This window comes from Telmatherina bonti (assembly GCF_933228915.1).
Source record: "Telmatherina bonti genome assembly, chromosome: 5".
Classification (NCBI taxonomy): Eukaryota; Metazoa; Chordata; class Actinopteri; order Atheriniformes; family Telmatherinidae; genus Telmatherina; species Telmatherina bonti.
In genome coordinates this window covers 24,033,656-24,105,744 of record NC_136623.1, presented here as the reverse complement: position 1 = coordinate 24,105,744, position 72,089 = coordinate 24,033,656, and the positions used below count along the sequence as shown (strand labels likewise).

The following is a 72,089-nucleotide window of genomic DNA, read 5'->3' as shown; positions in this document are numbered from 1 at the left end:
ACTCTGTGCCCTACCAGGTGTCTCTCTTCACTGGTTACAACTTCTGCGGTGGGACTCTTCTGTCTGATGAGTGGGTGCTCTCTGCTGCACACTGCAAGCCAAAGTAATAAACATGATCAATAACACTTTCCTTTTACAGTATGGAAACAAGTGGCTGGTTGACATGGATTGATTGAACAGTTTAAATCAAGTTTTTTGTACGACTTTACAGAGGATTTTTTTGGTAGCAGCAACACAGCTGGATAAACTGACACCCATCTTTCAGGTCAAATTTAGAGATTCGTCTGGGAGAGCATGACATCTGGGAACCTGAAGGGACCGAACAGCACATAATGTCTGAGAAGTTCATTCGCCACCCTGACTACAATCCTGGCACACAGGACAGTGATATCATGCTGATCAAGCTAAGTAAACCTGCCAATCTGAACAGCTATGTGCAGCCTGCAGTGCTTCCTTCTAAGTGTGCTGCTGATGGGACCATATGTCGGATATCTGGATGGGGGAATATTCGCTCCAGTAATGAAGGCTGTGAGTTATAACATGTTTCTCTGTGTGAAAATGCTCCGAAAAGCTAAAATTAGCACAGATGAGCCACAAGACGTTGCTATGAGAACATCAAGTTTTTTTGGTTTTTTTTTTATGCTTTCATAGCAAGGTACCCTGACAAGCTGCAGTGCTTGGATGCCCCTCTCCTGAGCGATGACACCTGCTTTAATGCATATCCTTTCCAAATCACTGAAAATATGATTTGTGCTGGATATCTGGAAGGGGGAAAAGACTCCTGTCAGGTAATATTGCGACAATGGTTTATGTAACAAAAAGCAACAAATATTTAAGCTTTGAGATAAAACATTTACAACCTAAAAGTAACCAATTATCTCCTTTAACTTCAGGGCGACTCTGGGGGTCCCATGATATGTGATGGAAAGCTCCAGGGAGTTGTATCTTGGGGCCATGGCTGTGCTCTCAAAAACAAGCCTGGGGCGTACACAAAAGTTTGTAATTATGTTTCTTGGATCAAGAAAACAATGGCGACTGGCTAAAAGTGAAGTTTGAGAGTTCACATCGGAGAATGCATTCAAAGTATACAGTATGGTTCTTGTGCAGCTTTTAGTTCAGTAGTACATGATGTTTTCATATACTGCCCTTCTTAAGCCTTCATCATCTCTAAGTTTAAATTTGTTGATTGAAATTATTTTCATTTTGATTAAATTTGAAAAATACTTTTGGAAAATTAATGATATGTGTCATATGTGATCTATGATATTTGAACATTTTCTGCACCTCCACAACCCCTTCTCCCCTTCTTTAAAGTAAAACAACAACAACAATACAAACAGAGGGGGAAGTATCAACATATTGTGTGAAAAGTGGTTCCAAATAACTATTTAATTTATATAATAGCTCTTCAGTAGCTTCTAAAAAATAATTTTTTGTCCTTTCCCTTGTTCTTTATAACAAATCCAAAAGGTATAGATCCACTTTCAACCCCCCTCCCCCACCCTTTCCACCCTCTTAACTCAATTAATGTGACACATGCCCCATGTAATTGTTTCATCAATTAATACAACATCACCATATTTGAAATAAAAGTAACCATGCTCTGCAAATTATGTCCCTCAACATGTATAAACATGTTGCCAAAACAATGGAAAAAAGAAAACTAAAGTGATATGGCAAATAGGAATCAACATAATCCAGTCGGGTTCTTATACCACACACACCATATAAGTCCCTCAAGATGTGTTTCAGTCTTAGCAGCCCAATGACAGAAAGAAGAAAAAAGTAAGTAGCAAAGTTTCCTTCTTTTATCCTTAACATTCACATTTTCAATACAACCCTTTCCTTCTGCTCAGGATTAGAGAAAAAAAAAAATCAAATATTGAAATATTAAGCAACTACCCCACCTGTTGTTCCTCCTGCACCTTACACTGCAGAAGAGGATAGGATGAGTGATTGATATCTACTATCATAAAAAGGCAATTCAAGCCCAGATTTGTCTTTTAGAATGGAGAGAAAAAAGATGACCTGAAAGATGTCTGAGTGGAGTGGTATGTAAACTTTTCGGACATAGTCCAGTTTGACTTTTCATTTGTTCTTGAGGAACTCTTCAACTTTGGTCCTCAGTAGGCCTCTGTCCAGCAATCTTTATTCTTCCTTGAATGTGAAAATTAATATTGCAAATCTATAAAATCACAAAAAAAAAAAAGAAGAAGTAAGTTGCAAGAATCAGAGTAGACACATTAAATACTTCCAAAAACTGAAATCTTTGGAAAATAAAAATCTATGCTCCAGTGATGGACTCTGCTGGATGCTGCTGCAGAGGGACCTTAGCCAATTATTTCTGGTATTTGTTATCATTCTGTGTGTTGTCATTATTTATATCTTTATGATAATTTTTGTTTTTATCAGTTTTGTATACGGTATTGTTACTCTTGATGTTACTAGTGTTATAGGTTAAGTTTATTCCCACAGTAAATGTAGGTTATTGTCAAATAGCTACAGTTTGTTAGTACAGTACACCTTTGCAGAGAAAGCCTACTTTAGGTGACGTAGGATGATGCAACGCAACAGATTTAATGCAAATGTTCATGGCTAAATTCAGACACAGTTTAGATATATCTCAATCAAATATTCACAAATACTCTCCATAGTCTCATCGGTTACACATACAACTCATCCTGGCCTGTTAAACCTCTCTGGTTAATCCTATAGCTATATATAGCTATTGTCCATTGATGTTTGGGGCGATGTGTGTCTTAATCTCGCAATCATTTTCAATGTTTTTTTTGTTTTTTTTAAAAATTTATTTAATATTATTTTATTAAATAACAATTTGGAGTGCTATTTAATCAACTATTAAACACCCTTTAAAAAAAAAAAAAAAAAATCTCTTTTCAACCATGTTGTCTAGCTCCAACATTGCATTGCTCTTCACACTCTCTTGCTCTTCAGTGGTGAGATCTCTTAGATTTGTAATAAACTAACAGACAGGATGTTATTAACAAGTGTCAAAGACAAGAGTGTCACTGGTGCAAGGGTTTGAAAAGCATGATGAACATAATTTATACCAACAAGCATGGCTATAAATCTAGATGTTAAAATGTTTAGAAGTGTAACGTAGTGTGTAACAGATTTAACTGCCTCTCATGGTGCCACAACATTTGCAGCTACAAGCTCTGAGTCAGAAAAATGTGGGCAATGAATGGGTAGAAAGATCTTATGCTCAAAGATGGCTCTGTAGTTGAGGAATAAACCAGACATTAAGAGTCAGCCAACAGTAATTTAAAAAGAGGGAAAAAAGCTGCCACACTGCTTCCTGTGGGTTGAAAAGCAATAACGTGTGGTGCGCTGCTCTAACATCAATAATTATGGAGAACTTCTTCAATTGGCCTCTCACAGGACAAAATTAAATGAGATGATTAATTTATTCAATGATATCTGAGAGATAAAGTTAAGCAACTGCAGTCAAAAAGCATCAGATGTTCTGATTGTAAAACTCTTAGAGAACCTCTTAATGAGTTAGTTAACTTGGTTGCATGGGTGTGGCAGAGTGTATGTGAGGGAGTCACCAGGACTTGTGTGACCAGCTCATCCAGAAGGTTTCTGAGGATTTGGGGTGAGTATAAAAACATCTCTCATAAGCTGTGTTCTCCTTTTTCTCAGTCAATAACTGGATGTTGGTTGTGGAATACAGATATTTAACACTGAAACTGAGCAAAAGTAGTTTACTTGCGTCTTCGAGCTGGTGGTAGGTTGTTAAAAGCACTGTTATCTTTTAGCCATGGACCTACTATGGCGTTCACGTCTTACGATGCAATTAAATGCTTATTAACAGTAATCATTAGCTATACTTATGATGTAAGACACCAGCAGCTTAGCCATAATTTTTCTCATAAAACCTAAGTGATAAGGAAAGCATGGGACTCCGAGTTAAATAACCATAGTAAAAGACAAACCTCTGCATGGGTCACAGGTTAGAGCCGGCTGAAAAGTTTTGATTGGTGGAATAAAATTTCGTTCATTTGGAAATAAAAATCTAGCTGTTGGAACTGTGCAGTCTAATGGATTGTCTGAAGAAAAACCAACCACGTTCCTGATGCACTGCTCAGTCAGTGGGGCCTTGTATAATTGAAAAACTCTCAGGACATGAAAGGAGTGTATGTGGCTTACTTCCTCTTTAATCTTGCAGCCTGTGGAGCCAAGAAACGTCACACCAAATTGTAAGACAAGAGTAACACCCTTTGGAAATATTCCAGAATACAAAGCCAGTGGACTTCACATCAAATACGGTTGAAATAAATAATACATGTTTGCATAGGAATTTTTTCGCTGTTTTTATGGCCTTCAAGCTTAGAGTACAGTTATATTTGAAGCATGCAAGTACGATGTGCTTCTTTTTTCTTTTATTTTACTGTATACAATAGGAACAGTTTCTGTTTTAGGCTGAAGAATGATTCCCTTGTACTCATATGTCCCTCATAAAAATGCTTCAAAGTGGAAGTCATAAATAATCAGAATCAGAATCAGAATCAGAATAAATTTTATTGCCATTGTCAGTGAGTTACAAAATTCACAAACTAGGAACTTGCTTCGATGCTAATGTGCAACATATAACATTAATAATAGTATAAAAGAAAGAATATTAGCTATGATAAAAAATACTTTAAAAATGTAATATAAAATAAAAGGGCATGCAAAGGAAATATGTATACAAAAAAAAAAAAGACAATAAAAATATATACAGCAATCGAAACAATCGAAGCAATAGTGCAATTGTCAGTGCAAATAGAAAGATGATACTAGTATGAGAAATAAAGTGACAGGTGTAAAGTGACCATGTGATGAAACCAGTGTTTTATAAAGTGTTCATGAGTCCAACGGCAGAGGGAAAGAAACTGTTCTTGTGGCGTGAGGTTCTGGTCCGGATGGACCGTAGCCTCCTGCCCGAGGGGAGTGGTTCAAAAAGTCTGTGTCCAGGGTGAGAAGGGTCAGCTGCTATCCGACCTGCATGCCCCCGAGTCCTGGAGACCTACAGGTCCTGGAGAGATGGAAGGCTGCAGCCAATCACCTTCTCAGCAGAGCGCACAATGCGCTGCAGTCTGTGTCTGTCCCTGACCGTGGCTCCGGCATACCACACGGTGATGGAGGAGGTGAGGATGGACTCAATGATGGCCGTGTAGAACTGCACCATCATCTGGGCCGGCAGCTTGGCTTTCTTCAGCTGCCGAAGAAAGTACATCCTCTGCTGGGCCTTTTCGATCAGGGAGCTGATGGACGGCTCCCACTTCAGGTCCTGTGTGATGGTGGTGCCGAGGAAGCGGATGGAGTCCACAGTGGTGATGGGGGAGTCTGTCAGGACGAGGGGGGGAGAGGGAGCTGTGACTTTCCTGAAGTCCATGATCATCTCCACTGTCTTCTGAGCGTTGAGCTCCAGGTTGTTGCTACTGCACCAGGACACCAGCCGGTCTACCTCCCTCCTGTAGACAGACTCATCACCGTCAGAGATGAGCCCGATGAGGGTGGTGTCGTCCGCAAACTTGATCAGTTTAACAGAGTCATGGCTGGAGGTGCAGCAGTTGGTGTACAGGGAGAAGAGAAGGGGAGAAAGTACACAACCCTGTGGAGATCCTGTGCTGATAGTCCGAGTAGTGGAGACATTCTTCCCCAGCCGCACGCTCTGCCTCCGGTCCGTCAGGAAGTCAGTGATCCACCTACAGGTAGAGTCGGGCACGTTGAGCTGGGAGAGCTTGTCCTGGAGCAGAGCAGGGAGGATGGTGTTGAATGCAGAGCTGAAGTCCACAAACAGGATCCTAGCGTAGGTTCCCGGGGAGTCCAAGTGCTGCAGGATGAAGTGAAGGGCTAGGTTGATGGCATCGTCTACAGACCTGTTGGCTCTGTAGGCGAACTGCAGAGGGTCCAGGAGGGGGGAGGTGAAGGACTTGAGATGAGGGAGGACCAGGCGCTCAAATGACTTCATGACTACAGACGTCAACGCCACAGGCCTGTAGTCATTCATTCAGATAGATAAAGTTGGAAGTGACTCATTTTCCATACACAAATGTCTTTTTAAAATCTTTTTTATATTTTCAAGAGAACTGATTATTACGAGGCATAGATTCTCTTATCTCAAAGCAATTCTGACTGATTTGTTTGTGTTACCATGGGTCCTACATTGCAGCGTGACTGCACTTTTAGAGTAGTAGGTGTGGTCAGCTGCTGCAACAGGACTGAATCCAATCTTACATGCCAGCAAGTGGAACAAAGAGGTAGTAGAGGTGGGATACGATGCAGGTTAAAAAATCTGATCCATACAGAAGCTTACATATGCTAATCTGAAAAAAAATGGTTAGACCAAGAGACTGACTGACATGTGCCACAAAGGGTCATAGTTGCTGTTATGTGAGTTTTTTTTAGATGGGAACGCAGCTTACCAAATGCAAATGGCTGACATCTAAAGGGGCAGGTGCTCTCAGCAAAAAAGGGAAAACATCAAACCTTATTTAATGACAAAGCTGTTACAGTTGCAATGAACTACATGTGGTTAACACAGTGCACTATCATATACTACAATACAGATAGATTTCATTTTGCATGGACTTTAATATTACAAACCAGATGCGAATTGAAGAAGGGGAAAGAATCGTTACTGAAAAGAAAAATTTACATACGTTCATCTTAAAATTCATCTACATGTTCTTTTGTGCTTAATAAAATTGAATAGTTAAAAAATGAAAATGAAAGTTAATGTAAAAAATCACTTAAAGAGAAATTATCCACTTATGTCAAACTGCCTGAATGTCGTGGCCCTCCTCATCAGTTGATTCTCTCTGCTTACAGCCAACAAGAAGAAACTCTATGTTTCTAGTCATAATGGATATTTCTCATAACGTTTAAGAGTACTGATCAGCATTTCCTTCGGATATCAGCAGGACCTGGGAGTACAGCGCAGCCAAAACTGAAAAGACTTTTTATTTTAGAAAAAGTTTTAAGACAGTGCGGTTTGTGTGGCATTTTCAGGCCCCTTAAAATGCCAGACACTGATTGTGCACCATCTGGATCCAAAAACAGGAAGAAGGCTGCTTATAGTTTTTCCATCCATGCCAAATCTGAACGGTGTAAACATGCAAAAGTTGCATGGAGAGATCCATCACAGAGCTATAGCTAGAAACATAATGTTGGCTTCGGTTTTTGTTTATGAAAAAAATGTCTGTAGTTTGTTGTCATTTATCTAAAGTTGAGAAGAGATGTGACATATACAGCTTGATATTGTCACCAAGATCAAAATAATTCCATTAAGTAGTTATTGTTTGAAAATATAACTACAAATGAATTGCTACTATTATACTGCCTTAATTTGAAGTAATTTTAAATCTCTAAATTGTGTCTTTGCTGTTTTATTTTCTCATGAATGTGTCTCTACAACTAAGTAAGACACCCCAGCCTGGTCTGGATCTTTGTCTGTAACTGCTATTAAGTCACACCTATCTTATGATCTATTTTCAAGTTGAGTTTAGTTGACACTCCTATTCACTACTTAGCCGAGGCAAAGTACCTCTGTGAAGTACTGGGAATCACTGTGTATGTGCATCTTGATAAACAGTAACAAACTAAATCAGCTTTACTCTGTACGTATTCCCATTCTTTTGTTGTCCATTTTTACAATTCCGCTCTCTAGTAAGTTTGTAGGACACTGACTGACAGAATCCACATGAATTTACAGTGCTAAGCATGGCTGTAAATCTACACGGCAAATGTAGGAATATAACTCAGAGTTTAAAACATCTATCTGCCTCTTATGCTGTCACATAATTTGCAACTGACTCAGAAAGGCTTGACAATGAATGGGCAAAAGAGTCTGACCCTCCAAGATGCTTCTGTAGTTGACAATAAACCATACATTTTGAGCCAGTCAGCAGTAAATTACATGGCAAAAATGATGCCACACTGCTCTCTGTGGTTTGAAACTGTAAAATGTTGTGCACTCTGGCAAGGCTCCAACATCAATGACTATAGGGAACAGCATCAAATGTGGTACTTTGACAGCTGGCTGACTTCATTTGTAAGATATTCAAACAAAATGAAACTATGCAGTTAAATCACTGATATCCTGAAAAACAAAAATTGTGAAACAAAGCAAAATGGAACTGGATGCACATTTACTTTCACAGAAATTGTCCCAAAACAACATTTAGGTGAATTTGGTCGCCTGGGTGCGGCACAGTGAATGTGAATGAGTCATCAGGCACTTTTATGACCGCTGCATACGGACTGGAGCCCAACAAGGCATTTGAAGGCTTATGAAAACTATACTTTATTTCACTGCAGTGGAACAAAACCTTTTACAGGACGTTGTTTGTGGCAACACAGATGCTTCTGTTGTGAGTTGGTTCAAACTCCACAAACAATGTTTAAGAGCTCCTTAGAAGTGATAGCAGGTTGATGTGGTCACATAGTAATTCAATAAAATCATAAGGAACAATAATGATTTACTAGAAATATTACAGCAGAGACCAGTAGAATCCATTATAGAGCAATAACAAAGGAAATGGATGAGAGAAAATAGACCATTAAGTTGTTAATAGCATTATAATAGCATGCAAATAAAGGTCTGATGGAATACATATACACAAATGTTTCAGACACACACACACACACACACACACACACACACACACACACACACACACACACACGCACACACACACACACACACACACACACACACACACACACACACACACACACACACACACACATGAAAGGAATGTTGATAGCAAATTATAAAATTGGGAAAACATTAAATATTATAATATGGTGATATAAACTATTTACTCTGGTACACTGCTAGTGCAAAGCAATAAAGTTCTTATTATTTTGTCACGCATATCAGAGGTTCAGTACTGATCCATTCATTAATGAGGATCTGCAGAAGTTGTGTAGAAGTTGTCACATAATACCATTTCCTGTAAGTCTTCATCCCTGAGCCTGCATGGCCTCCCTGTATGACATCAGTTTCCTTGTGGCTTCTATTTGGGTTTGACGTCAAGCATGTTGATGGCTCATGCCAGCCCTGGTGGCAAAGGGTGTGGAGCCTTGTGAGCGGTCAACAGATTCTTCTGTGACAAAAAATCTCTAAAGATGTGATCATGGTTTTGAGTTTTTTTTATTTTATTTCTAATTTTATTTTTATTCAACCACAGTTAAAAGACTGCAGTCTGCAAAACATCAACTAAATTTCCTTTGAATTAGTCATAAAAACAGGGTCTTTAGTTGGGTTACAATTCACAACTTCACAATATATATATATATATATATATATATATATATATATATATATATACTATAAACATATATACTGTATACACTTTTGTAGCATATATATCTCCATCTTCATCGCCTGCCTGTAGTTGTTCCATGTTTTGTTCTGTAGTTTTAGGCAATAGCCAAAAGAGGGCAACATCCAACTGAAAAAGCTCTGTTGCAGCTCTGTTGGAGGGTTTACTCATTTTCTTCTTCCAGTGGTAAGTTTGAATCACTCGGCATTGCATTGATTACATTCAACCACCTACTTTGTGGCAAAATGATGGAATAAGTCGAGTTCATTCCGCTCTCAATTAAACGACATTTAAAAATGTTTTGTTCGATCTTTCTATACAGAAAATCTACAAAACAGCAGAAAAGACAATATTCAGAATCTAAACGGTATTAACAGAGAAAGTTAAAATGAAGGAGCGTGCCTATTTGTTGCAGTTTTGGGTGGCGTGTAAGCGGAGCCTATCCTAGCTGAGATTAGTTTGGAGGCAGGGTTCACCTATACAAGTATAATTATTAAGATAATTAATCAGTTAGCATTTAATCCCTTCATGTTAATAAAGCTAATTAAACAATGAATAATAAACGACATGTCTGATAACTGACATACATATAACCCTGTGATGGACGGGGGACCTGTCCAGGGTGTATCCTCCCTCTCGCCAAATAATTACTGGGAAAGGTTCCAGGTTCCCCGCAACCCTTAATTGGAAAAGCAGTTTGGGAATGAATGAATGAGTATCTATCCAGCCTGTATGTCTGTGTGAAAAAAACAAACTTTGAACATAACTTCGTATGCAGCCATCTCCGCCCAAAAACGTTTGGGAAGTAAAAGATTTATCGGAGTTCACAGACATCTCCATGGAAAAAAATCACATAGGCACACAAAAAATAAAACAAAACATGATTTGCTGTTTGCCTCCCGCGCACATGCACAGCCAACGGACCACCGCCTTGGTTGGTCCTGACGCACGGCTGAGTCAGCGGGTTACGCGCGCACCTGAAAGTTACTGCAATATAAAAGCGCGCACGTGGCTTCTTGCCTTTTTAGAATTTAGCAGCCTGGAAGTTAGTAAACTTGCCAGACAAAAGGACAAAGCAACACACGGTGGATGTATCCCAAATTTGAAGCCAGAGGAGCTTTACAGGTAAGGATTACACTGAACAACGCTCCCATGTGTCAGTTTATATTCTAGGTATTGCAAATTGATTAATTTACCAGATTTACATTAATTTAAATCGGAGCCTATGATTCCTAAATAAAAAAATGTCATTTGTACTATTTTCCAAATTAATCTATGTTAACAGTCTTTGTATTACAAAAAATCCTATTCTGCACATTTTTAAAAAAAAATCCAAATCAAGTACTTGTGTATATTTTAAGCATGGATATTTTATGTTTTAATATTTAAATGCAGAGTAGAGATTTATTTTTATATATACTCATTTATATAGGATGTGCATGTCTTTATGGTTTGGTTTATTAGCTCTACTATCTTGTGTTGTGTGTTTGTCTTAGAGATACAATGGAGCTGAAACCTTTACTGAAGAAGCTGGGCTCGATTGTTCGGGCAATCTTCACCTTCCTTTTTGCTCTGGTGGTTTTGGGTGTGATGGTGTGGGCCTATGTTGAAGGTTTCCAGCTGGTGACATCCATGTATGGCATTATTTCATTTGGCTTTTATGGACTTCTCCTCTCACTCCACATGCTGGTCCAGAGCTTCTTTGCTTATATTGAGCACCGGCGGATGAGAGCCCGCACAGAGCCATGCAGCTTTACCAAAACAATCGGTTTCACCATTTCTGCTTACCAAGAAGACCCCACATACCTCAGAGAGTGCCTCAATTCTGTTAAGGCCCTCAAATATCCACCTGAACTGATGCGCATTATCATGGTGATAGATGGCAACTCAGATGATGACAGATATATGATGGACATGTTCAAGGAGGTGTTTGCAGATGAGGATATTGGTCTCTATGTGTGGCAGAACAACTACCATACTTGGGATCCTACCCAGGTCCAGCAGGATGTAGAGATGGGCCAGGGAGAGAATTCTGATTACGTAATAGGAGAAGATCCACAGAGAAAAGAGGTAGAGTACCTGATTCAGACCAAGAGGTGTGTGTGCATCATGCAGAAGTGGGGAGGCAAGCGAGAGGTTATGTACACAGCATTTAAAGCGCTTGGATCAACAGTTGACTATATACAGGTAATGCACTTCCTCCATTCATATGCTCAGTGTTTCCTTTGATATTTCATTGAATAAAAACAGAAGAATAATGGATTTTTCTTTCTTTGGCATCAGGTGTGTGATTCTGACACAAAGCTGGATTCTTTGGCCACTTTGGAGCTATGTAAGGTGTTGGAGAGTAACCCCAAGTATGGGGCTGTTGGAGGAGATGTGATGATACTTAACCTCAAAGAGTCCTTCATCAGCTTCATGAGCAGTCTTAGGTACTGGATGGCTTTCAACATTGAAAGGGCTTGCCAGTCCTTCTTCAACTGTGTGTCTTGCATTAGTGGTCCTTTGGGTAAGAAAAATGTTTGTCTGTGGTTCAGACAAAATTAGTTCTCGTTTAATGCACCATTGTAATGCTAGAACTGATTGACATTTCTTTAATTCCTTTTTACACAAAGGTCTCTACAGGAACGACATCCTCCAGCAGTTTCTGGAATCGTGGTACAATCAGAAGTTTTTGGGGACTCACTGCACATTTGGTGATGATCGGCATCTCACCAACCGCATGCTGAGCATGGGCTACGCCACAAAGTATGTACCGTTTCATTATGAATCACAGACAATGCAAAAAACAATGAACTACTGATAAAGTGTCACTTTTACAGGTTTTCACTGGACTTTCTTATCTTTGGTCTCTTTTAGATACACAGCACGCTCAAAGTGCTACACGGAAACACCAGCTCAGTTTCTTCGCTGGCTCAACCAGCAGACTCGCTGGACAAAATCTTACTTCCGCGAGTGGCTCTACAATGCAATGTGGTGGCACAAGCATCATCTGTGGATGACTTACGAGTCCATTGTCTCAGGTATTTTCCCTTTCTTCGTCACTGCCACCATCATTCAGCTGTTTTGGACAGGCACACTGTGGGACATCCTCTGGATCCTGTGCTGCATCCAGATCATTGGGCTGGCGAAAGCGGCTTATGCCTGCCTCCTGCGTCGAGACATGGTGATGGTGTTTATGTCGCTCTACTCTGTTCTATACATGACCAGTTTGCTGCCTGCAAAGTACTTTGCAATTCTCACGATGAATAAAAGCAGCTGGGGGACGTCAGGCAGGCGCAAGATTGTTGGCAATTACATCCCCCTCCTTCCCCTGTCAGTGTGGAGTGCGATTTTATTAGGTGGGCTTTGTTACAGAATCTATGAGGAGAGTAATTTGAGCTGGACAAGTGATGAAAAAATATTAGAGAAAAGGTTTCTTATTTGTGGTAGTGGGACCTACATATTCTACTGGCTACTGATGATGCTCCTGTACTGGGGTTGGTTCCGGAGATTATTCAGAAGACGCTCCAGGACATACAAATTAAATGTGTAAGTCTCTTGAGGGAAGTAATTTATTTGGATTTAACCTTATTTATTTATTTTTTTTAAGCATTAAACAAGGAGGACTTGATATGGGAAATATTGATTAAACGGCATCAACCTTAACAGAACTTCTTTGAGTACCAAGAAGATGCTCTCATATACAACTAAACCTGCTTAATTCATATGGAGATATTGTTGCACATTTCAGCAAAACTATTTCAGCCGTTATACCTCTCAGGTTTCTCCTAATCAAGTGACAATGAAGGGGTTTGGTCTTCCGTCAGATATCAGATATTTACTGGTGATATCTAAAGATGGGAAAACATCTGTACAAAACATTTGTGTATTTAATTATGTTGGTATGCATCTTTTCTTGTGTAAACTTTGTACTTTAAAACAATTCTGTTCACGTGTGCAAATTCATGTATGTGTATGACAATGACTTTGCAAGGAAAACCACCTTAAGGATATGCTGCTGTGTCTATTTAGTCAGTCTTATTTCACTACATCTACTTTTTGAGCACTGATTCCTGGACTGCACCTCTGCATTCTTACATATTTACTTGAAAATCACAGTTAGAAAATGTGACAGTGCACAACTCTGATTAAAGTGTGGAGTGACATATTGCAACATGAAAGATGGGGACAGCTCATCAAATACTGTTTATTATAACTGCTGTATTTTTTATGTTTTATGTGTGAATATTCTTTGAGGATGGATGCACTTTTTAAATGTTATGTCACAAGGAAAATTTTAGAATACATTGTTTTCTTTTTTTTTTTTCCAAACAAAATACACTACCAGTCGAAAGTTTGGACACACTTTTCTAATAAAGCCCATGGGAAAGTGTGTCCAAACCTTTGACTGTACTGTACTTTGTTGTTATGGCTGGAATTTTTTGTAAACGTGAATATATTATGAAGAAATTGTGTTCAATAAAATATATTTTTATTTAAAACATAAGCTTTGGTCTTCTTTGGATCAAATTGACTGCAAGTGCAATGTTAACTAGACAAATAGGTGCCATCCTGCAGATAACACTTGAAATCAAGGTGCAAGCAGTGGCTCCAGAAATTTTCTTTTAAGATCTTGTGAAAGACAAAAATGAATAAATAAAAGTACTTTGTAGGTTCGAAAATAATAATCTTGAATTCAGTCATATTTCTATTTCCACTTCATTCTCATCAACATTACAGGAGCAAGCTGTTTAATAATCAGTGAGAGGCAAGTTGCCAGTCCATCACAGAGACAAACAGTTGTAATCAAATCTGTGACAAGTTTATGACTATTTGTTGACACATATGTTTTTGATTGTGGAGCAGAACCCGGAACACGTAGAGACAACCGAGAACATGCCAACCTTATTACAGAAAATTTTGAACAAGTTTCAAGCTTTTGGTAACTAATAGAAAGAGAGGAAGAGATTTGGGATTACCTGCATGGAAAAAGTATAAATTGTCTTGAATAATAATGAATTAATCCCAAAGACGAAATCCTAGTTTTTTTTGTTTGTTTTTTTTAAGGAAAAAACAAAACAAGTAATCATTGCTTAGAGTGTCAATAAATTATTCTGGTCATTACATAATATGTAACTTATTAACCAGATAAAATATAATACCCCAAATTATGCTCCATGTGATACACTTGACATTTTTAACCCCATTTGATGAATGAAACCTGGAAATATCTTTTTCGAGTCAATGCAGGTAACACCAAAGGACTAAGAGAATCCTGACAAGATTATGGTGAGAAAAAAAATGGGAAAAGTCAAAAGTCAAAGATTAAACTAGGTATGCCACTGTATTATAAAGAGTCACGGATCACAGTGCAAGGTACACCAAAAGATATGATTCCTTTCTTAGGAAGGTTTTATCTCTCTACAAAGTTGGTTGTGTCAATATAGTCACAGATTTTTTTCGTCAGAAAGAATTTCAAATGGCAGTATAAACAGTGATGTAAAAACAGACACAGATTCCTTGAATAAGAAATATCTAAGCATAAAACAATAATTAGAGCTGAACTTTGGATGAAGGGAAAATGGCTTTTACAATATGTCACAAATTACTGCATATTTTTGCTTGTATTTTTTTTTTTTTTAGAAAATAAGATGTTTAGTCCTTTGAAATTTGGCTCACATCACTGTACAAAGATCTGAACTATACCATAAGTTGAATTAAATGCTACATTAAAGTCTACAGGGAAGTACTGTTTTTCCTGCATGACATATATATATATATATATATATATATATATATATATATATATGTATATATATATATATAAGAACAACTTAAAACAAGTTGGTGCATTGCAAATAGATTTCGAATAAAGCTGAATGATTGCAGTTCAAAAGCAGTTCTGAAGAAACAAGATAAGATAAGAAAAGGGAAGCTACTATATAAAATTGTCATCAGGAACACAGGTAAAAAAAATACAAGTGGCATCGTTTCAAGGTATTGTATGATTTGATGAGAATACATACAGTCAAAATAAACTTTGTAAAGTAATTCACAGAACAGATTCCCTGTTATGAGCTGGGTGGGGCGTTAGGTTCTGAATTACCTTTAAATGGCTGATATGACTTGAGGATGCCTATGAGCTTTGGTTTACATGGAATGCTATTTTCTGCCACACTCAAGGTGGAGCTTATTTATAAAACTTTTTAGAGAGCAATTAAAGTGCAGCGGGAATGACTGACTGTGTTTTGTATGACAAACAGCTGTTAATCTGTTTAGGGGAAGTGTACTGCGATAACAAGCCTACTGAAAGATCATTGATTTAAAGGCCAATATGAAATAGATTCACTTTCTCAAGGTTTTCTGACCCAAAATGAAAAAATTCTGTCACCTCTCTCTCTCTTGCTCTTCACAAAGTGAAATAACCACTCCCGTGGTAGTGGATACTGCCATTGACCCACCCCTCAACTAGAAGAGACTGCCCTCAAAAATCACCAAGCAGGGGGCAGCAAAAGTTGCATCCTCTCTTTGACTAGGGCAAGAAGTGTGTGTGGACATGTTCAGACACAGAAACGGCTCGTTCTCAGTAGAGCTCACAAGTGACTTTATAGAAGGGATATATAAACATTACATATACCAAGCAGAACGCTCAGAACCAAAACCTTGGGAAGATTTTCTAATGAAGATGAGTAGGCCAGCTTGCTGTTTTTTTTTTCTTACTTTCTGTGTATCCTGTTTGAGTTTGCAGTGGTTCAGAAATTTTACCATTTTAGTACATAAAATGGTGAAATAAGATGGACTAACCCGTGGTAGGCAAGTTTGGTTCCATGAGGGCTGCAGTCCTGCAGGTTTTCGACATATCACTGCTCCAACACATCTGATTAAAATGAAATGGATCCAATAGCCTACAAAGTTCTGCATTATGACTCATTAGAGTTAGGTTTTTTGGAGCAGAGATACACTGAAAACCTACAGGCTGCTACCTCACTTAAGACCCAACTGAGTAGCCCTGCTCTAGAGGATTTCTTAGTCTTTCACAAGTAGTGTTTCCATCACAGCACCATTAGAGGTGGCAGTTTACACTGCATGTCTATCATAGAGCCAGAATGGATCATCAGGCTTTTCATCACTTATATCTGAGGATCTATGTCTGATCCACATGAGGCAGTTAGCTGTTTGCAAAGTTATGATAAGGTGATACAAATGTGCCAATAAAACAGTTGTTTTATCATCACATTGATTTGCCTCATTGCTTATGAAACTAGTTGCTTACATCAAAGTTTCCACCAGACAAACAGTTGTTTCACAGGTTGTGTTGACAGGTTAAATGGTTTTGTTGACTGGTTAAAACAGCAGACCTAACTAAGTCCTTTATGTCCTGAACTAAATCATCTTATTGAAGGTGATTTTAAATGCCATTCATAAAAAAAAACCCAAATGGTCAAAATATTTCTGATGTTCTTCATTAGCCTAATTGTGATTGTTTGTGGGCTTAGTGTGACACTTTTTGGTCTACATGGGCTGCAGGACCAGATGCTCAGTTTCCTAAACCCCCTAATTGAATCCGTCACCCTTCTGGCAAAACCATAAGCATTTTTCACAGGTTTAGACACATCATGCCATCACATTTTCATTGTGATGCACTTGTGTTGCATAATGATGAAAGTGACAAAAATCAGACACAATTAAAACACAGATGTCACGGGTTGAACAGATCAACACAAAATTGATCACACTTCTGGAAGGGAACATATGTCAGGGAACATGTATAAGCCAGTGCAGGCAGCAATTTTGTGGCACTACAATGAATGGAAATGAGAGGATCAGGATCAGGATCGGGATCAGGATCAGGATCAGGATCAGGAGATGGAGTTGGAGGTAGTTGTGATGGTGGTGGATGTTAAAAGTATAAGAAGTATAAGCTCTGATAAAATCAGAGCTGATATGCTTCATGGTATGAGCATGAGGAAGGTCAGACAAAAGGTAGAACCAAACATCAGTAGATTCACTGTGCCCAACATAATCTGCAAAGAACAGATAACTAACTTTTCAGACATTGCAGTATGTAAATACTAGAAATGGCTTCAGCCCTCTTGTCGCCCTGTATTCCTTTGTCGCAATAACAAAGTAAATTAGACTGTTATAAATTATACAAACAAAACAGTGTTAAAGAAATTTGCAAGCATTGTCCCGACTTCTGTAATGTTACTTCTGATTTTATTGACAAAAATGGACCCCATGACATCTGTGGAGGCGTGTATTCATGGTTGATAGTTTTAATTCTGTGGTTATCAAAAGTGGTTTTAGTGGTTGAGAAAACTTAAAAGTGAGACATGTAACAATTGCAGCCTTTGTCAGATCTGACAGAAGTAAAACAGGATGTATTGACCTGAAAATGATGTTCCCCAATCTGATCCATTGCTGGCTTGAATGTACTAAAGTCTCCCAGCAGCCCCTTGGATTAATCAGTGGAGGTGTTGGGAGAGAAGAAGACAATGGTTAAGCTCTCATCCATATTGAAGGACATAAGCCCTTCTCACAGCCCTAGACCCCCATCCCAAACACTAATAGACCCACAGAGCTCCCTCAGAATCTGATTGCTACATCTTTGAAGGAGCTGTTTTAGCTCCTTGATTCTTGTAGCAGAGTGGAAACCAACGCTGCATTGCATGAACATCGGCACTGTATGACAGCCATGTCACACTCTAGTAACTGGATATCAGGACTCCTTGCAAAATGGTCTGACACTGTTTGAAAACATGTGTAGGTTCTGTCCTCCTTAGGGATTTTTGACCACTGGAATATTTCAGCCAGAGCTGGGAGACAGATTGGGAATGTTACAGCAGTCCTTCATCAGCGGTCTCCAGGAAATCGGGGATGCAATGCAGAAAATGTCCGCTGGCCACACAGTACATAAAGTTTCCGTTTACAGCTGAGCTGAAAAACAAATTTAATTCTGTTTCTGGTCCTTCAGACACCACAAATGCAAAAGACTGTATGCCTAAGTGCATGAAAGCATCCTCGCCATATCCATTCTCACACCTCAACTGCAAGCAATATCACTTCATAGAAGTCCAAGTCCTTTATCGTGATGCATAATATGCATCTTTTAATAATGTAATGTTCTATGACAGTGTCTTTTTATCATAAAGATTTGTTTTATTGGAAGACAGACAGTCAGTTCATTAGTTTTTTCTTATCTCTGCATGTGCTTCAATATAACTCTTCAGGCTCAGGTCCTATCAAGGCTTTTTTCAGCTATGCAAATTAGGATCTTCTGACATTTCCTTTCAACTTACCAGGAGACTGGCATTCATCAGTTTAATAGTTAAGATGTGAACAATTATGTGGTCTAAGTATGTGATTGTGATGTAGAATTTAGAGTTTAAGATATTAGTGAATAAAGCTCATTGTGATCAAAGAAAGATGATGAATAGATGATGGTAAGGCCATTGCAAAAGCTAAAATAAACACTTCAGATGCTCAGCTTGATATTTAGTCAAGATCTCAGATGGAGATTAAATTTACAGTTTTACCAACTAGAATATTTTCTCACATGAGTAAACTCGTCTGGATTTCCTCAGATGCAAGAACAATATTACTCACTAGACTTTTACACAGATACACAGTTGGTCTGTCTTAGCAACAAGAAAAGTTTAAGGGGATCAACTTGAAGAAATTCATTCGCGGACAGTGAGACCCTTAATGAGTCAGAGAAAGAAAAAGGAGGCTCAAACCAAGTTTATGACAAAGTCAGGAATCACTTCCCTTCTGCTGTTTTCAATTAACTTGTCCTCCCCCACCCTGTCTGTCTGGGCCTTCCTGACGTCAGCAGGAATATGTGTTGGGGTTCACGTTTTCAAGTAGAAAGCAGAAGTGTTGTGTAATCTGGAGCTGTTCAGTTTGTCATAGGAAGCTGTCCTGTTGACCTTACCCCTCCAAATTGTGGGGGTTGTGAAAACCACCAAAACAATTACAATGATTTCTTCTAGTAATCCTGCCACACTGATAGCATTGTAGCTATGAAGAACTAACAATATCATTTGTACAAAATAATGTACAAATAAGAACCAGTTCGAGAACACATTTTTGGTTTATACATGACTACAATACAACAACTTGTTTTTTCTATTTTGTTATTGGTTTGACTGCCATTTCCAGCCTAGTAAAATTTTTGGTTTATTTAGTCCTTTTCAGATCCTTCTTGCATCACAGAGAAAGCAAAACAGAGTGGCTCCAGAGTTGTGTCACACATAAGAGCTCATAGAATGAACTGATGTATAGAATAAAACTCTCTCTTAGATCATTTAGTTATTTTAGCTTTGCAGTATTTCGACAAATTAAATTGAGGGTGTTTCCCAGTCTGCAGAGAAAGCTTTCATCTAGTAGTCAGGGTCAGCTGCAGTATGAACAGTCATACTGGTGGAGTTGTAATCATTTACTGGAAACCACGCATAATTACTAAAGCAACATACCAACATACACCAATCAGAGATAATGTATTTTCCCAACTTTTTTAATTCACTGAAAGGGATCTCTGATGAAGAAGAGTGAACTAGTGTTTGAGGTTTAAAACTATGGATGAGCCTCAGAGTCATCCTTTGTTTGACAGGAATGTCTCAACAATGAGTATCATTTCTCAATTTTTTTTTTCGCCTATTTTTCCTTTTGAAAGCTGTGTCATTACTGGAATACACCAACACTGTGTAATATGCAACTGTAATCAATTGCAATAATGACTATATATATATATATATATATATATATATATATATATATATATATATATATATATATATATATATATATATATATATATATATATGTATATATATATATATGTATATATATATATATATATATATATATATATATATATATATATATATATATATATATATATATATATATATATATATATATATATATATATATATATATATACATACATACATATATATATATATATATATATATATATATATATATATATATATATATATATATATATATATATATATATATATATATATATATATATATATATATATATACAGTCATCCATCCATTCATCCATCTTCTGCTGCTTATCCGGTGTCGGGTTGCGGGGGGCAGCAGTCTAAGCAGGAAAGCCCAGACTTTCTGTCAGGGACAATTATTATCCTTGTTTGTATTAACTGTTAGGTAGCCTATATTAGATAGAAATAATCAGACATATATGCATTGATTTGTTGTGATTCTGCTGTATTTTGTAATCTATGCACATAAAGTATAAAACATTGTATTCATTTGAGGCCTGTTGGAATGTGCAGAATACACAGAGGTTTACTCCCTAGCTTGTTAGACACAGAGAGTTTTCTTTGAAGTTTATCTGATTTGTGTCACCCTGACTTCGCTCAAATCTTTAGTTAGAAGTGCAGGTGTTTTATGTCTAGATACTAGATGGTATGAATAAACAACCAATGAAGACGGCTTTGACCTGGAATCATTTATTCTCATCCATGAAGATTTTCCAGAACACTTCCCTCTCCGCAGCCACATTTGCCAACTCTGCGGGGGGGATCCCGAGGTGTTCCCAGGCCAGCCGAGAAATATAATCCCTCCAGCGTGTCCTGGGTCTTCCCCAGGGTCTCATCCCAGAGGGACGTGCCTGGAACACCTCACCAGGGAGGTGTCCAGGAGGCATCCTGACCAGATGCCCGAGCCACCTCAACTGGTTCCTCTCAATGCGGAGGAGCAGCGGCTCTACTCTGAGCCCCTACCGGATGACGGAGCTCCTCACCCTATCTTTTAGGTAGAGCCCGGCCACCCTGCAGAGGAAACTCATTTCAGCCGCCTCTATACGAGATCTCGTTCTTTCGGTCACGACCCACAGCTCATGACCATGGGTGAGGGTAGGAACATAGATCGACTGGTAAATCCAAGCTTCACCTTCTGGCTCAGCTCCTTCTTCACCCTGACAGACCGGCGCAGAGTCTGCATCCCTCACTGCTGGTGTCCACCAACGAGTTCTGGGATTACCGCCATGACAGGCACCAACGACCTTACGGCCACAGCTCCGGTTGGCCGCCTCAACAATAGAGGCATGGAACACAGCCCATTCAGACTCAATGTTCCCCGCCCGACACGGGACATGGTTGAAGCTCTGCTGAAGATGGGAGTTAAAGCTCGCTCTTACGGGGAACTCAGCCAGACATTCCCAGCAGACCCTCACAGCTCATTTGGGCCTGCCAGATCTGACCGGCTTCCTGTTCCACCATCTGAGCCAACTCACCACCAGGTGGTGATCAGCTGACAGCTCCGCCCCCCTCTTCACCCGAGTGTCCAAGGCATGTGGCTGCAGGTTCGACAATACGACTACAAAATCGATCATTGAACTGCGGTCCAGGGAATCCTGATGCCAGGTGACATATGGACACTCTTATGTTGGAACATGGTGTTCCTTATGGACAATCCATGACGAGCACAGAAGTCTAATTACAAAAAACCCTTTGGGTTCAGAGGGGGGGGGGGGGGGGGGGGGGGGGGGGGGGGGGGGGACCATGTCTCCCAATCACTCCTCTCCAGGTCTCACTGTCATTGCCCACATGAGCACTGAAGTCCCCCAGCAGAACAATGTAGTCCCCAAAAGGAGCACCCTCCAGCACTCCCTCCAAGGACTCCAGAAAGGGAGGGTACTCTGAACCTCTTGCTGCCACCCAGCTCACATTCCACCCGACCCCTATGGCTCCTCCGCAGTTGGTAAGCCCATGAGAGCTGGGGCCCATGCAGTCCTTTTGGGCTGAGCCTGACCGGGCCCCATAGGCAAAGGCCCGGCCACCAGAAGCTCGCTCTCGTACCCACCCCCAGGCCTGGCTCCAGAGAGGGGCCCCGGTGACCCGCGTCCGGGCCATGGTTGGAGTCATCATAGGTGTGTTTGATATATACATATATATATATATATATATATATATATATATATATATATATATATATATATATATATATATATATATATATATATATATATATATATATATATATATATATATATAAAAATATATATATATATATATATATATATATATATATATATATATATATATATATATATATATATATATAATTTATTTGTAAATGAAATTAAAATTTCAGAACAATAATTTTTTTAACACTTGCAGATTTTGATTTTGATCTGTTTGTAAAGTGGTTAAATAAACATTTCATGATTTGTAGTTTGTATCTATCTATCTATTGTTTTGCTCTATGTCATGGCTATTATTAATCTTTAAATACAATATGCAAAATTGTGAAAATGGAAGAAAAACATTTGACTTCAAAGAGGTCAAAGTGCTAACCAAACGAACTACACGTCTTATCTATGTAATATTCAGCAAGAAAAATTATTCTGTAGGAGTTTTATTGACACTCTCAACATGGCCACCCCTCACTGTTTCCTTTGACCTGTTACAGATTGGTCAATGTCTTAAGATCTAAGAGAACACTTGACATATGACTCTGCAAATGACTCTGCTTTGGACCAACAATGTGAAGGAAAGCAATGGAAAAAACTGATTTTGTTTCACACCCATATTGTTTCCGCCTCTATTTCCTCTTCTTTTGCTTTAGCAACTGGATGAGCTTGTGGAAAAAAACCCACAAAAAACATTAAAAAAAAAAAAAAGAAAAAAAGAAAAGCCCACAAACTATCCACCACTTAAACCACAAGCTGAGCTTTGAGTCATGTCTGTCTATTTTTGCATACTTCACAAGAGCTTTATAAGTCCAGTAGATCCCAGTCCATTGTCATAGTACTGTAGTACCACATACATTATAAATGATACTGCTTCAGTTTAAGATCAAACAAAAACAGCTTTTATTTAATTAACCTAAAGCATTTTATCCTTTTGAGCAGAAAAAACAGATAATCAGAAACTATTTTCCAGATACAGCTAATTGTTTGTCTATAATAAAGATTGTTAACATATAAAAACTTACAAAAACTATTATGGTGGTTAATTTACTACATATACGTGTATAACTGCCAAGTATAAAAACAATAATCATGATCATCATAGTCTTTATCATTTTTGCTGGGGAATTTTTTGGTCATGGATTTTCATTACTTCCAAAAATGTGTTGATTTTAATTGCCTTGCCTATAAACACATAGAAGCCCTGCTGAGAATAAGTGCTGTGGTGGTTTTTAACCAGCTGATACTGTAGGTATTTTAGGCATTGATATGAAGAGTCATAGAACAATCTGTACCGGGAATGTAGACATCTCCCTCATGTACCTGGAACCACAGTTACAACTTGTTAGCCTGTGGTAATAAGAACAGGAGGTTCAACCATAGGCTAATGCTATACTCTGCTGACGCTTGCTTGTTGATAACACAGACCTGTGGCTCACTTACAGGGTGTGAAAAAGCACAAATTTTAAGTACAATGTTCTGTTTCTGGGGACTCCCTTACTGTTATCCATTTGATGGCATCATTCAGGAAAATGAAACTGAGCTTTACTGGTTGACAGGGCTGAGTGACTGAGAAACAGCACGGTTTCCACAAGATCTCGCGGTCAATAATACAGCTCAAGCATGTTTTCAGTCACTGTGCTTGTAATATAATAACAAAAACAATGTAGTAACAATTAAATCACTTACAACATCCCTGAATTTAAATTAGGATAATTTTATTGTGAATTATTTATGGATCCGAAATTCAAATAATTTTATTAGGAAACATTTAAATCACAGAAGGATAAATAAAAACACACTGAAAATGAATGAATTAATGATAGTAGCCTTAACCATTGGGGGGCTTCTAGGAATAAGCAGGAAAAGTCAATAAATGAATAAGCAGAGGTAAGCTTTAACACACAACACCCATTTTAGATGATGTAAGTTTATGGCCTTTAAACTTCTCAGATAATACTAATTATCCAGCACTAATTGGTTAATGCTAACCAGATAAAAACATTGTGACATTTATGAATGTACATACTAGTAGTGTATCTGACAAAGTTATGAATGCTGAGTTCCGTTTGAGTCAGGCAGTTTACCTATCCTGATTTCTTTTATGCATCTGTTATAAAGTTGTCTCACCCATAGTAGCTACCCTGTAGCCTGCATGAGAGGGGGCTTCAGGTTAACATGTGATTATGAGTATATGGTTCTTTTATGTAATCCTTCATAATGTGTGCAGTGTCCTGGACCGCAAAGAGTGACTCTGATATTAAAGTAATTTGGGAGGGGCATACAATTAATGTTTCATATATGGCAGTACGTATACTGGTTAAAGTCTGTTTTGCAATTAAAATCCTTCCTATCTTCAAAATTCAGGCTTGTTTTTTGAAGATGTTGCCATTAGCAATCAGATTTTGGACCACAACTCTGATGTGATAAGTTACACATTGTCATGTTACAATTCATTGTAATTTCAAGATAACTTCTTTACATATGTATTGGCACCCATCCAGGATTTAGCCTGACCTCTTATCTGGAGCCTATCCCAGCTGACATAGCCAGACATATACATACACCCCAATGGCTCTACCTTTGATTAAGTGGACATAGAAATGAATGGGTGAATGTATGGATGTAAATTCTTGAGGTTTGTCTGAGACCAGCAGTAGTTTGCATGTTGCTGCCTCCCAGTGGTCACGAAGCTGCTGTTTATTTTTTAGAAACTGGATTCCCCCTTTGGGCCACAGAAACTAAATGTTCTCTTTCACTTACATCTAGCAGATTTTGATGCAAGTTTTAGTTACTACTTTTGCATAAAATTCTGGTTTATCTGTTGTTTCAATGCAGAAAGTATCAAATCCATCATCCAAATCTCCTGAATCTGTGCAATACAGGCCACATTGTTTACAATAAAGTTGACTGAGTCAGTTTTATCTTTTCCTTCCTTTTCTGACTCCTTTCTGGGCTGATACCGGTTATCAAGTTCTTCCATGACGACATTTCCAGAACTCCTCCACCTAAAATGTACTTTAACTTCCACCTTGTCAGGACACAAATGTGCCATGGCCATCCATAAGAGGTCTTTTTATTTCTATCGGATGAGACCATGTGATTATTGTCAACGTAACCTCACAGGTCAGATGTAGTTCTGATATCTGTAGCAATCAGTGCATCTAAACTGTTGTTAGGTGGATCAAAACTGTTATTCGCACCAAAACCTTTTACTGTACATATGCAGGATTCTGGACAAGAAATACAACATCTTGAAGATTTGTGGGCAAATAACAAAAAATAGCAGTAAAATGGGGTTTCATTTGGTTTTGAAGATTTATTACAAGTTAAAGAACATTTATTTTACAGAAACTAATTACTCTGCATTGGATTGCTAAATTGTAATTACCTCTGCCAAGAAAGTTATGGATTTGCCAATGTTTATCTGCCTGGTTGAACTACTTTCAGATTTTAGGGAACTTTTCTTAGAACGGGTCTTTGTTAAATTTAGATTCTATTAAATTTTTGGAGTGATCTGGACGACATTGTGGACACAATCATTTTTTAAAAGATTCCTTACAAGAAGGGTAGCACTGAGCTAATTGGCGGAGGTCTTCACTCTGTGTGTACTTTTCTGGTTACAGTTGTTATAATTTATTTATAATGATTACATCATTTATTATACTTACCTATTCATATTAATGACTATGAATATTATGCCATGGTAAAAAAATAGGTATAAAACTTGACAACGCAATACAATCCAGAATACAAGACATACAAATACATCGATCCACCTCAACATTAAACGACTGACAGGTAAAGAAAGTAAAAACAAAAAACAAATGTCTACTAACTACAGTGGAGTGACCTATTGGAAAAGTCTACACCCTGAAATCAAAGTTACACTTACATTACATCGACCAAAAAATGTTTGCAGACCACTGGCACATTTCTCCTCTTTAACAAGTATAAAGACGGATTTGAGACACAGTTCTTACACCAATAAAGATCTGCATCCTGCCCTCTAGTGGCTAAGAGAGTCATATACAAGTTTGCTTAGAGTATGGTTAAGTGCTCTGTAGATGAGCCTGTAATTGATAAAAAGCTTTTAATGAGCAGTTTGTATTATTACATTACTAAATCTTCTTCTTCATCTGACTCTTCAGCAGGATTTCTTAGCTTCGGAAAAGATGACCAATACAGAGCCCTGAAACAACCAAGAAGAAGTGACATAAAACACCAACCAATATGTGTCCTGCAAGGCATATCTAATATTCACAGGACAGGTGTCCTATGCTGCTAATGTCTTATATTGTGCAAATAATAGCTTTGTCTCACCCCAGGGAGAGAAACAACAGCAGCAGTGAAGTTGTTAAACAGGCGGTGAGAAGGAACTGGAGGAGGGGGAGGATGGAGCGAGGAGAACCACCAGGCGGAGGGAGTAACTGCCCTCCAGGGAGCAGAGACAGGTCAAATATCTCCTGCAGCTCTGTGTGGCCTACCACAACCTGGGGGGTCACTTTGAGAGACAGAGAAATGAGACAAGGAAAAGGCATTGGAAAAGATAATGGTGAGAGTTGAGATCATTTGAAAGCTTTTCATCAACTGAGGTTTGACTTTTTTTTTTCAAATAAAAACATCTGGGGGGGGGGGGTGCTACTTTTAATTCAAAAGCTTTAGGTTATATGTTTTATTGAAAAACAAATGTGACATTTTAAAGTACTAATCAAACATTATGTAATATCTGAAGAAGCTGGAAATGTATTTACTTAGTTAATGCTTTGATCTGGTTTTATTTTGGTAAGTTTTAGTTGATCAATAATTTTACTCTTATTTCTAGTATTTTACATTTTTATGTATTCATTCATTCATTCATTTTCTGAACCGCTTAACCCAATTCAGGGTAGCGGGGGAGCTGGAGCCTATCCCAGCCAGCTTTGGGCGACAGGCAGGGTACACCCTGGACAGCTCGCCAGTCCATCGCCGGGCTGCTGCAATGGACTGGCCAGCGGGGAGATATATATATATATATATATATATATATATATATATATATATATATATATATATATATATATATATATATATATATATGTATATATATATAAAAACACATACACATATTTATTTCTTTGAAATAGTGAAGAATCTATGTACTATGTACTTTAATGCCACCCTTATTGGTCCTGAATCTAAGTAAATGTTTCTGAAAGAAGTCAATGTAGTGTACCAACCCCAAAATGGTTTTCAACATTTCAAATGTGTTGATTTAGTTTGAACGTTCCCTTTAACGTCAACAAGAACCACAACAATTATATGTAATCAAGGAATTAGAACTACTGCATCTGTTCCAGTCACAGCTTCTGGTGGTCTCTTCTAAACTATTACCTGTGATGTAGAAGTACAGTCTGACAATGGAGCGATGGCCTGAGTAAATCTCACACTGGTAGGTGCCCTGATGTTGCAAGCTGGTTGAAGGAATGGAGTAGAGCCTGTCCACTCCCGCAGTTATTTCTTTAAACTGCTCCATTTGTTGGGTTCTAACCTGAGGGAAAGATATTGTTCACTCCAAGTCACCCTGGGATCTTTTTTTATTTCTAAATCAGACAGATTTAGTCTGAGTAGCATTTAAAGAGTTGCAAAATGTTTTTGTTTTTCCTTCATTATCTTAACAGGAAGTCACTGCACCATGATGTAAGGTTCAAAATAAGTTTCCCACTGTTTTAGTTTGAATTAAAAGACATCGATACAGCAGCAGAAGAAAAGTCATTACCTGAATTTTCAACCGAATAAACTAACCTGCTGCTGAATGCGATTTTATATGAACAGGTATTATAGTGACATCAATCATATCATTCATGGATGGATAATAAAACAGACAGAATCAAGGACACACATCTGTAAAAGGCCTCTTGTCTCACTAGAGACTCATTCTCACAATGAATGAGCCACACTCAACCACTTACTGTGCTCGCCTTACTCAGATTGTTATATTAGAAAATACTTTGTGTCATCAGACATCACTTTCTGGTCATTCTGTATCGCATAATGATTGCCCTTTTTTTCTCCTCCAAATGCTATCATGTTTCATTTTGATCATGTTGCCTTTATGGTTTGCTCATATTGGTCACTCTGCTCCCCCTTGCTGAATATATTTGAGTTCATATGTTACCTTCAGGAAATTTTCCATTAATTTACCACCATAGATAGATAGAATAGATAGACAGATAGATATGCTTTGTCATTGTAACATTCTCATGTACAATGAAAATTAAAGTGCTGATTAGTTCAAGGTGCGTAGTCACATCATATAAAAATGTGATGTTAGCATTTACACTTTCTAAATCTTGAGGCTTTGAAATTTTCTCAGTTTGAATGCCCTCGCTTACATTTTGTGTCCCCTTTTTGGTTGTTTGTATCTTTTTCTTGGACCTGTGGCCTGATCTTAAGCCCAAGCAGATGTGTCTGATAAGCCATGATTTTATCCATTTCTTAACAAGAAAAGTCAGTATTTTACACACACAAACGCATACATATAAAAGGTACTGCCCAGCAGTACTTTACATGAATCTCCATATGCTGAGCATACCTCCTCTGCAAACCTCCAGATTACTTCAATCTCATTTGGCAGGTCAAATGGCACATTGCACCACATTCTGCTCCTGCTGTTCTCCATTACTTCAATTTCTTCAACTGAAACAAACACATAGCCACCCACACGCACGCAAGCAGACACACACACACGCACACAGATAACATTCACAGGGGACAGCTCTTGCAGTCTGAGCTCTCCTTAATGATAATACTTAAGCCCAGTCTCTGAGGAGTGAGTAAAAGTGATGATATGCTAAACATTGGCTGTGCTGTACAGGGGTGATACGAATACCATCGTGTGTGGGAGTCAGCTGTCACCTTGCATAAAGAAGCCAAGGACTTAAAGAGCACCTCGGGAGCTCTTTGCAAAAGATATAATATGTGGAAATAAAACCTTTTCACTGTCTCCTTTTCAAATCCGGACTTCTTGCTAAGAACATTTGAAGGATCAAACGCTTAGCATTTCAGGGATCAGGACTGGGTGATTATGAGTGTGAAAATACAGTTATTGAAGGACATGTTAAGTTTAGATTAGGACATCTTCTTTAGCTATTTGAAAACCGTGATGTAACAAACTGTTTTCCAGTGTGTTATATATGCTCACCTGGACAGTCGAGAGGGAATTCACAGGAGTCAAACTGGCAGGTCACACAGTTGTACACATAACCTGAGCTCTGAAAACCTGGTAGGTACATGAAAGTACAACAGAACAAGCTGATTAGGAAGTTTCAAAAAGAAAAAAATTATGATTTTAAAGAAATCAAAAATTAATGAAGCACTAACCGCATGGAGGGAAACACCCTGAGACTGTGAAAACAAAGAAACAATTTACTTGGTATCATGTAAGCCCAGCATCCAGAAGTAAGAGTCAGTTCAACCTAACCACTTCTTTTCTTCTCATCAGTATTTGAGAGGCTGTAATAATGTAACTAGCTTGTTACAGAGAGGGTAGTGAGATCAGAGGGAGCAGTAATGACCCAATATAGGTCTTACTGTAGATGAAAAGATGAAGGAAAGAGACCATGTCTCACCTCTAGGCAGTTTGGAGGCAGCTGCGATAAAATTGTCTGCTGCTGTCTGCAGCCTTTGCTCATACACAGTGTCTGTTGGAGAGGAGGAGGAGGAGGAGGAGGGGGGAGACAGAAATATTTGGCCCAACACAGCTTGGTGAATTGGATGCTTTAGGGCATCTTTTATAAAATGTCTTATTCCCAACTACCATCTATTTTTGACCTCACTGAACAAATTTAATGCCGAAAAGGCTCATTTTACTTGTGCAGCGATGGAAAATGCCCACATGAGCTGGTGTTTAGTTACCTTTATTTAGCTTCTTGTCAAACTCTTTCGCAATCGGGAGAATCTGATTATCTAGTATCTCCTTCAGCTTTTGGTCAAAACCTTTACCTGTGAGAGAAACACACACAATAATTCAGTTAATGACATTCCATTTTACAAAAGACGCTTTTCTTACCCACTCTACCAGCCTCAATCACTCTTTCATTTGTGTTGAATATGCGGTCCAGCTTCTTGAAGCAGGCATCAACATTTCTGATATTGTAATGAGTCAAAACATGACCCCAGCACAGGCGACTGCTGTCTTCTAAATCAACAAAGCACTGATAGCAACTCAGCGAGTGGCAGAACATCAAACTAACGCTCACAAACCATAAATATGGAGCGCACATTTTTCAGAAAAGCTTTCATCAAACAGTTGCTCACAAGCTGTTGTTATTCAAACTCTCGTCTCATAGAGACAAATGTTAAAATTCCAAGAGTTCCTGGAAGCTTGAAAGTCTTTTATACAAATTTCTTTTTGCATAAATAAGATTTTGAAAGTATCCTGTTCTTATGGCATGCTTGGGTTTGAGAGGTGAGCGTCCCCACTGTTCTTCCCTCCATTCTATTGTCTCTAGTCTCCATTTTCTGCTGCCTCAATGCACCAGTTTTACTGCAGAGCTCAGAGATGGAGCGAGCCAAGGAGGGAGGCAGGGATGATGAGGGGGAGAGGGGCAGACGAAGATGAAGTTAAATGCTTATATATGTGCAGGGAGAAAGCGAGAAGGGTATTGGCGTGACAGCCAAACAGATATTTACAGTGGTAAATAAATGTCAGGCGGTGTAGGGAATGTCGAGACAGAGGCTCAGAGCCAAACAAACAACAAGGAACAAAAGGGACCAACAAAATGAATTTCCATGTAGTGAGGCAGAAAGTGCAAATTCTCACAGGTAAAGTTAAGAAAAGGTAAAAAAGTAGAGCATGAGAGGAAAAAGAAACTGAAGTAAGGGCAAACATATATATTAAAAAAAAAAAGCAGGAGGAGGAAAAAGGAAAAGAGGACACACATGTGACAGAGGTAAATGAAGAGAGAGTAGGACTACAAATCAAGTCAGCTGCCTCATCACATCCTGTATCCCCCACTCGTCTCCCATCCTCCTCATGTCTCCAGCCCTCCTCCTCCTCCCTGGTCCCCTGCTCCTGGTGCATCTCCATGGCAACCAGACAGGGTGCCTAATACATGAACTTAATATATTTCCAGTGGCAGGGTGAGCTGGGTACTAATGCATTCATCTGTCTCCACGCAGACAAGCCAATCAATATCAGGCAAGAGTGTGCTCCAGGACTAACCAAAGTCTGATAGCTGGTCTGATGGTTGGATGTGGAAAATCCAAAGCAAGTGATCGTGACTACTTTTCAATAAAATATGTTTAAGGACTTCGTTCAGTATTACCACTCCCAAGCGTTTAAAACAATTATTTGAATTTTAACATTTAATCAAAGTGCAAAATAACTTAAAGGAGAACTATTTTTATACTTCTTGTTTAGACTGAACTGATGGACAATGTGTGGATGTTTTTAAGATTACCTAGAAATTAAAATACACACATATCACTTTTCATCTTATTTTATTAAATGAACAGAGTTAAGACAAACAAAACAACTTTTCCAGCATAGTGTATGAAAAGTAGAGCTCCTGATGTTTGAAGGTGACATTTGTGACGGGGTTGCAACCCTCGGCTGTCTTCCTATTGCCACAGTAGAGGCTATAACACAAAGCCAGCCAATAGGGTTGGCCCCCTGATCGTGTCTTTGCTGCAGAAGATGTGGTCGTCCTCTTCCAAGCCTGGAAAACCCTGATTCTGACATGACAGCTAGGAAAACAGTCTGAGGAGTTTCCCAAACTGTCACATTGTATCTTTTGAGAGTTTTCGTCCATCCTGAGCACTTTGATTGACACGAGAAACATTAAAACAGATGACATCTTGGAAAAAAAATGTGTTCACAGAATGTTGAAACTGAATGCAGCCCTGTTCCCGAAGACCTCACCTGTGACCTGCTTTGACCTCACAGGTTAAGGGTCTCAGGGACAGAGGGGCATACGGTAAAATTAAAATACACAGTCATCTACTGTACAGAAAAACCCAGAAGTGAGATTAAACGTATTAACTGAAAGAACCGCAGAGCCGCAGCACAGACACAAAGACATTACCTCATCTGACATTTGGATTCTGCGGCACCAGCCAGTCTCCTGGTTTGCTGCAGACCAGAGGCGAAGCCGATCAGTCCAATTAAAGCATACCTGCCGCATTATCATGACACATTAATTCACATTTCATCCATGCTAATCTTTTGTGCTTCACTGCAGCAATCAGCTGTAAAGTACATTTGTCATAACAGGCACAAATAATCTCAGCAATGCAGAAGCTCAACTCATTTGGAGGAATTAAATTAGGGAGAAACTATTCATTTCAAACTGGTGGTTAATGTCATGGGTATTTTAGATATGATTTATTGTTCTAACGTTGTTGAATTCTAGTGTCTAATGGCTTTTCTGAGCTCAGTAAGCAGAAAATGCTTTAAAAACTCACGCTCATCTGCATGGACAATTAAAGGCTAAAAAGAGGGGAATGTTCATCTCAAACATTTATATGCCTACAACAGAAATAAATTTATGAATATTTGCTTTAAATATAACATACTGGACTCATTTGTGTAGGTCTTCATAATTATGGAGGTCTAGTTTTTTTTTTCTTCACAGCTCCTTGAAAAGAGAACAAATTAAAGTCTAAATACAAACTAAATGCAGTTAAGGAGTGATACTTTGCAAAAGTCTTACATATATGTCAGTATCTTTATGCAGTAATTTTTGTTCTACGGTGTTCCATGTGTCGTCAGTGCAGCCCAAAGAGCAAGACAAAATCTGTTTTCTGACTTAGCAGTTCAGATGATACTAGCTGAATGAAAAAGATAAGAAAGGCAAAATTCACCTGTACAAAGGTAATGCAATGACATCTGGCTCTCTGTCAAACTCATTGTGTGAATTATCAGAAATGAAAGAAGAAAAATTCAATGCGTAGAAACCCTGGAAGGCAACGCCCCCCACTGGTAGACAGACAGAATGACATGTATGGACTGGGAAAAGGTAGCATATGTTTGTACAATGTGGAAAAGAGAGAGGGGATCTATACTTAGTATAACTACTCTGTCATCCAGCTATTTGTTCAGGATGTTTCAACACCTCAGTGTCAGGAGCGGTGCGTGTGTGTCACATGCTGTATTAAACTCAGTCGCATTTATCAATGTCGTTTAAACCAAAAGGTTTACTTTTTAAGGTACAGGCCTCAAGATTTTGGAATGCAGAGGTGCGACGTTTCCATGTTTTCTTTGTTAATGTTGCATGTGCAGACACGGCAGCTGGAGCAGACCACAGGAAACAGCAGACATTTGTCATAACTGGAATGAATAATGGATTTGCTGCAGCTTGATTTGAGGTCTTGTCAAAATACTGTCATTCATGCCAAGATCAGTGACACAAAGCTCATATAGCACTATATAGATGGACATTTTCTGCACCAATTGTGCAAATCAACCATTCATAATGTTTAAATCACTTGTCGACTGCTCATTTTAAAAAGCTCAATACAAATGTATGTAATTCTTTTCAATGAAAGAAACTGCAAATTAAGTATTAAATGTAGACATGACCTCTATACATGCAGCCTAAATACTACAGCAGAGACTAAATGGCTTTCCAGTGACATGCAAATGCAGATATAGTAGCATATTAACACCACAATATACACGCTAAAAACACCCAAGAACATATAGCATGTGTGCTTACTGTCATATGGATTTGAACAACTACCAGAGAAAAAGTTCCAGATTAACATGCATGTCATCCTGCAGAGATAACTATTCGATCCTTTATCTACTTTTACCTTAAATAAGAAAAGCGACGATCACCTTCCAGTCAGCTTCTTTTCCTTTCTCTCCCAGAGTGATTCTGTGTCTCCTCTCAGCTCCCTCTTTCTCTGATGGTCTCTGCCGGGGCCAGACAGGGAGCCCAGCGGCAGGTAGGTTACAGACAATAGTATTGATTCCATTATTCTCCACTCTACCTACCTGACAACATCTATGCAGCGCTTCACCTTTTGTCTCTGCAGGGCTGCTGTCACAAAACCCACCGAGCTGCAAACAAGAGAAAAATAAAGATGAGAGGGAAAAAGCTTGCTCACTTGTGCGTTCACGTGCCCGGGCTGGTGCACATGCTATTCAACACTTACGGATGACACACAGACACACACACACATATACACACACTATTACCCTACATGCTACATTAGTGGTCTCCAGCCATCTCTTTTTGCTTTCATTGTACCTTAAAGTCTCTTCCCCTCGTCTTCCTCCTCCTCTTTTTCACACTATAGTCATCATCCTTCCATCTCCCTCTTTTTCCTCACATGGTTTTTCCAAGCCTCACGTCTCTGTTAGCCCAGTAAACCCCCCCTCAATGCACACACACATACACACACACATACACACACACACACACACACACACACACACACACACACACACACACACACACACACACACACATACACACACTTCAGTCTATGAGCTACGTTTGTGAAAGTGTGAGAGATAGAAGGGGAGTGCAACGAGTGCATGCACGTGTTGTGTGTGTTTGTATGTGTGTGACTACGAAAGACGGGGACTGTGTGAGAGGGGGGTGTGGGGGCAGGAGGAGGGAGGGATGTGGGGACGAGCAGAAAGTGTGGATTGAGGGGGAGGGTCAGAATCTCTAATAGGATGAGAATAGAGAGAAAATATGAAGCCCGGGAGTCTTGTGAACCTGAGAGCCTGACATTACTGCCTTGCCATATGTGTACAGCAATCATACCATCATCAGATTGATTACAGGATTTATAGTGTAGCTCCAACACCACTGTAAATTGCAGCTGGATTGACATCAAACACACTAAATAAACCCATCATGGAAAGGTCTGCTAATTATGAAATATGTCTTGATTATGCAGCCTGACATCAGAGGTGCATGGCGTATGGTTAGCCGTTTGGTCACACCAAATTAGCTCTCTGTAATCCTAAGAAACCGATATAAAACTTGCATGCATACCCACCCTTTGTGTTGTACGCAAACACAAAGAAATTGCAACGCTTTGCATATTTCATGTTTTTAATATTTGCGATTATTGTATAATCTGCCCTCATGTCCAAAGGCAGTTTGATTCTAATATCTGTGCTTCTCTCTGTGCAGACAGAGTTACCGCTGTGTTTGTTGGGTAACAGAATCAGACAGCCTCGAGGGAAATTCAGAAATGAAAGTAAATCTAATTTTGTGCCACTGATTGGCTGTCTGTTCAGCAAGCTGGAGCATAAACACTACACTTTATGTGTAAGCATCATTAATGGCCCCAAAGTGTTCGGACCATGTTGTACAACACAGCATATTACCAATGTCTCACACATTTAGAGCAAATTAGGGTAAACTGACAGACATTTTACCTCACAAAGGAGAATGAGTTCCCTGTGACTGTTCTGGAAAGCAACTTAACAATGACTGATATATTGTATAAAAAAAATTGTGGGAAATTATAAGGATATCAGTCTAATGTAGGATGAGGTGAAAATTTTATAAGCTTTCTCACAGAAAAAAACAGGAGACCAACACTGTGTGATGGAATAGATTCAGACAAACTCGTCTTCGCCCCTCTTTCAGACAAGGCTTCTTTTTCATAAATATGCAAAACGGGAATCCAACCTTTTAGAAATGTAGGTTAGAATAAAAACACAGCACTCTGCTCTTACAATACCTCCTGAATAATTATGATGCATCCTCACTGCCTATATGTTGGTCTTTGTTACTTAAGCATTATTCTGATCACACAGTGGATGCATTCCCTGCTTTGATCCTGTTCTGAATTGCTGTCTTCACAGCTCTGATGCACTACAGACGCTTCAGCCTCCTCCTTCATTGCTGCTATCATACTGTAAAGCCTTGACACCTTAATTTACATAGAAACAATATGCTGAATGTGTTAACACTAACTGCTGGGATATGTGCACTGAGTGTTCTGCACGGCTCCTGGTCAATTTCTGCTTGTGCAGCACATACTCTATCTGATCTGCATTAATGTCACAAAGACAAACACCTGCGTATTTACAGCACATACAGTAGATTTCCCATTGTGTATTCATTATAGAGTGCAGGTGTCTGCGCCTGCTCTGCTTCGGCTGTCCTACTAGAGCCCCTCTCTCCAAGACGGAGGCTATCTGGGCGCCATTTTAGCGAAACAACAAGAAAAAAGCGTCCTGACCTGAGAATTGTCCAAAACTGACAAATGAAGAAAACAACAGGCAGGTGTGTGTGGTTGTGTATGTATGCATCTGTGTGCCTGAGGCTGTACTCTGCAGTGTCACACAGAGAGACAAAGCACTGGGAGTGCTCCACAAGGATGACATCATCAGTCTGGGATGGTGTCTGCCTTGTCTGTCTCAGGGTTGGGATGCTCTAGTTTGCCATTACATCCCAAGAGATTGCGCAGAGCATTTGTTTTTGGCTGTGCTGCTACTCATTACACCTGTTTTTGTTGAGCGGTAGTGAGAATTTTTGCATGTGAGAGGAGGTGCTTTAAGGAACCGACGATGCTTTATTCTAACAAAACTTGTGTTGTTTTCCTCACAGTTTTGAACCACAGTTCTATGGCAGCATATGTGCATGTGAACGTTTGAGGACATGTTTGTGTGACGATCTGCTCACATATGCGCAGATTGCAAGATCCGGCTGGCTGGAAAATGAGCCAAGTGAAACCAGTCACTGGTATGAATCAGGTTTTGCTGTAAAAGTAATGCAGAACAAGAAAAATGGTAATGACGATTTTTTTATAATGTACCATAAATCATTCTAACTCCCCACACAACTTGAAATTACCTGATGTTCAGCTGTCTGTTCTGGCAGGAAAGCAGTGTTGTGCAGTGGGTAATAAGAACGCTATACGACTGACAGTGCAGAATCAGCACAATTCAGATATATGGCCCCCTTTTTCATCCTCCCAGGCAGGGAGTAGAGCTGGCTGCAATGCAATGCAGATGGCTGCTGTTTCAAACTAGCAGTCTGCCTGTTGGTGGTAGAAGGAGGGGGGTGGATGTCGTGGAGAAAACAAAGGAAGATGATAAGATGGTGTGGAAATTGCATTATAACAGTAGTAGTGTGTGTAAAAACATGAAGTTAGACTAAAAAAGCTTAATGTTGTTTACAAAGATTCAAAAGGGAATACAGCAAAACACAAGCAAAGACTTCATGACTTCAATAGTCAAGTTAAGTCAAGTAGGTTTTATTCCCCTTTCAACCAGATCCACAGCTCACAGTGAAGCGAAACAACATTCCTTCAGGATGAAGGTGCAGCATAAAAATGCAGTAGGACAAGACTCCACAGGATGCACTGAGTGCACAAGAATAAACTGCAAGACTTGAAATACACAAGAGCAAACAATACAACAACAGATCAGAGACAGTACAACAGACAGTACAGCCTGCAACTAACTATAATTATAATGATAATATTGATGTTGAGGATAGTGTTGCTCCAGATACTGTATAATGGCAGCAGGTATGCGGGCAAAAATGCCAGTGTGCAAAAAAAAAAAAAAAAAATTACTAACGTATTCTTGCCAAACTATGTCTTTGTGTGGTGTTTTAGTTAGAAAGTGCTAGTTAAGTTGGTGAAATCTATTCTTCTATGCTGTGTGTTGCACTTTACTGAACATGCACAGAAGCCTTTACAACACAGGTGTCAAACTCCAGTTCTCAAGGGCCGGTATCCTGAAGGTTTTTGTTGTCTCCATGCTCCAACACACCTGACCAAACTGAAAAACAGGTTGACAAGAAGCTGCTGGATGCATTTGATTCGAATCAGCTGTGTTGGTGGAGGGAAACAACAAAAATCTGCCGGATACCGGCCCTCCAGGACTGGAGTTTGACACCCCTGCTTTACAAGGACGGAGTTTTTGTTTTTTCTTTTTGCTAAATGTCAGGTAGATCTTACTGTATGTTTATGGAAGAGCAGCTGAGTTTATGTGGCTACATGCTTTTCCTTTTATTTAAAAAAAAAAGAAGAAAAAGAAAGAAATGACATTTAAGTGGGGTTGTGGAAAGTACTTCTGTTTATGTGTTTAACAAACAGTAAACAGCAGTCAGAGCGCTCCATGTTTGGAGAATCAGGAGAAGAGAAGACAAGTTATTCAACATATACTGCAGGTGATCAGCTGCTGAGTTCACCAGGAATTGTTTCAGGCTTGCTGGATAGCTTACTGTTAGGCATACTTTTGAAAATATTTTAACAATGGTAAGTGTTCGTGCTTTTCAAGAGTTTTATTCATATTCATTGTCTCATATTTTAGATTTAGTGAATCATGTCAAAGTAAAAAGCATTTGCTCACGTTTTTAAGATTAAGGTGGTTTAAATACTCATCTCTGTTCTGATTGGGTGTTAATTCATACTGTCTGCTGCAGGTAAAAACACTGTTCACAGGGACTTCACACAACCTCATTTTCATTCTGAACATTATGGACTGCTTTTTCAGGTTGCTGCAACACAACACTGAAGACAGTGCAGCAAAAACAGACACAACGAAAGTGCTGAAAAAAAAGGGTTTCAAAGACACAATAAGAAAGTAGAAATTTGATGTTTTTAGGGTTTATGTCTTTGTGGCGTTTTCTGTGATTTTGTTGCCTTTTAATTTCAGCTTTGGTTTTGTTATATTTTGTTGTGATATTTGTGAAATACCACAAAATATTTTTGTTGTTGCGGTGTCTGGGATGTTCTGTGGGTTTTACAATGAGTTTTATGTTATACTGTGTCATTCAGTTTTCTGTTTTTGGCTTTAATTAATTGTAAAATTATTTTTTTTTCAGTGTGCTTGTGTTTTTGGTGTACTCTTGTAAAAACAAATATATTTTTGTGCAGTTATTGTGTTTTTAGTTTTACTCAGCTTGTGAAACATGTTTTCTGTTCAGTAGTTTTGTTTCAAATCTGTTCTGGGTTGCATCTTTGTAATTTTTCATCTATATGTTGTCTTGAAATGTTAGCAGGAGAGCCCTGTATTCTCTTTTATTCACAAAAAGTTATTTTTAAAGTCCCTACAAAACCTGAATGCTATTCCTCTTTTATAAAGACGTATCATTAGCATCATCACTTGATATTTGTTCTGCTGTAGATCTATTGATTATTATTTACAACCTGACACAAATATGTACAGTGGGAACAAATACTACTCACAAAATTTTCTGATATGACCATAAAAAGGGAAATTCATGAACTCTTTATCTTTGGACCCTGGCACCACATAAGGTGAGGTAAAGCTTGGTGTGAAACACCAGGATAAGCTCCAGCAGAGCAACTAAACATACTTACCTCTCTGTTGGTGGTGTGCTAGTCGTGGCAAGAAGTGACTCCGCAGGGAAAGCTAGAAGGTTGTACAGTTATCTCCGTGCTGTTTATTATGCGAAACCATACAACCAACTACCTCACACTGCAGAGCACAGATTGTAGAACTGCTCTCCAGACAAGGTCTTCTTAACAGCAGGATGTAGGTGTCTGTATCTCTGCCTAGCTCAGGTCCTTCACAAAATCTATCACCTCATACCACTCCTTACTCTTTGTGCAGTACATTCATGTTATGAAGGTCCTCATCAGTAAATCTTTCAGACATTTTAAAGGTTTTAACCATACAATTTCAAAAGGGATTTTCCCTTATGACTGTTTAATTGAATGAGTCTGTGTGGTTTTTCTTCAGTTTGAAATTTGGACAAGAGTTGACTGACACTGCAACAGTGATATACATTTATATGTTCTTTTTTAAATCAGTTGTAATGCGTAAATGAAAGAAGATGCATGTAACCACTTTTTTCCCAATTAAATGGTGCTGTAATTCTGACTGGATTGGGAAAATTGCTTGAAGCCAGGGAAAGTACCTACGCTGAATGCTGCAGTGATGGCACAGGAAGGAACCTGTCCCCTGACTGCAGTTGTGGCCAGTAATGTAGAAGAAAGGCAGCACAGCTGTGAAGAGCTGGTAAGTACACCAGTATAAGATTCCCACTTGTATAGTGTATGTGCAGATGGATTCCAGCTGATAAAAAAGATGAGGAAGTCTATACAATTTCATTTATTATGAAGAGGTATGGGAGCAGAAACTATGAAAAGCCTTTTCCTGACATCAAAATCTTTCATGCAGGTGTGAGCACTACAAGGCTTCACACACTCATTTCATTCACAGGATTTCCAGCTATTTCTTTGCAGTTGTTGCCCTCTACTGGTGGCCGAGCAAACAACTCTCCCTTCTAATTCTCTTGTCCTTTTAAAGACAAGAAGACTACAACAATGCAACACTGATAAGATAAATAAATAAATGAATAAAAAACCTCAGATTCACGGTCTGACTGTCTTTGCATAATACACCAAAATATTTGGTGACATGTCTTCACACTGAAAAGCAATCAAGTCAAAAAAATCCTTTTCTGATAAAGACAAAAAAAAAAGACCAAACATTCGCTGTTTCATCAACACTCATCCCATTCAAATGCAACTTAGAGGCTGACAGCTTTTAATGGGAGTTAAATACCATCTACCATCTGTCACCATCATGTCGGCTGTCAGTGATATCTAAATATGGGCAACTTCTGCTTCTCTCTCGAAAAGGAATTTCTTCCACGTCACAGAAGAATAATTTCTAAAAACATTTTAGGTACTCTCCACAGATATTATAATTGTTGTGCGTTGGTATATTACTGGCACACTGGTACATTCCAGCAACTACAAACCAGGAGTGTTGAGTTACTTGCAGCACTGATTCGGACATAACTGGGGCAAGATGATATGCTGTTTAGAAGCAACTGAAAGTATTTCCACAGACTTTTATCAGCATAGAAATGTAATAACAGATGGGATCAAAACAAATTGAAGACTTGTAAATATTCAGATCATTTGTGGTGTTGCACAAAAGGAGCTGTCTGTGGGAGCTCTGTGCTCTCTGCATGAAATTGCTGCTTGGTCTGTGTGACTTAAACAATCCAGTTTTCAACAAAGAAGCACCGTCGACATAACAGAGAGGATGAAAATACAAAGTCCAGCGTAAAACCTTTTAACCAGTTGGACAAAATAATAACTAATATGTTGCCAGGTGATTCCATATTCTCTATTTCTTTTCTTATTTGGTATGTAAGGACTTTACCCACTTCTTTCTGCTGCTCCCCTTCCAACCCCCTGTCCAAATGTGCACCCTCTGATCCCTCCTCCTTCTTCTCTCCACCCTCACTCAACCTTTTCACTGCTTCAACCCTCACAGGTCTTGATTTCCCACCTCTTACTCTTTTAACCACTCTCTATCTTCACACCCCCCTCCTGTCCTCTCCTCTAAAAAAGAAAATACCCACAAGGTCCTCTACTTCGTCGCTGCAATATTTTCACAGTCAAATCATGCAGTGTAATTGTGCCAGTGTCAGCTACCTTTCTTTTTTTTTTTTTTTTTTCTCCAACTTTGTTTTTTATTAGTTTTTATGCAAACACACAAACAACAAAAATCACAAGAAAAAAAAAATCCTCATACAAGAAATTAAATAACGAAATAGAAACTTGCAAAAACACAATTGACAACAATAGAGCATCTGTCTGGGTATTTTTGTTATCTTTCACATTACACCGATATTTCCATTTAGTAGTTTACTACGTCTTGTGTGTCACTTACAAATGAGATCCATTTTTCCCACTGCTTGTCGTATTTAGATCCTTTCAATCGAAGATTATGTGTCATTTTTTCCATTATCGATATTCCTTCCACAATCTTGATCCAGTCTTCCTGGACAGGAGGATCAGGCTTCAGCCATCTTTTTGTTATTGCCTTTTTGCTTGCCGCCAAGACCACCTTCGTAATAAACATGTCTTCCTTCTTAACAAAATGTACTATGTTACCAAGGTACAACACAAGACAAGTATTTGGAATGCTGTAACCCAAAATTTTTGTCAGAGCTGTTCCTAACTCTTCCCAATATCTAGTGATTTTAGTGCAACTCCAAAAGATATGTGCGTGACTAGCCTCAATTTTTCCGCACAACCTCCAACACTCTTGTGGAGTATGTGTCTGTCTGCTTTTGATTTTAGGAGTAATAAAAAATCGTGTCAAATTCTTCCAGCAGAATTCCCTCCATATCAATGAATTTGTAGTACTGTGCTGAATTTCACACATTTGGAACCATTCGTCCTCTGTTATTTCAACTTCCAATTCTGTTTCCCATTTTTTTTTAAGATACATTGTCGTTTCCTGCCTGCTTTCCCTCAAGGAGTTATAAAGGGCTGAGATGGCTTTTAATTTTTTTTGCAAATATGAATCTATCATTACCCTTATAATAATATGCATAGTGTCTATAAGTTTTGGTTTAACTTCTTTCATATAGTAATCTCTGACTTGTAAGTATCTAAAAAAGTCTTTCTTATCTAAATTGTACTTTGTTTTAAGTTCTTGAAAGCTCATGAACTTGCCCTCTTTCAACAGAGTAAAGACTGCCGTAATTCCCTTTATTTCCCATTGTTGAAATGCTTCATCAAGTTGTCCTGGTTTGAATTTAGTATCAAATCTATACCATTTCAGTAAAAGAACCTGCTCTTTTAATTGATATTTTTCTATAACAGAGTGCCACGTTTCAAGTGTGAATTTTACAATTGGATTCATTTTACTTTTAAGAGATGTCATGAGCAGTTTATCAGATAAAAAAATTTGAATTTTATAGCCTGAAACTTCTTTTTCAATATATTTCCATCTAGATTCATAGTCCGGTCTACACCAGCAAACAAGTGGTCTCAGTTGAGCTGCTAAAAAATACTCTTTTAAGTTGGGTAGGGCCATTCCCCCTTTGTTTTTTGGGAGTTGTAAAATGCTATATTTTGTTCGTGGCTTTTTTCCATTCCATATAAATCTCGAAATCATTCTGTCCCATGTTTTGAATTTACTTTGAGGGACAGAAAGCGGAAGGGACTGAAACAAATATAACAATCTGGGGAGAACATTCATTTTAATTATTTGTATTCGGGAACTAAAATCTAGTGGCAATGTTGACCATTTATTAAAGTCTTTTTTAATGTCCTCTTCTGCTTTATTATAATTTAAGTCATACATGGTTGGAATTGAGTCAGTTAAGTTTATACCTAAATATTTAATAGATTTGGAATTCCACTTTATTTTATATTTGTCTCTAATTTCCTGAGAGGGCAAGTAGTTGAACGACAAGATTTGTGTCTTACTTATATTTATTTTGTAGCCAGAGTAATGCTCATATGCATGAAATAAACTCATTAGATTTGGAAGACAGGACTCTGGATCTTGGAGAAAGATAATAACATCATCCGCAAAGAGTCCTATACGATGTTGTTCCCCTGCTACCGTAACTCCCTGTAGGATCGGACTTTCCCTTACCGCTTGTGCAAGTGGCTCAACATACAATGCAAAGAGCAAAGGGGAGAGCACACAACCCTGCCTATTCCCTCTTTCGAGGGAGATTCTATTAGTTAAACTGCCATTAACTTTGATTCTGGCTGTAGGCTCATGATATAGCGTCCTTATACATTGAATTGAATCATCCTTGAATCCAAAGCGTGCCAACACTTCATATAAATACACCCAGCTCACACTGTCAAATGCTTTTTCTTGATCCAAACTAACTATTACTGTACTAATACCTGTATGTTTAGCATTATCAATAACATGAAGTACTCTCCTTATGTTATCTTGTGTTTGGCGCCCCCTAATGAAACCAGTCTGATCGACCTCAATTAAATCTGGCCAAAATGTCTCAAATCTTTTACATATAATTGAGGTATATATTTTATAGTCCACATTTAGAAGGGATATAGGTCTATAATTTTTACATTCTTCTTTATCTCTTCCTTCTTTGGGTAATAATGTGATAATTGACTCCCTCCATGACGGAGGGGCCATTCCTTGTTTTAGGGTCCAGTTAAAACATGACAAAAGTAAGGGTTTGAGCTCCTCCTTAAAAACTTTATAGAATTCAGACTGAAATCCATCACTGCCTGGGGATTTATTTGATTTTTGTTTACTGATTGCCGCTTCAAGTTCTTTATCTGTGATCTGCGACATAATTAGTTTATTTTGAGCTTCCCCAATAGAAGGTAGGTCAAGTGAATTGAGAAATTGTCTGATTATGTCCCTATTTGCAGCTGAAGGTTGAGAGTACAATTTTGTATAGTATTTTTCAAACTCTTTCTCTATTCGGTCTGGTTTGCAGTACAACTGGTTACTGACTGCATCTCTAATTTTTTTAATAGTCACTGATTCTTGTTGTTTACGCAGTCGCCTTGCCAAAATTTTAGTTGCTTTGGGTCCTGCTTCATAATAATTTTGTTTTAGGAATCTTGCTTTTTTCTCAATTTCTCCTCGAAGAATTTCGTCAATTTTCTTTCTAGTTTCAACCATTTGTTTTAATATTGACTCATTTCCAGTTTGTTTGTGTTCTTCCTCCAGGCATTTAAGTTTTTCAATTGAATTTTTATACACAGCCATCCTGGCGCGTTTTTGTGCAGTTGTGTGAGCTATTAATTTACCTCTCAAAACAGCCTTCAATGCATCCCAGAGGATAGCAGGATTCACATCTCCTGTATCATTTTCTTCGACATACCTTTTAATTTCGTCTTTAATTTGTTTAATGTTGTCTTCTCTATTTAATATACTCAAGTTAAGTCTCCATGCAGTGTTCAATTTCCTAGCGTCCAGGTTAATTTTAAGACTAATCATGTTGTGGTCCGAAACATCTGAAACATCAATCTTACATTCTGTAACATTATGAATTTCTTCAATATTAATTAGGAAATAATCAATTCTAGAATAGACAGCATGAGGGACAGAATAATGCGTGTAGTCCTTCCCTTGAGGGTAAAGCTCTCTCCATATATCTACCAATCCAACTTCATTTATTAGTGTATTCATTAATCTAGTTATACGTTTATTGCCATTTTTGGTGCTAGTTGTATCCATGTTCTGGTTCAGCACAACGTTGAAATCTCCTCCACAAATCAAGAGGCCCTCAGATTCCTGAGTAACTATGTTAAACACCTCTTTATAAAAATTCTTCTTACTCTGAGGGGGAGCATATATGTTAACCAAGGTAACAAGTTTGTTTTCCAGTTTTCCTTTAATTAACACATATCTGCCCTCATTATCTGTCACCTCTTTATAACATTCGAATTGGACCATATTTGCTATAACAATTGCTACTCCCCTTTTTGGACTTTCTCTGTAAGAACTAGAGTATGTGTTTCTATAACCTAATTTTTTCAATTTTTCGTGTTCTTGTGAAGATAAGTGGGTCTCTTGCAAAAAAGTTACCTGGGCTTTTTCTTTTTTCAACTTAGTCATAACCTTACTTCTTTTAACTGGATTATTTAGCCCATTTACATTTAGTGACACAAACTTTATATTATTATACGGCATAAAGGCGATTTAAGTATGTATTTAAGTCTCCCAGACAAGATAAGAACCGGGCCTGAACATATGGCCAACTATATTGCAACAGAGTAGTAAAATAAAACATAAAGCAAAAACGAAAACCTGACTTCCAGTCTGGGGCAAGTCCTTGGCACCCCGAGTCCCCGTTGGCAGGCTGAGGAGTTTTTCTCTTCGTAGAGGGCTCCTCTCTGAAGGTGAGACACGCCGTTTCACACATTCAAGAGTCCAACGTTGCCCGATAGCATACTTTATGATACAGAAGAAGTCCGTTGCTTACATCAAAAGTTCTCCGTACTTTTCCTGACCTTCTTTACAACAAAATGTCAAATAAAGGTAGCTTTCGTCTTCCACGTCTTGGTTGGCATACTCCTTTTCATTCGTCCCGTTAATCCTAAGTGCTTTGTCGTGCCGTTGTCTGGAATAGACTCTCCAGCTCCCTGTTCATCTCCGCCGGGTTAGAGTTCGGCAGCGGCACCGAGAATCCTCTCCGCCTCATCTCCAAGGCAGCCTCCCTTGCGCTGCCATATGTACGCACACCCGAGTCCCAATGAATGCGTATTTTATCCAACGGTGTTTGAAACCGGACATCTTTCTCCTTTAGAGCACGCTTAATGGTTACATATTCCCTGCGCTTCTGCACCACTTCTGTAGCATAGTCATGGTCAAAAAATAAGCGCCGATCATCATACATTACTTTGCCTGCCCATGCCTTTTTCAGTATACTCTCTTTAGTAACGTAATCCTGAAAGCTTATTATTATTGATCTCGATGGAGCATTTGGACCCGGTTTTTGTGTTAATGCTCTATGGGCTCGCTGGATGTGCAAGCTCATGTCTGCAGGAAGCGAAAGTGCCGTCTTTAGCATCTTGTCCACAAACTGTAGCACCGAGTCACCCTCCTTTCCCTCAGGAATCCCGTACAAGCGGATATTGTTCCTCCTAGATCTCCCTTCCAGATCCGTCAGCTTTCCTTGTACAACTTTGTGGTTTTCCATAACTTTGAGGAGGGCATCCTTCATGGCTATGGTCAATATTTCTGTCTCAGTTATCCGTGCTTCAGCCTCCGTTAGCTTGTTTTTGAGTGTGTTGATTTTTTCAGAGTTTGCAGATATCGTTTGATAGATTTCCTTCTTTATTTCTTTCAACTCAGCTCTCAAGTCTTCTTTGATTTCCTGCTTAATTTTTTGAAGGTCTTCTTTGTTTTCATTGCGGAATTCACACAATTCCGTTTGGATAGCTTGTAGCACCACGCTAACATTTTCCTCGTGGTGTTGCGCTTCTTCCATTTTCTTCCCTTCTTGTCGTTTTTTACGCTTTGATTGACTTCTAGTCTTTGTACCCCCTATCATTCCAATATAGCTTGTAAAATAGTCCTGTTTTGTCTTGAATTTGGGGGGTTTTTATGCAATCGCTATCGGAGCCTCTGGCTAAACGTCCATGTTGGTTGCAAGTGTCAGCTACCTTTCACTTTCTCCATCCCTTCTCCCTGAAGCGGGCCTGCCTGGGCCATGAAAAACTCACCCACTATGAAAAATGTCTGTGGCACTTCCTAAATGGGGTGGGTGCCACTTGAAGTTCAAAATTTCTCATATCCTTGATCATAATCCACACACTGTGCGGCGACACAGAATGTGACATCACTTTTAGAAGCATGTAAGATTCATCAGTAAACACAATTTCACCGTCAGTGGTTTCATTCTGATGAAATGAGCATGATGTAAGTCTGGGAAAATGTTAAGCTGGAGAATTCTTGTCCTTTCTGGCCTAAATTTTATGCACCAATTTTCTATTTTAGATTTCACTACATAACCTCTACCAATGCTTTGCATTGGAATTATGCATGCAACATCTTTGATGCGAGGGTAACATGTTGCAATGTTCTTCAGTGTTACAGACTACAACTATCTGCTGAAATATGAATACACTATTTTTTTCCCTGGTAAAAAGAAATTCTCTGTTAAACACTAATCTGCCTTGGTTGACGCCAACCTCCTGTACCAAGATGGCAAAATGAATGTTGCCATGGGAACCTTTTGCCTGGCAACATCAACAGCCTGGCAACTAGCCAAACTGTTGCTATGGCACAACTGTCAATTTACGTAAGCTGGGATTGGTGTGTGAGTGGCCTTTTGTAACGCCGCCCTTTCAAAGATTCCAATCAAATAGAAGCTGGAAGAATTCATGATGGGACACAAAATACCGAGGTTTACAAGTGCTGGTTGTGTGAAGGGGGGGTTTAAATTAGAATAAAACCCCAGCTTGGCCAAAAAGCAGCACACAAGGAAAGACTATCTACTTTGGAATGCAACATCTTCGTCAAAGACATTTAGAAACTTATAAATAATTTTCATCCTAGCTTTGCTAAATCGTGCAGACTGGCTTGATGATTATTTTATATCTCACTGACTACATGCAGCGTGTATTTCTTGCCAAATAATTCAGGGAGAAAACAAATATTTAGATTCAAGGTACAAAGCTTGTCCGGGTTTTTGCAATCTGTTGTGCACATGTGCTAAAATGAACTAATTAATGCCCTAGTGTGTCCTTTTATTTTTGTGTTTGCAGGCATTCATTTTGCAGCTTTGCATATAGGCAACTGAGATTCAAATTCAAATTATAAATACTTTTTTTTAAATAGGCTGTCATTTCTCACAAAATTTGTAGGAAGCAATAAATGTAATGATTCATGTAAATATGTGGTAGCCAGAGAGCAGATTAGTCACAAAGAATTAGAAAATAATAAGCAGAATTCATACAGATACAGTGTAGGATCAACCTAAATTGATGAACTTTAAATGACTGGACAACAAATATTCTGGATGTAAAAATACTACATGAGTAATAACGGAGTTTGTACATTGGATTATACTTAAAATAAATAAAATACCCATTTGAATGTGAATCCCATAGTATTAATTGATACTTTTTAATGCAAAATCTGATATATGAGCCACAGTCCTTATTAAGCTTAATGTAAATAAAGCAAACAGATATGTAACACAAGATTAGGTCAATCTGTGTGTACACTTACAGAGAACATGTTTCAGTTTGTGGTCTTTACATGTTCAACATGGTTTGTCTTGTGTACAAAAAACATGTCAGTCAGGCGAGTGTTTGCATATAATGAGTGGAATGTATTGAAATATTATGTAAAGGTTACCTTGAAATCACAGTGGCAGGTGTCCCTTAGATGTAAACCACAAGCCAACTGAAACACACAGAAAAAAAACACATCATCATCATCAAGGTTGGAGGGAATAAAGTTTTCCTTATGAAACTGACAAAGATCAGAAAGCTACTATGTCTGAAACAGTCAGTAAGTTACTAACATACTACACAGCTGATCACATCCCACAGTTACCTCCAAGTATTTAAAATGTAATTTTGTTATGCTGCTTGCTGGTGAAGTTTCCCGTCTCTGCCATGACTGCAAGCAGGCAGAATTTAGTTGCGCTTCATGTCATGTCCATGCACAATTAGATGAATTTTCAGAATAATTTGATATTAACATGAGACCACATTGAGAAAGTAGACTATAAAGGGGCAATTCATGCAACTGAGTTAATTAGAATTACAGAAACTTTAAAAGTTGCTTAACACCCATTTTGGCTCTTGTGATGGTTCTTAAATGTTGCCATTGAAAAGTTTAATTTGAAAACTAGCCCTATTCTCCCAGCATGATCAGCAGAAAATCAGAAACTCTGTCAGAAAGAGCTACTCAAAGGCATCAGAAAAAGAGAGTTACGGGACTCAAAGCTGTAACATCAATTCTATGTTACACTTCTATGTTATGTTATGTTGGAGATTCTCCTGATAAACATTTGAAGGAAGTTTTAAATATTGATATTTGAAAGGTGTTTCAGTGCACACATGCCTTCCGCAGAATGAATAAAGCAATGCACCAGCTTGGAGTGCTAAGCCTCCTGCTCCGGCTTGATAAATATAACTTCAAAAGAAGCAGCCAAATAGCTTTAGCTGGCCGACTGCACAATGAGCATAATAACTCCCCACCTCCTGGGAGCTCCAACCTAGTTCATTTACCCTTGCAGAGCACTGCTATGCCTGCATGTGCACATGTGTCTTTGTTCCGATGCGAGCCTCTTGGAGGCTCCCCACCTTCTGCTCTCTACAAAGCGGATGTATAGAAGAACCTTTTGGACCTCATTTTAACAGAGGAAATGCCCCCACCCCCCCCTCCTTCTCCTCTTTTCTATTTGCCCCTCACATGTAATGCCTGATTTACCACAGAACCCCTTAAAGAGGTCAAAGGGCAGACAAAACAGTCTGGTGTCATGGCAACCTGTGTGCCACCAACCAGAATGGCAGGAGTGGAAGCAGGGGGGGTCACATAGGCTGTCAGTTAAACCTTCAAGAACTCCCCTTTGTGCTTAGGCTACTGTGTGTAACTTACAAACACAAAATACACACATGTAATGCACCTGCACTGTGAAATAGACCCTCCTAATTTGCACTCTACAGCCTAGAACAATCAAGCCAAATCCCTCTGTGCAATGCAGTTAAGTGTGGTACCTACTAGAGTGTGAGATGGTGTGTGCACCAAAGTCATCTGTGCCACTGCCTGTGCAGGAGCTTAGAAGTGTGTGCCGTTTGTGCGCATGCAAGACACTGCTGCGTGAAAGGTTCTTTGTGACCGCTCAATGCAGTGGCAGTGCATACGAGATGGGGGAGGGATGCTAACGGATAAATGGGAAGCAAATGCATTCAGATCAATACTGAGCTGAGAGAGGGTTAGAGGGGTTGAGAAGAGAGAGTGGAAGGTGGTGAGTAGGGAGGGAGGGGCCATGGAGGGACTGATTAATCATTCCTGTATTGTTATTGACTTTCTGTTAAAGGGAGTGAGTCAGACGTTGAATTATATGCCTGTGCATGAGCGTGTGTTTATGTGTGTGCGTTAGCTGCACTGTATTTATTGAGAGCACAAAGTCATCAATTACAGCCCTCAACTTCCTAAAGGTTTGGCACTGTAGCTGGTCCAGTACAGCTGTGACTCGTGTGTGGTTAAAACTTTTCATGCCGTTAGTTCACATTGGCAGCACAGAAACTGTGAAGGATTTAATTATTAACGCTTTGTAAAAAGAGCTACGATGCTGCTCCATTTTCAGCAGGAACGGGGAAGTGAAGGAGGCGAACAGGAAATCCCCCCCGTGAGGAGTTAACGAGGAGCTGACGGAGCAGACACAACATAGAGGGAGGGAAAGGAGGGAAGCTGCTGGAGGTGGGGGAGGGGGTTAATGCTGCCCTGACATCTGACCCGCTGTCTGTGACCTTGTTCAAGGGGGCAGAGGCTGGACACACCTGAGCACAGGCCACATGTCATCACAATGTGCTCAAAATTTAGAGTTTTTTTAAAAGAATTATTTTGCAACAAATTCTGTTGAAACAGCCCGTAAACCCCCCCACCCCCCCACTCCCCCATCCCCTCAAGTCAGCTTCAAAACTCCTAATTAAATAGATAAAACTGACATAATTAGTTTACAATTATAACAGCATGACACCAACGTCAGATGATGCCAAAGGCAATGTTTTCCTCTAATTACGACCCTTTTAAAAGTGGTGACTTGTCACAGCCTGGCAGGCTATGTCAATGAAAACCCTATTCAGTTTTACCTTGAACTTGAACAATGAGTCTGGTGTTTGTGCTGGGGCCACTTCCTGACCTCTCCTTCCCCCGTTGGAAGCAACCAACTGTAGCTTCTCCTTTCATCTTATAAAAGTGACCCTGATAACCCTCACTGACCAAAGAACAGCCAGCAACGGCAGGTTTTGCTTCTACTATGAACTCCTTCATCCTTGACTTGTAAAAGTTTGTTTGCCATTACATTCATACAGTTATGTGACGGTTAGTTTTCTGAACCATGAGGTTCATTTAGAAATGACTCACTGAGCCGACCGACAGTGTATGCAAATAATTCCTCCTCATTCTCCCCTTCATTTTCTTCACCTCCTCCCATTCTCTTGCAACAAATCCTTTCTTCTCCCTCAGACACTTTTCTGTCTTGCTTTTTCACCCACTTGTCTCTGCCTCCCAGACACCCTGTTTCTTCATGCCTTCATCTTTATTTTTCCCCTTTTTCTCTTCACAGCACATTCACCCCTCCTCCTCTCTGCTATACTCTCTCCTCCACCTCCTCTGTCTGGCACCAGAGCGCTGGCACGCTCGAGGGAGTCGTTGTGTGATGCGGGCATCACTGACACCTCCAGCACCATTGCATAGCATGTGTATCACTGCAAAGTGTAATGGGGAGCCTTGCGAATGCCACCAATATGTTACCAGAAGAAGATGTGTCACACTTTAGAGGACTGTTAGTAAATTAATATGCTTTCAGCACACAAACACATTTCACCTGCTTACTTCTGCTTGTTAAAAATAAAACAGACTCACTATCAAAAAGTGTTAGTTTAAAGATTCAAATCTGGCTTTTTTACAAGAAACCAACTTTGCCTACCAGCAAACAAAGGGCAATGGTGGGTGGATTTATAACCTTTAAAGACTTTGCTACTACCTTAAACAAATTCACAACGGCTTATACTCTAAATAACTCATGAAAAACTGTGAAATGACTGTAGTGTGTATTTTCCAAAATTTCACACTGCCCCAGGTACAATGTTGTCGGACAAACAAAACACAGTTGAATTAAGAGGACAACATCCAGGTACATAGAAAGATTGTTAAGTGATTCAAACATAATAATCCTAGTCCAGCCAGAAGAATACCACAAGATTAAAAAAAAAAAAAAAATTAAACACACACAACATATTAATGTCACTTGTTCAACTACATGTAAATTGTGTTGCTGTTTAATCGTATTTCAAATGGAGGGTAATCCATTCAAGCAAAAACCTGGCAGCATATCAAGAGACAGTACAAAAATGAGTAGATGAACCCTCTGTGACCTCACCCTGTGCTTTGTACTCAGATTACTTGTATCTTCACAATTTAGGTAATCTGTTACTAACTAAACTGTCAAATAAGGTGTACATTATTCTTTAAGCCACCCTGTGTGTTTTGCTGCAACAAGACCTCAACTCATATACGTGTGTTCTGCTCCTCAGTAGATAGCAAGTCCTGCAGAAGTCAGTACACATATGCAACTCACTCAGGTGGGACAGCAAAAAGGATAGCACTTACTATGCATAAGCTCTCACATGAATTACAGAGTTTAAGTTTGAAAAGGACAAGCGCAACCACGGGGCAATGCCTATGGCACCTGGGTGACATCTAAACAAAGAACTTTATTTCAGATTCGAAGAGGGATCTGCAGGCTCTGCTATGCTCTACAAAACTGGTGATGCTGCCAATGTTACAACTTCACCTCAGTAGAGTGCTGAAAAGAGAAAATAGAGAATTGTTTCTTCACAGTGAGGTCCACCAACACACTGATAAGATGCAGTGACTGACACTGAAATAACTTGGAAAAACTGAACCGACATTTACTCCATTTCATCCAAGCCATTATAGTGAAGTTAATACAAAGGCTAATTAAAAGTTGCCTTGATTTGTTTCTTCACCATTTTGCAAGGATCTTATTGGCACTAAGCTCTTGTTTTAAGCAGTACTTGTATGACTTTATAAAATCATACTTCTAAGCATAAACTGCTTAGAAACTTAAACATTAGTCTTTTTTTTACTAATCTTAAAATGATCCACATATTTGCTAAATAAGAGGGCATTATTTCAATAAGTTACAGGTTTTAACTAAACTTTTTACTCATTATGTGATTTGTAACATCCTCTGAACCTTACTAGTATTTAAATAAATACATAGCTGAATACAATTAAAAAATATTCCCACTGCTTTATATTATTGGGCCTGAAAAGGGGTCAGATTTAATATCAGCACAACACAAGTTTGTTAATTTATTCCTTACACATGGTCACAATTAACTGTTTATGCATATCCTTGAATTTGTACATTTTAAAATTACATAATGTGAATCCATCACATATCCTATAGTTGTATGTGGTTTATCATATTCCTTGGTAACTAATCAACTTTTGTCAGTGTGTCACTTTCCTCTCACTAATAGTGCTAAAAGCCTTCAGTAAACATGTAAAATATTAAAACACAGCATCCTCATTAGGACTAACATTGACATCAGCATCATCATTCTTATGATGCCACTATGTCTGATAGGTTGCTATAATCACGTGACACGGAAGAGACAGAAAAATTCACTGTTCCTGGGTTTTGCATCGACTTTATTTGCTTAAATCTTTGAGAGTAATAACAAATTACTGTTTAATACTAGCCATATAAAACATGCAACTTATACTAGTGGTATCGCAATATTTAAAAAGACAAGTACTGAATCCGATATTTCACGCCCATCCCCAATTTTACTCATTTTCCAACTAGCTTCATCTTTAAGTACTGTCCAACATGTGAAGATGTGACATCAAGCAGGCATTCAGGCCTTTAGTAAAAAGCTTCATGTTGTTTAAATCATACAAGTTCAGATGGACAAGTGTCCCATTAATATTACTTCTGTCTTCATTTCACAACTATAATTTATAGTCTCATTAATTATAGCATACTGATCACTGGGGGGCAGTTGGACTAAACTTCTGAAGTAATACATACAGACAAATGCCCAGTAACCTCAACAAAGCTTGTTCGTCAGGAACCTGCTCCATAAATTATACATAACTGATGTACTGAGGACATCACGAGGCCAGCAGCAGAGAGAACTGTGCACTAACATTATCACACTCACACACAGTTGCGCTATCTTTTGCTTTTACCCAACCCCCAACTCCTGAGGCTCTAAAGTTGTCTGTGAGACATCTACAGAGATGGAGAGGAGAGTGGAAGTGGTGAGGATCAAAAGTTGAGAGAGAGCATATAGAAGAAAAAGATGTGCATCGAGAATGAGACGGCTAGGAACGTGGTAATAAAGATGAGAGTGGTATAGGAAGAAAGAGGAGACAGCAAGAGGGAATTGATATCGGGGAGCTAAGAGGCAATGCAGTGACCTACTAATGCAGAACTGAGGAATTCTCACTGCTGACTGCAAACACATTCCTACAGCCTGCAAATATTAACCCCCACCTCACCACTTCTGCCTGCTTCTCGACACACAAGGCAGCCACCTGGCCCCTCCATGAGGAAACTATTCATTGATATGAACTCACTTACTGGAAAAGTCTAACAGCAGTGGGAGGGAGATAAAAAGATGAAAGACACCAGCACGAATAAACTGTGATATTCACTGGTAGTTTCTACTGTAGCACAGAGAAATCACGTATCATCACGTAGGCAAACTTCATTACAGGACTCGAGACAAAGGCAGCGCTTTGTGTTTTATGATACTAGATGTGAAAGAGGAGCAACAGTTACGATGTTTCACCTCAGACTGGAAACACACTTCTTACTGAAGAACTCCAGCTTGTTTTGAGTAAAGACGTTTGAACATGAACGTCTGTACATGTTATTGTTAAATAGGTTTTTTTCCCCCACTAAAATTGATATTATGTGCACCCAAAAGGAGTGAAATGAAGAACAGGTCATCCAGATCTGAAACAGGAACAAAACACAACTTTGTGTCCAAGCTTTGAGCTAACTCGTTCTTTATCAAATGTGCTTATTTTGTAAAAGCTTACAGTGTCTCAGTCATGTTAGATAATCAATATTACATGAGGAATACAAACAATCAACATTATTCTGCAGAGTTTTTTCTCATAATCTCATTTGAGTTTTCACGCACATCTAATATTTCACTGGGATTATCAGTAAAACTAAAAAACTTCCACAATTTAAAACTGAACAAAAAGATTATTCTAGCTGCTCAGCCATTCGATTATTATGTATTCTGTATTTGTACAGATGAATAACTTATTTTACGTGAATTCATTTCTGCTCCCATTATAATTATGTGAAATCCCACTTCTTCACAATGCAACATCTAAATATTTCCATGTTGATGTGTCTTGATTTAGACCAGACTGTGCCTGCTGGTAAAATGCAAGAAATGCCTCAACATTTTACTCATATTGCACTGTTTTTAAATCATACTTGAATATATTCTAAACTTTTTTTTTTTATTTAATGATACGCTGTTGTTGGAAATGAAATATGTAATAAATCCTGTTGGTGCTCATAAAAACAATGAATTATTGTTATTTAGTAAACAAAGCACAAGCTCAATGTTTAACAAAAAAAAAAAAAAAACGTTGTGGTTTGTTAATTTAGTGTGTTGGAACATGACTCTAAAATACACTGTTACGTCAGATTTACCTGATGTGGTAAAGTTAATGTATCATAATCATACGCTGTGCCATTTTATTAGCCAAAGGATAGTGACCAGATATAGGTAAATGATGTCTTCAAATGAAAACAGGCTTACTGTGCAGAAGATTAGTGAAAAAACTAATAACAATAGTGGATTAACTATACTGTGGTAGTGTTTACATTCTTTTGAAACTCACTCAAACATATTTGGGACTCCATATTGCAAGTACTCTATTGCTGTGATAAGCTGATACTATTATCTCTCTGATATACTATTCTGGTCATGTCAGTTTATTACTGTTGCTCTGCTTTAGATAATCCCCTTTAATCTCTGGCTCAAGCACTGTGATTTTTACATGATATCAATCTTAAATAAAAAAAAAAAAACTGTAGATAATATTATTTATCAGTGATGAAAGAAGTTTTGAAGTTTTCTATTTGAGACAAAACAACGATAACATTTGGCTATAAAAATATTTTGTCTTGTATGAAATAAATGCAACAAAAGAAAAAGAATACAGAATAACACTGTATGCATCATAAATGTGTGAAGAGAGGAAAAATTATATCTACGAGTTAACACATTAATATAGTTGATCTTGATAATGCTTATTAACAATTTATTTTGTTATTTTATCTCAAGATATTCATATTTTACAAGAAAATTATAGGTCTAGTTCGCAACCAAATCACATCTGTGTCGTATTAAAGTCGTGTTCGGCATTAATAAACTGCTAAAAATCCGTATCTCAGCAGGACATGTCAACATTACTCAATAGCTGAAAGTGCTGAAGGCATGCACATCTTGCATCTGGAAGAAAAATACAACACCAGTTAGAGATTTCAACTGGTGCAACGGAGAGAAACATTATCAGGTCTGTGCTAATAATGTAGAAAAACCCTGTGGGTATCCAGATGGAGCTCTATCAGCTCCAGCCCCATTTCAGCCCCCATGTCCTAGAGAAAGCAGACAAACACTGATGCAACTGGAACACTGAGTCCAGGGGGAATAACTCTCACTCAGGCCGTGAGAGCGCGCGAGTACATCTCGCAGTCACATGGTGCAGTGCTTTCTCCCCTCGCTGGACCTACCGTACTCGTTGTGTGTGGCCCCTTTCCCATCTCTTTCACACCACAGCAGCATTACTAATAATGAAGGGAAATACATCAACGGCTTCCTCTCCATTTGTATTTAGATGTGCCAAGGTTAGTAAGTGGCATACTAGAGTTGAAAAGGTGTTTAAATAACTACTAGGTTCTCTGTTAGTACAGAAATCCATGTCAATCCATTATTTCTGCCAAAGTATTCCATACTGTTACAGTAAAGCAGTCCTGTGGTGATGCTTTGAATGTCTCGACTGCCTGTAAAATGTGTTGCAATATGAATAAAGCTCATTGATTTTGGCTCTTCATGACAGTTATCTAATGCAGGCTCTACTTTGAAGTGTGTGAAAAATTGATATTTGTGAAAAACTACCCCAAAACAAAATATTTACTTCAGTGATGCATAAATTTTAGTGTAATGTAAATTAATCCATATGTAAACCGTATGGTATTGGTAATAAAGTGATGAGAATGACTGGAAGGGCAGAAGGCCAACATTGGATTAATATTTTAGGATATAAACTGAGAAAGTCAGGAAAAAACATGTAGTTTTATGTAAATATAGAGAATAAAAATGTGTCCATCAGCTGCCAGGTGTATTAGGGTCAGAGGACACATAGCTGTGGCTTCCAAACAGATGCATTAGATAAGCACCACAAATCATCACTGTAGCAGTAGTCGTACCACTTTGTGTTGCCACTGCCAAATAACATCACACAACTCACTAATTCAGGCATTAAGGTCATTGTCCTCTATGATTATCTTGATTACTTATTTATCCTTTATATTAGAGTTAAATGAACAGAAAATAAATTAGCTTCTGTAGTTTATCATGTGTTTGCAAACTTACAATATGAGACATCATAGTTAGAAGACAACAGCTTGTGCTCAGCAGTATTTTTTTTATTTCTATTTTAATTTTATCGTGCCTGTACATAAATAAAACTGGGAAAATAATGGACAGCTAATCTGTGAAGTCATTTATATGTAATGTTGGAACAATATCCCTTTTCTCTGTAATGTACAAAACTGTTTTTAGCAGATAGTATAAAATAATTTAAAGTACTTTATGTGGATTGACATAATTTCTGCATCTATTTACCCTGAAAAAAGGTTGAATTACTACTGTGGTAAATAAACCGGCAGCCAAAACTTGATTTGTATTTTGGTTCAGTCATTCATTGTGCTCTCTTGAGCAGTCGTGACAACTTTATTGCATAAGTTCATACTTCAACTGTAAGACAAATCAAAAACAAATTTGTTACTGAATGAGGGAGGATACTGATTTAATCACAATAAACAATATTTTCCTTTTTTTTTTAAAAAAAAAAAAACCCTGTCCTTACAGCCATTACAACACCATGCTGAAACTAGCCATCAGCTATCAAGGTTGTCCATTTTGGACTGTATTTTCAGAGCTAAGTGATGCATGGCTATCAACGCTCAAGTCTACCATAATCCCCACAGTCACCCTCTGATCCACAGAACAAGAAAATCCCCCATTTCTGCCCTCTGCCAAATGGCACTCAGTGACAGAAAGACAACTGGGGTATCTCTATGAGTGTGCATAGGGTCATATGTTACATCACCAAGGCGACACACAGGCTTTTTAAGAACATAGATGAGGAGATTTCAGATCTTCAGCACGCAAAGGATGCCAGTATTATACAATGGAGGCAGAGCAGTGAACCAGCAGGACGGTGAGCCCGTGCATGCACAAAGCATAATTGTATTCTGGGATGTCAAAGTGTTGTTGTTCGCTTAAAGATATAAAGATGAGGTTTGTGATCAGTAGCATAACAGGGATGCATACTGAGACCACAAACAAACAGTGAGGGGAAGTAGAGGGTGGGACGTGTTGATTCCAGGGCAGGGGAGGCTGACGGCCAAATAATTCAAATACTTTGTGACAGACATCCTTTAGCTTCATATTGGCTCAAACCAAGAACAAACACCATGCTGAAAAACACTTACACTCACAAAATGTAATTATAACTCAGTTAATGGTAGGATTTACAGTGATTGACACAACAATGGCACAAAAGTGAATGTCCCAACCTCATTCTTCCTTCCCCTTTATCCTCCCAGCTGGGCCCCAACACCAGCCTTTAGCTAGAACTGAACTTGTTTCCAGGGGAAAGCTCTGCAAGCTAACACACATATTCTACCCAAGCATAACCAGGAGATAAATGACATGGCTAGATCTTTGGAGAAGCTTGGAAACAGCAAAAATGTTATAGTTGGAGGGGAAGAAAGGACAATGACTTTACAAACAAAAAGAAGCCAAAGCAGAGTCAAACTCAGAAACGCACAGCAAAAACTATAAAAAGACTAAAATAACCTGTGTATATATATATATACATACACATATATATATATATATATATATACTTTTTTAATAAAGCAACTTAATAGAGGAATAACAAAATGTTCTTACATGACATCAGGTTGTTTCTATTATTTTACCTTTTCCAGAGTTTCCTTCCTGAATTCAACTTGATTGTTCCTCTCCGTCCCCTCATCATCAGTCCCGAGTTTCTGCTTTCCCTCCTGAGTCTCAGCCTTGCATCTCTGTCAGTCCAGTCTTGTCAAATTTCATCCACAGCTGCCCGAGCTCCTCTCCCTCAGACATGATTTATCTTTTCTTCATCCCTTGGTATTCAGGATTTTGAAGGGAAACATGCCTTACGGACAAAGGAAGTCACCGGGAAGGGAGCGCAGGAGGGAAAAGCAGGGGGATAAAGTCACAGGCAGTAAAGCGAGAGGCAGGCTGATCCGCTGCTGCTGCTCAGTTTGTGACTGGGACAGCATGTGCTAGAAGCTGTGAAGAACTGGTTCCACCGTACGCTACGCCCAGAGGAGAAACGTTCAAAAGTCTCAGTGGTGCAGAGAGAGGGTGCTGAAAAAACAGAGCACACAAGAGGAAGGAAAAAGCATCAGTCATTGCGCGTGTGTGAGTTTATGCATGTAGGATAGCAATGAAGAAGAGGAGAGAGGCGAGGGACAGATTGAAAGAAAGGAAGGTGGGAGGGAGTGTACGTGGAAAGAGGAAAAGGGGAGGAGACATTTTTCCTCAGTTTTCCCGTTTGCATTTTTTTTTATTATTTCTCCCTCTTTGTGAAATGATCCCCATGCTGCCTCTGTGTACACAACTACCTTGTCAATAGGTTATTATTCTGCCCTTCCACGACTGTTTTCTCCCCGTCATACAGCCCTTTGTTAAAGCCAGCTGTGTCTTTAAGCCCATGCACTTGAACTCTGAGGGTGCTTTTCTTTCTCAATGTACTTCCCCTCTGCTGGCCCCCAGCACACAGGAAAGAGAGGCAGCTTGCAGGAGAGACAGAGCAGGACAGAGGGGCAAAAAGGGGCAGAAAGAGAAATGTGGATGGGGGAGGGGAAAGGTTTGAAAGTGGTGCTTCAGGGGTCTGGAGGATCTGCTCAAGAAATACAGAAAACATGCAACATATGAACGGCTTTCAAAGGAATGGTTCACGTCTGTGAGGAAATCACAAAATAATGGACTGCTGCTGATATGCTGATTTACGGGATGAAGTGCAGCTGTGTGCATGCAGTCGAGTTAGTGCAAGGTTAAGGTCACACCATTAAGTGCAGCCTCACATATCTGCACAAAATCTCCATGGCAACTGCCAGCATTCAGGTGAAATGTTTCATAATCAAATAATTTGTTTTTGTTGTAGGTCATAAAATGGGCTCACACTTATTTTTTCTACATGGCCCTTTCGTTCCTTCTTCCTCTCTTTTTTTCCTTTTTCAAAGAGAAAAGGAGTGGGTAGTCCACTCACCTTGACTGATTTAATTGTTGAGACAGCGGGAGGGGTTTGGGGGGAGGTAGTCAGGATCAGATAGTAGGCCACAGGCACACGGTAAACTGAGCCACACAGTGCCTCTCACAGCACAGGCTTAATTGTTCTTCATTGTGCAAGCAGTTCCTGAATGTGTACACGTACAGATCCTGAGTTTATACAGCAGGCTGCGTACTGTATTGCATGTGTGGTTGTCCATGAGTCTTGGCACAGAAAAAGTAAATAGAATAAATAAAAATGAAATTCAACACACACAAAAAGTGTCTTAAATAATAAATGCTCAATGGGTAGATACTAACCTTACACTGACCTTTTCTTCCAAAGGAAATCATTTTTCTCCAGACAGAAGACCAAAATAGAAAAATCATGGACCTGCAAAATAAATGCAATTGAAATATACAGCTTAATTTACATTAGTGCTGGCAAAATCCCAGCGCATACCAGCTCACATATTCACCCTGAAGCTTCAGAACATCAGCAACTAGCAGGGAGGAAACTGGAGGAACTCAAGGGCATGTGAAATAATTTTTTCAAAACAGGAAACGCAGATTGCAAGCCTGAATATGAACCATATGTTTTACACACACATGAAAATCTCTTGAAGGCTTTTGAATGATTATTGATTAGTTCTTCTCAAAGCTCTTCTTATGTATTGCCATGTTTATCCACAACACACTTTGAAGATAGCTAGAGCTTTAATGAATCCTGTGTTTAGACTTCAGCCGTGTGAACCAAGGAGAGGAGCTGAAGTATGGGTAATTAAGTCCCCTGAATAAAATCTAGTGGGAAAAGAATTTCTTGTTGATTAAACTCATGGTAAAGCTTCCATCAACAAGATGTAAGGACTGATGTAAAGTTGTTTTATCTACAGAGAAAACATAAGTCAACATGACCGGCAGAATATTTGAAACCAGGGATAATTTGTTAGATTACTTAAAGTGAAATAAAAGGAAAGTTCTGACAGATGACTGGTTAAATATGTGTAAAGTTGCCATGACTACTTCCTCTTCTAATCTTTGGAGAGAGTTTACATGGAAAAACATTGTACGTTTCTTTATACCACCTTATATTACAAGTAAACAATGTAAAGATCCAGATAAAGCTTATTGTTGGAGAAACTGTGGAAATGCAGGACACTTTCATGTTTTTTGGGACTGTGCCAAGATCGCACCCTACTGGGCAAAAGTTATAAAAGAAATTAAGAACATACTTGGGCTGGACTTGCCATACGACTTTATAATCATATATTTAGGCAATGTACCTCAAAAACTAAAGAAGTCGGACAAGTACTTGTTATCAATACTGTTGGCAGGGCCAAAGAAAGCCATAACACGCAAATGGTTACAAGAAGATGTCCCCTCTACACTAGACTGGATACAAATTGTTTCTGAAATTTATGACATGGAAAGACTGACATTCTCTTTAAGGTTGGCCGCGGAAAAATGTAAAAAATATTGGGAAAAATGGGACAGTTACACGAAAAAAAGGACTTTGTGATGGACTTTTTTGGAAGAAGGGAAGAAAGAAAAAAGAAAAAAGAAGAGAAGGAAAAAGAGGAAGAGGGAAAGAAGAAAGAGAAAAGGGGGAAAAAAAGAAGAAAGGGGGAAGGAAGGGAAAGGAAAGAAAGAGAAAGGTATATGTATAAAACCAATTACAATGTTCATGCCTTGTCTGAATGTGTAGATGTACCCTGTATGCTCTGTGTTTTATGTGTTCATTTATTATGTAGTGGTCTGCATTTTTGTTTTGATCTGTTTAAAATGTAAAAATGTCACTTTTAAAAATAAAGTTTAAAAAAAAAAAAAAAAAAGAAATAGTAACTGTGAGAAAATGAGAGTTTACATGGATGTAGCATTTACCAGATAGAGACAATTCGTGAGGAAGATAGATTTCAAAACTTACATAGAGACTGCAGCTTTCTGCTGGACAGGTAAGTTCATCCAAACTGTGAAGTTTATTTAGGTGTGATGTTAGCAACGGGGCAGGTAGTCCAGCATCTAAGTTATCCATCCGTTTAGGCAAGTTGGATAATTAACTGTTACTTGCTCTGTAAAACAGCAGAAATGTGAAAGTGAAAAGTGAAAAAAGCTTAATAGCAAACAGTTTTCAGTTGCTTTTACACTTCACAGAAGTCATACCAATAGGAGTCTGTATGTTTCTTTCAGATGTACTTTCTTAGAGTTTTTTTCTCATATTTCATCATTTATATCAACTGATTTATCAAAGGTGGTGAAGGTTGATGTCCTCCACTGGTCACACAATTTCACAGATGTTAACTATTTGCTTGGTACCAAATATGTGGAGGGCAAACTTGAAACTCATCGTCATCAAACACAAAACAGAAATATGTATCGTTCTGTACCTCATCAACTGATGGGACGCTCCAACTTGTGCAAGATGTTGACATTTTCACATTTTGTGACTATCCACGGCTTTGGTAGTTGTAATAACATGCTTAAATGGCGAGACGCCAGAGATGCCACTACTCGGTTGTTTGCATTCAATTAGTGAACCACTAGATTGGAGTAATTCACACACACTGAGGCTTAAAGTTCAGGACAGAGCTCAGTCTCACCCTACAGGGAGAAATATAGCAAATGAAAGTTGTAAAGCAGGAAGATGGAAATGGTTTAGTGCTTACATGCCAGTATTGGAAATACCCTATCTGCTTATGTGATATCTTTCTTTTTTGAAGTTCAAACACAAATTATGGCGAAGCAGGAGCATGAACAAACTTAAAACACAGTTTTAAGTTTGTTCATGTTTGTTCAGAGTTTCACAATCTCTGTGACCCATCAGAATCTGCCACCACAGGGGGTGATAATGTACATTTATTTGCACATCAGTAGATGTGTTGTAATGAAACCTGAGTTCATTATAGAGAAGGTACAGTAAATGCACAAAATTTAATGGGTATCAGCAATGGTGACAGAATGTGCGACTTTACTGTACCTTCATTATTATGAACTCTGTATTTCAATTTCCTATAGACGGATAAATAAAAGTTATCTAATTCTCATTATTTTTATTACAACTGTTTCAGAGACCTCGCTCGTAAGACGTACATGCAGGAAAACAGTATTGCCCCGTATGGTCACAGATTCTGCTGGGTTAAAGATTTTGGTGCAACACCACTCCCTTCGTGTGTTTCAGGACATGTTAAAAACACGGAATGTGCATCAGTGAAGCTTCTATATGTTTGGGGATGAGACTGTAAGACATTGAATTGTAGGTGCAACTATCTAATCTATAGTTGGCAAAAAATTTAGCCAAAAATGAGACCAGCATTGACAAAAAGGGAAAAAATGTTTAGCTAGTACCTAGCATGAAACCTAATATTAGCAAACACAGCCAAACTCAAACTTCATACAACAGAACAAGTAGGGAAATTGTCATTTTATTCTGAAATACTTACCTCCACAGAAATTCAGTCTTCCACAATTGGCAACATTCCCGCATTATTAAAAAAACTCACTGTTACTCATGCCTTGAGCCAAAACTGGTTAGGGAAAATAAAAATAAAAAAAGGCCTCCAAGATAAAACGCCTGAAGTCATGTCAAGGATGACAAATTATTTCACCTGTCTAAGCACGCCATAATTTTTCTGTCTCATACAAGGTGCTTAAAACCTGAGATATACTGTCACTCTAGTTAATTGTGTTTTAAGTTTTTTTGTGGGTGTAGCATTGAACAACAAACTGTAAATAGAAACTTCCCACATCTAACTGGGGGGGAAAATAACTTGTGATTTTATAACTTACACATGTGAAGTTAGATTTCCTAGATCAGACACGTCAGACAAAACGTTATGTTATAATCTTTTGTAAAAGGCTAAATGCAAGAGCAAAATAGCTTGAATTGACCATATCCAAGGTTAAATGAATGCAGCATAATTTGCATTTAAGGTGGAAATAAATATGAGGTAGATAAATAAATAAATAAGGATGACAGTACTCTGAGATTGGAATGGACATTGATTGAAAGTCCTTGAGAAACTGGCTCACCTCTATAAGAAAGCAAACACCTTTCAGGACCCATTGCAGTTTGCATATTGTAATTGTAAACGGCTTCAGAGAGCCCACTTCCATCTGGACCAATCAGGCAGCACTTTGAAGTTAATGTTCTTTGATTTCTCAAGTGTTTTAATTCAATTCAGCCTGCACTGTAATGTGAGAAGCTCCATAAATTCCAGCTGGGTACCTTGACAACTACTTGGATTTATGAATACCCAACAAAAAGACCGCAGTTTGTGAGACTGAAAGGTTGTATGTATGAAATGATGATCAGCAACACAGGACCACCACAAAGGAATATACTCTCACAGTTCCATTCACACCGTACACCTCAGCCTTCCAACACCACTCTGAGTCCTGTCATCTGCAGAAATGATGACTCTGCTGTTGTGGGATGTATCTGCGAAGACAGACAAGGAGCTGAGTACAGAGAACTGGTAAGTCAATTTGAAAGATGGTGTGCAAACAATAACCCCACCTTGACCCCAAATAAAAGGAAAGAGATGATTGTTGTCTTCAGGAGGAACAAGAGTAAACAAAACACTGTTTATATCTTGGGAGAAAAGGTGGAGGTGATGGAGGAATACAAGTACCTAAGCTAAGCTAAGATCATTTAATGTCTGCACCAAAATGTTGCATTTCTTCTGTCTGTTGTGAGAAGTACCATCAGTTATGCAGCCATCTGTTTAGGTAGAAGCATCAGAGACTGAACAAACGGATCAAGAAGTTCTGGTTCTGTGCTGGGGATAACTCTGGAGCCGCTGAAGCTGATTGTCCAGAAAAGAAAGCTGCACAAGCTGTTCAGAATAGTAGATGATTCTTCACATCCTCTATACAAGTAGCGTGTGTTCAGTGTGTGGCTTCATCCCATAGAGTTCATATCAGGAAGTAACTGGAGGTCACCTTTTGTGCCAAACTTTGTGAGCATTCACATTTTTTGAGACACTTGAAGTTGTCAGACCTGCAAATCTCTGAGACCTTGTGCATCATCTGAGGTTCTTCACTTAACCGTTTATGTTTGGCTAGAAGCATGCTTGTCTTTTCTTTAATATGGATTTCAGAATAAAATCTAACCCAAAGTTCATTCATTCATTCATTTTCCAAACCGCTTAATCCAATTCAGGGTCGCAGGGAAGCTTAGGGCGAAAGGCAGGGTACACCCTGGACAGCTCGCCAGTCCATCGCAGATCTAACCCAAATTTATTTATGTAATATTTAGTATTTTTAACTTAAGAAATGTTCTCTGATGCTTTTAATGCTTCATGTAAAGCACTTTGAATTGTCTTGTACATGAAAGGTGCTATACAAATAAACTTGCCTTGCCTTGCCTAAAAATGATTTATTTTTTAAAACAATATTCCCTGTTGGTTTGTTTTGCCTACGGGGCAAAAAACTGTAAAAAAAAAAGCCAACATTTTTTACTTAAACTGAGGGCTCTGTTGTAATGCATAGCAAATACAAAGAGGCATCGACCTGCTGACAGGTGAAGAAGTGAGGTGGTGTAAAGGGACGATAAAGGTCAAAGAGGTGTGTGCTGCATTTGCCATGTTCTATCAAACAGGCACATTCCATACTTAACCACAATGCTTGAGTAGAGATGAGAGAGATGGACTGGATGCCAAGAGAAACACTACTTCCTCTAAATGCAGACAAACTATTGCCCCTACCCAAGGACAATCATTACCTGAGGGGAAAGAAGCAGCATGTGTGTTAGGGGAAGAGATGCTTATACTAGAGCTGATCTTGAAAGGGCCCCTACAATCGATCGTGTTAAGCTCCCTGCGAAAGAGAGAAATCAATATGTTTTTAAAGGCGGAGCAGGCTGCATGTGGTGTATGCGTGTGGGACTCATTGATACAGCCAGACACATTCAGTAAGAAGCCGTTCCTGAAAAAGAACTATCACATTTCGAGGTCAAGGGGTTTCATTTCCAATACTTCTCTGCAAAATCATGACATGTGTGAGAAATATGTGAATGGAAAGTGTGCATGCGTGTCCCAGTTTGGGCTCCCATTATCACAGCAGAATATTGACCAGTGTCTGAAGAGCACAAATGACAGTGAGAGAGGTAAAAATCAATAGTTTTTAGATGGAGAAAGTTACACAGACAGGGGCAAGGTCTGTGAGGTTGCATCAGGATTAGAAAGAAAGAAAGAAAGAAAGAAAGAAAGAAAGAAAGAAAAGCATATAATACATTCTAATCTGATAAATTTAAAACCAACCCTACCTCGAGCAAAGCTGCCAGAAGCCTTCAGAACATCAAAAGAACATCTCCTGATCCCGTCCCCTTAACAGGATTTTCCCCAGTTTTCCAGATGGCTAATTTAGACTCTCCTGAAATAACATTTATAAGTGTACAGATTTCAAAATTCTGAGAAAAAATTATTTCTTATTTAAAGATTCATCTGTAATGCAATCAGTCTTATAGTTAATAACAGGATTGCCTACACAGGTTCAGCGCAGGAATATTGAGTGGGAAGAAGGTCAGCAAGAGCAAAGACTGAGAAAGAGAGACACAAGGCAAACAAAGACAAAGAAGGCAATTTAATTTCCATCTGGTGTCAGAATAATGCTAATCATTACAAAAGACACTCACTCCTCAACACTTTCTGCCACTCTCATCCCCCTCTTTGCCTCTCAGTCTATTTCTATCTCCCTCCGTCACACTCTACAATAATTTACTCTTGAGTTGGCATCTGGGGCAGATGAGTGTGATCCAGTGGAGTCAGGGGTGAAGAAGAGAACCCCACACAGATCAAACACTGTGCTCAACCACAAACAAAACCAGAAAATAAAGGGTGAATTCGAGTAGGAAAGAAGGGAGCGAGGGAATGATATAATATAAATATAAAAATCAGAGATAACCAAGTATAAATAGATATTTGTCCTCATATATGCTGCAAAAATCAAACGATACGGAGAAATATTGATGTGTTGATAGAAAAACCATCAGATTCTCCTAACTACATTTCACTACTTCATTAACTGTAGTTAATGATAAATGATCGTAGCAATGTGGCATAACTTGTGTTTCAGGGAGGGAAAAAAAAAGACATTCTAATGCCGCCACATGAAATTTGAGAAAAGACACCAGCCTGCCCTCCAGTGGTCACAACAGGAATCTTCCTGAAAAACAACACACTGATAATAAGACAAAGTTCAAAGCAGTTGTTTAATTCTACACCAGTGGACATCTGGGACTGGATGGTGAAGGACAACAGGTAACAGACTGTTCACTGAGATGGCAACCTGAGCTGGGTGGATAGCATAGATGCCTTGTGTTAGAAGGCCAGACTCTTCACTGAAGCCTGTTAAATACATACTTTTATATTACAGATCTTTAGATGACCCTCTTAGGTTTCATTTGCTTGTTTTTCTTTTGGAATTGTTTTTTGTTTTTTTCCCTTTCACAGAGTGGAGCTCATCAGGGTAATTAGGATAACCTGCCAGTCCTCCTTTTATCCCTACTGATGCCCCCTGATGATCCCCCTTCCCATGTTCTCCCTTTCTGTTGTTGGGCACTAACAAATAATGATTAAATAATTCAGTTATATTTGTTTGAAAAACTGCCTTGTACTAATTTTGTCATGGCTTTCCAGCCAGGTTGTGACAATCATCAGCTGCAACATTCAAAGTTGTGGCTGTGACCTGGGCTCTGGGGAAGCGAATCCATAACTGATAGCGCTGCATTGTTTATTCTATCAGGGTGTGTGTTTTTTTTTTTTTATTGCATTGGGGGTGTGTTTGGAATTACTGATGCTGTTTCCAGTCAGATGGTCTTTCATGGCGGATCAAATCTTCTAGAATTTTACTATTGTTAATATCTCCTTCAAAATTGATGAGATCCTCAGTGCTATTGACTCCAAATTACAGCAAAGTCTCCACCAGGTTATTTTTATTTGATGTAGACAGTAATATTAATTATGTATTTCCAATCGATGTCTGTTTCCCTCAATGCATGCATTTTGTTATCTGTTAATTTATTTTAGCTTGTTCTGTTTCTGTTTATTCTTTGTTAAATGTATTTTATTTTTCATCTCTTTTATTCTGTTTGGTTTGTTTTAATTCCTTTTTATGTCTTTGCACCTTTCTGAAATGGTTTTAATGTTTTATGTGAAGCACTTTTAAATGTATTTTCCACAAAATTAGCAATAAATATAAACTGGTCTTATCTTAATGTCGCCTGTGCTGATTTACAGTTACATAGTGGTGAACCAAACATTTTAAATTTGGCTTCATCACCAAGACTTGTTTTCAGTCTAGTTGTTTAAGTGAAGAAGTTATATTGGCCATTTGTTCATATCTAGTCACTCAAGCAAAATTGTCCACATAACAAAGGTGAGAAGAATTTCAGTTGCTGGTTAGGCTGAGAAATTAATAGATCCTTATTAGAAAAAGAAACTATACATGGATGGGATTTTTTTTTTTAAAAAAAAGAAAAAAAAAAAAAAAGAAAAAACACATTGCAGTCAAAAAATTCTTTTTTTTTTATTTTTTTTTTATTTTTTTTTTTTATTCAGTCCAATCATGACCGTCATGATTGATAGGTTTTTTTTTTGTTTTTCTTTTGTTTTTTTGTTTTTTTACCATGGACCACCATCATTGCATTCTTTGAATGTAATCACAGCTTTATCAACTTCAGAGACTGGTCAGGTGTTGTAGTTTTTTATTACTTTTAAATGCCTGACACTTACTTCCTCTCCCAGATTCAGAAGCAAACATAGAGAAGCTGCATTCAGCTCTCTCCTTCACATGTATTGCACAATTACTCCAAGAAAGCCTCAGCCTAAGCTAAAATACTAAAAAAAAAAAAAATCCATTTGTTTACAGTGGCATTTTAATTGCTTTTATTTTAAAGTCTAAATCTGCTCTGTTTCTTTAAAGCTGGGATTTTTTAAAACTTGATCATATTTTTGATAGTTTTTATTTAATAGTCTTTCCTTCGCATTTCTCTCCTGTTTTTCATTTTAAAATGTGCTTTTTGTGTTATTAAACCTGTGCCAAATAAACTCACTTTGCCTTGATTTTTATATATATATATATATATATATATATATATATATATATATATATATATATATACATATATATACATATATAAAAATCAAGGCAAAGTGAGTTTATTTATATATATATATACATATATATACATATATAAAAATCAAGGCAAAGTGAGTTTATTTATATATATATATATATATATATATATATATATATATATATATATATATATATATATATATATATATATATATATATATATATATATATATATATATATATATATATATATATATATATATATATATAGGGCTGCACAGTGGAACAGTGGTTAGCACTGTGGCCTCACAGCAGGAGGGTCACTGGTTCAATCCTTGGTCAGTGGCCTTTCTGTGTGGAGTTTGCATGTTCTCCCCATGTATGTGTGGGGTCTCTCCAGCTTCCTCCCACCATCCAAAGACATGCATGGGTTAATTGGTTACTCTAAATTGTCCCTAGGAATGAGTGTGAGCATGAGTGGTTGTTCATCTCTCTGTGTGGCCCTGCAATGGACTGGCAAGCTGTCCAGGGTGTACCCTGCCTGTTGCCCAAAGCCAGCTGGGATAGGGTTCCCCACAACCCTGAATTGCATTAAGCAGTTTAGAAAATGAATGAATGAATATATATATATATAAAATAGATATATTTCCTAAATACAACTAAAAAATATTTTTGTTTGTTATTTTTGTGGGAGGTTACTACAAAGTAAATAAAGAAACTCTTTGTAATTGGTTACTTGACCAGTTGTCTAAAATTTGTCATAACAACACTGGTTATGACAAATCACATGAATTAGAGGTATTTGAGGTACTTTTTAATATTTGGACAGGTCATGGTCAATGTTAAGTGACTTTAGAAACAAACAAAAACAAATCTTTGAAAATGATCTGGTACAATGACTGAACTGAAATGGATGATAAAGCAGAAAATGTTCAAAGAAGATTTTAAAGACTGTGGGAGGAAGCCAGTGTAGCTTCAGAGAACAGAAAAAGAAAGGCCTCACAGAAATGCCCCAGTTGAGGCTCAAACCAGGAACCTTGTTTCTATGAGGCAGTGGCACAAACTACCACACCCTACAACACCATTGCAGAAACATGACCATGAGCAGTGGCAGCAGCTCCTAAACTTAGCATTCAAGTTCTGTACATATTCCACATATTTTTAGTTTGAGCACAGACACTTAATTTGTTTAAAAACACGTCTCGTCTTCGTGCCGCTTATCTGGGGTCAGGTTGCGGTGGCAGCAGCCTAAGCAGGGAAGCCCAGACTTCCCTCTCCCCAGCCACATTTGCCAACTCTGCGGGGGGGGGGATCCCGAGGCGTTCCCAGGCCAGCCGAGAGATAAAATCCCTCCAGCGTGTCCTGGGTCTTCCCCGGGGTCTCATCCCAGAGGGACGTGCCTTGAACACCTCACCAGGGAGGCGTCCAGGAGGCATCCTAACCAGATGCCCGAGCCACCTCAACTGGTTCCTCTCGATGCGGAGGAGCAGCAGCTCTACTCTGAGCCCCTCCTGGATGACCGAGCTCCTCACCCTATCTCTAAGGGAGAGCCCAGCCACCCTGCGGAGGAAACTCATTTCAGCCGCCTGTATACGAGATCTCGTTCTTTTGGTCACGACCCGCAGCTCATGACCATAGGTGAGGGTAGGAACGTAGATCGACTGGTAAATCGAAGCTTCGCCTTCTGACTCAGCTCCTTCTTCACCACGACAGACCAGCGCAGAGTCCGCATTACTGCAGAACAATCCGCCAGTCGATCTCACGCTCCATCCTTCCCTCACTCGTGAACAAGACCCCGAGATATTTAAACTCCTCCACTTGAGGCAGGACCTGACTCCCGACCCGGAGAGGGCAATCCACCCTATTCCGGCTGAGGACCATGGTCTCAGATTTGGAGGTGCTGATTCCCATCCCGGCCGCTTCACACTCGGCCGCGAATCGCTCAACTGAGAGCTGGAGATCACAACCAGATGAAGCCAAGAGGACCACGTAATCCACAAAAAAACAGAGACCCAATCCTGAGGCCACCGAGCCGGATCCCCTCAACACCTCGGCTGCGCCTAGAAATTCTGTCCATATAAGTTATGAACAGAATCGGTGATAAAGGGCAGCCTTGGCGGAGTCCAACCCTCACCGGAAACGAATCCAACTTACTACCGGCAATGCGGACCAAGCTCTGACGCCTGTCGTAC

The 72,089-nt window shown here is 38.7% G+C and overlaps 3 protein-coding genes across 4 annotated transcripts in view; 2 read left to right on the top strand and 1 right to left on the bottom strand.

Annotated features, from left to right (window-relative positions):
• The window catches only part of LOC306755870 (trypsin-3-like), a gene marked incomplete at both ends in the record, with an annotated part of 1,258 nt that extends 215 nt beyond the window's left edge, over positions 1-1,043 (top strand). The window contains 4 exons of the mRNA XM_079240433.1: positions 1-103; positions 266-528; positions 652-788; positions 894-1,043. The exon at positions 1-103 is cut by the window's left edge and continues 51 nt beyond it. Of these exons, the coding sequence (XP_079096559.1) occupies positions 1-103; positions 266-528; positions 652-788; positions 894-1,043 (653 nt within the window). The remainder of the gene's footprint in view (positions 104-265; positions 529-651; positions 789-893) is intronic.
• Positions 1,044-10,841: 9,798 nt separating this feature from the next.
• has1 (hyaluronan synthase 1) lies at positions 10,842-12,873 on the top strand (the record flags this gene model as incomplete). The annotated part of the gene is made up of 4 exons (XM_079240182.1): positions 10,842-11,525; positions 11,622-11,847; positions 11,954-12,086; positions 12,198-12,873. 4 exons carry the CDS (start codon positions 10,842-10,844, stop codon positions 12,871-12,873), a joined length of 1,719 nt encoding a protein of 572 aa, XP_079096308.1.
• An 11,474-nt stretch (positions 12,874-24,347) lies between these two features.
• On the bottom strand, positions 24,348-59,962 carry spaca6 (sperm acrosome associated 6). 2 transcript variants are annotated; one of them, XM_079240203.1, is made up of 11 exons: positions 59,487-59,962; positions 48,827-48,874; positions 34,253-34,318; positions 30,169-30,255; positions 29,883-29,954; positions 29,635-29,658; positions 29,456-29,533; positions 28,847-28,950; positions 27,646-27,802; positions 26,596-26,776; positions 24,348-26,464 (listed from the first exon to the last, which is right to left on the bottom strand). In XM_079240203.1, exons 3-11 carry the CDS (start codon positions 34,260-34,262, stop codon positions 26,386-26,388), a joined length of 792 nt encoding a protein of 263 aa, XP_079096329.1. In that variant the 5' UTR covers positions 34,263-34,318; positions 48,827-48,874; positions 59,487-59,962; the 3' UTR covers positions 24,348-26,385. The 2 variants fall into 2 exon arrangements, with proteins under 2 accessions (XP_079096329.1, XP_079096330.1); XM_079240204.1 differs by having other exon boundaries at positions 27,700-27,802.
• Between the last annotated feature and the right edge of the window lie 12,127 nt (positions 59,963-72,089).

Excerpts from the sequence above, each read along its gene's own strand:
- spaca6 (XM_079240203.1), bottom strand. Across the intron at positions 29,955-30,168 it reads TGACAAGAAGCTAAATAAAG|ACACTGTGTATGAGCAAAGG; the intron begins GTAACTAAACAC and ends CCTCTCCAACAG. Across the intron at positions 29,534-29,634 it reads AGGGTGTTTCCCTCCATGCG|GTTTTCAGAGCTCAGGTTAT; the intron begins GTTAGTGCTTCA and ends TGTACCTACCAG.